Here is a 51,436-nt window from a genome sequence, read left to right as displayed (position 1 = left end):
AAATGATTACAAACTATGCCTAACTACTTGCACATTTCTTTTCTTAAGAATTTCAGGGTTTTATGAGCCTCTCAGTTAACGATTCTTGGTTCCCAAACCATTCTGGGAACATTAGTTTTTGGTTATTAAAATGAACCTGTAAGGAAAATTCTGTATAGGTTCCAAAAAAAAAAAAAAAAAAAATCTCTAGGATATTTTTTTATAACATCTTTATTTGGTTCCCTCTAAAAATTGGGAAAAATGTTTTTATGAAAATTATGTGGCGGTTGCATGCAAAATGTGGAATGTTCTTGTTATAAAATTAGTTTATTAAAATATTTCTTGCTAAAATGAATTGAATATTAAACTACATATAAATATGACATTCCTTTTATGAGTTTAATTGTTTAAGTGCAAGACCTCTAGTTCATTCTAAGCAAATTTTACGTCAGATAATAATGTACCAAACATTTCTAATAGTTTTTACAGAGGAAAAAAACAAACAAAACATCATTGACTCACTTCCAGCAGATTTCCCAGAGTGATGTTCCACACGGCACTAGCTAATCTATAGACAGATAGCACACAGAGCAAAGGTCTCCTCATAGCAAGCAATGTGTCTACAGTGTTGACAGACACTAAAACGTCAAATGATATGATCACAATACAGTCAATACATTAGAAATCGCCACAAACTTTATTGACAAATATATCAGGGTTTTGCTGTATAGATACACTGGACTGGAGATCTCTATAAATATGTCTGCAAAGTTTTAAAATTGACAGAGAAGCTGTTTTCACAGATATTTCTTCACTAGGATAGTTCACATATAAACGTCAAAGAGCTTGATAAGATACAAATTGTGCTCTACAATACACAAAACATTCACTGTGAATGTCTAAAACGGTATAGGAAGGCAAAAACGAGAAGTGCTCGTTGATTGACAGGCGTCACACATACAAAAAAACAGACATAATCGCAGCAAATGGCTTGGTAAACTTTCACACAGTATATGGTTATTGGTCCGGTTAAGTTTCTACAAAGGTAAGAGGTAGCCTGGGTTGACCTGCTTGCGTTCCTGGGCAGGAACCGTGGCCTCTCTCATTCGGAGGGGTCTGTGGCAGTCTGAGTCATTGAGAGCCGGGTAATGCTGTCTGTAACATAAGTGCGCAAAGGCCAGACCGAGGAGGGATCCCACCAACACATCTGGGAATGAACGGGAGATCATGTCACTGCCTTGAAACTCAACATAAAGGTAGGGCTGAGATGAGGATATGAAAATCTCACCTTGCCAGTGATGTTTGTAGTCACAAGTTCTGGAGAGGGCGATCATGACGGCGAAGAGGAGGGGGGTGAGGAAGGCACACAACCTCCAGGCTTTACCACGGCCAACCGGGCTGAAACAGTGCAGCTTCCCAGCCAAGTACAGGGCAGTGAAGCCCAGACCAGCAAACGCAACTATGACAACATAAAATGATTTTAGAGTCACAGGTAGCTGAACATTCTGACAATATATAACTATTTTATTCTAATGTATTTTTTCTATTCAAACGTTTCAGGTTGGAAATATTTTTAAAACATTTTTTTTAACAAGGACACCTTATTTATAAATAAATGAATAATAAATTTATAAATTATTAGCTCAGAGTGAAAGTAAAGATTTTAAAAAAAAAGATTCTATTTTTTGATCTTTCGGAACTTTCAAATATTAGATTTCTGATGACTGAAGTAATGATGCTGACAATTCAGCTTTGTATCACAGGAATAAATTACATTTTAAAATATATTCATTTAAATAATAATAATTTTTTTTTTTTTAATCACAATATTACTGGTTTTAATGCATTTTTGATCTTGGTAAGATTAAGAAACTTTTAAATTTATATTTTGATTAAATTGTGTTTATTTATTAAATTGACTTAAAATAATACAGATTACAATTTTAATACAGATTATAAAAATAAATAATTTTGATTGTATTTAGGGCATAACATAAGTTTAAAGTCCACATAATATCAAAATGACCCCTATTAACCTCTTTAAGACATCTTGCAAGTTTTATTGTGCTTGACTCATTTATATTGACTAAATATAAATAAAAAACATTGGTCATTGTAATCTTTGTATAAGATACTTTTTACAATCCAATCAATTTCAGGCAGACAAAAGTCCCATCTTACCTTTTTCTCGTTTCAGAAATATGTCAGATTACAGACGCAAAACTTTGTAAATAGTGTTTCCACTAAATAAACCCAGCAGCTGCTCTTACAGGAAGAGTGTCCACTCGGAAAGCTCTTCCTTCCCTCCATTACTACATCCAGGTCACCGCTACAGTGAAGCTCTGGGTTCATTTGGCCATCCGGGAAGCAACGGTAGAAGAAATCAGGCCGTGGCCTGGCAGGGAGGCAGAAATGAAGTTTAATGGGAAAAAGAACTAGGCCTGAGGGTATCAAGTCTCCTTTACTAGGCTTTCAATAAATGGTTCGTTTTTCTGTTCTCAAGGGCAGTCAATGGGAGATGTTCAAATGTAATGTAAAAGTATCTAGTGCAAAGTTAAAATTGTAATAAGTTTAGATTACTCACTCACCTGCCCACGACTAGCTTGATTGCATTAGTGAAAATTCCATTTAACACCAGGGTCAAAGTCACAGCTGTGTCATACAAACAATATACAGAGATTTATGTTAACTGGCAATAACACTCAGTATTATGAAATCATCATTTATCATAATCTACTATCATCAACAACTATATTTCACAATGATTTGCTCCAAATAAACATTACTGGGAAGCATACAACTGTTCTACAATATATGTACAAACAACATTATATTTTACTTTGGTATATATATATATATATATATATATATATATATATATATATATATATATATATATATATATATATATATATATATATATATATATATATATATACACACACACACAGTATGTAAATAATTATATATTTTGCTGTAAGATGCAATAATGCAGTAAATAATTTTCACACATTTCTTACCCAAAGATGCCTCTTTCATATCTCCCTTTACACCTTTTTTCAATAAGGCAAATAAGAAAATAACCAACAATGGAGTGAAGAGGGCGATAGACTGTTTCAAAAAGTTAATCAGAGAAAAACAGCAATGAGATTTCCCATTATCATCATCACATATGCATTTTATATTCAACTGAATTTCCATGGCTGAACGTGAGTTGTAAGCACTTACAAACATGAAGCGGGTAGGAACACGGTCCGTTTTGACGGGATGGAACTTATAGAGCCAGAGTTCCTCAGGCTGGATCTCACGGCTGAATGGAGGAAGCTCCTCAGTCACGCTACAAGAGCATAATAACAACCTGAGAGAACAATCCTCATCTCCACAAAACAGACAAACACAGGCACAGCTCAAGAGACTGGAAAATCCTTCCACACAGCTGCGAGAGAACCTGTCGCTCGCTTTATTGGGCGACAGCTCTACAAAATCGAACAAAAGACTAGCATAACAGGTTATGAAAGATGAGGTTACTGGTTAGATTCATCAAACCCACAAATAAAACTGGATTTGTAGCGTTTGTAGCGTCTATTTGATCAAGCAGAAAGTGTACTTACAGAAAAACACCTAAAAGCAGCAGCCGTATAATAACTTCAGCAATAAAGGCGTTATCAAAACTCTTCCTCATCTTTGGTCCTGGTTTGTCATCGACGACACCTCCACTTAAAACCTGGAAAAAGTGGAAGATGATTGTTGAATTAAACTGAAATAGTAATTTAAATACAAAGACAGAATTAAGGATCTGAGAATTCAAGATAAACTTCATCACCAACATGAAATGAGAAGATATGACAGGGAATGTGATACTTCAACTGGTTAGTATTAAAATAAACCCGCAACAAAAAGAAAAGAAACCACCAGTGTTATTTAAAAGGGGATTTAATATTACATTTATTGCGCCTGAAGCACAGAACCCTGTTAGAAAGTCCAGTTAAAAATGGTTTTTGGCTGGTTTATGATGATCATTACAAGCTGGTTGACCAGTTGTATCACAAACCAACCTGGCCACCAAGTATGACAAATTAGTAATTGGTTTGTTGTAGGTCCTTAATTAATGACCACCTTGTATCAACAAGAAACCATCCACCATGTTCTAAAACAGCTTAACCCCCTTAAGATAGTACGAACAGCTAGTTGATGGATTGTTGATGGTCCAAGATGGTCTACACTTACAGTTAAAACCAGCTGCTAGGTTTGGCGCTGGTCTACAGCTTCGACCAATCCAGCTACCATGTTCCAAAATACAGCTAGATTTAACAGTTTTTTTTTTTTTTTTCCCAGCATGAAACTCTAGAAAAGCTAGTTTAAGTGGTAGCTGGTTTCTAGCTGGTGGTCATTACAAGCTGGTTGGCAAGTTACCATGTTCCAAAACCCAACCTGACCACCAAGTATAACCAGCTAGTAGTTGTTATGTTGCTGGTCAACAAGCAATGACCACCTTGGACCAACAAGAAAACATTTACAACCTGTTTTACCACCTTAAGACAGTATGAACAGATGGTCCAAGATGGTCTACGCTATAGTTTAACCCAGCATTAACAAGATGCCAGTTTGTTGCTGGACTAAGATGCTCTACAACTTAAACCAACTAGAAATCAGCTACCACGTTTCAAAGTACAGCTAGATTTAGCAGTTTTTCCAGCACGGAAGAAAGGATCGATATTTCCTGGTGTGTCACGGGAGACAAACTGATTGTTAATCTGTAGGATGTGCTGCCACCAGCCGCGCGACCCTCCGAGCCACATCTGTGATATTTGCTTACGAACATTTCCGCAAACACGACATCGCGCATCCTCCGTCTTTTGTCTGCAGTTCGGAGTTGAATACCGACCTTCGGATTCTTTCCTTTTCCGTCTAAACCGCCGCCTTGTCGGCTGTTGAGAGCAGCCACCGGAGCAGAATTTCGTGAGGTCTATCATATATATTTGACATGTCCAGCAGCAGCAGCTGAGCGCCGTACAGAGCAGCGATGAAGAGGTCTGACGACGCAGTTCATACACTGACATTAACACGTCAGTCCTGTCGGGGATGTCCGATTCGCGAAGGAATCGTTCATTTGAACCGGTTCTTTTTACTGATTCGATTGAGCCGATTCGCAGAGCCTGTGTGAATCACGCGAATTTAAAGGGAGGTTATGAACCTTCCTGAACACTTTGGAACTAGTTTTTAAAATATCAACATTTTCACTTCGAAATTTATCAGAGTAAGTTCAAGTTGTCAAAATTAACATTTGTTTTGTTTTTTATTCACTTAAACCAGCTGTATACTATATACTTTCGAAGTATATTAAAACTCCATTAAAAAGAATATATTTTGGATACATTTTAAATCGTTCTGAGGGTTTACTGTTGTTTAAGCAAATTAATGGAAAAATTAGTGATAAATGGCAGTAATATTTAGCTAAACGTTACTTTTGTGAACACGACGTGATGACTCGAAAGTATCATTGAATCACGAACGTTTCAAAAGAATCGATTCGGAAATATCAGTCGTAGATTATAATGAATCATACGCCCTCTAGAGACTGTTTTAGCCCCAACAATTTTTGCACATGCAAATTTCCTTAGCCACTGGACCCTATTCAAAGCAAACACAAAAAAAATATGCTCATTTAGCAAAGCTTTATCATACACCACTAAATATGTGGCGACGCCAATTACGACAAACTCAATTCAGATGCGGATTCAAAGAAACACTTGAACATTCATTACAGTTTATTGAAGTCAAACCAGGCAAGTCTGAAAACGTTTAAATCTGTGGAATGTTGCTTAAAGTACTCTCAGAATAAATTATGAATTCTGAAGAAATACATCTCAAAAGTTGGTCAAATAAAATACAAGAAATGTACAAAATGTTTCTAGGTTCACAAACATTCAGAAGCAATATTACAAGCATTCTTATGACACTACAATATAATGACAAAGGAGTTCTGTTTTTTTTTCCCTTTCGTTTTTTTTTAGCTGTTGTCTATGTACAGTTGATCAAGCATCATTCTCCTACACAATGCAATGACATAGGCTACATAACATAGCCAAAGAAATTTCTATCCATGAGTAGTACATCATTAGAAAACTTGGAGAGGACATACATTCTACCCAAGCCATATCATTTAGGATAAGTTTTATTCAGTTGGAGTGTGTAATGTGATTCAATGCGCATGGTGAAAAATATTACAATATCACATTAATCTTTACACAAACTCAGTAACTCAGTAGCAAGAATTAGTAAACAGTCTATTTAAAAGGAATGTGAAATCAGTACACAGAAATCAAAGTGTAAGCTGGTAGGCCACCACCTTTAGTAAATTTAGTTAAGCAACACAAAGAACATGCTCGGATAGCACAAAATGATAATGACAACTTCAAATACACATAAGAAATGTACACAAAGTACAGTGCACTGACACCAAACACTGGAATCAATGGAGGTAATACACTTTTAACATTTGATGCGGCAAAATCGATATAGCAACAAATCAACTACAGTCAGATCAGTGATTGAACCACTGCATAAACAGAAGAAAAGGGTTCAAACAAGCCGTTCCGAAAAAGTCATTGGCAATTTCTAATGATCATCTATATCTGATAAAACATGTAAATGAAGGCCAAATAAAGAAAATAGAAATGAAAATCAGTACCAACAGACCAGGCAAAATGTGCTTTGCATCCTGCCAACTGCAATTTTCTTGATCAATTTCATTATAAATTTAAGGGCAAATATTGGTGTTTCAGGAACAAAAGTGCCTATGACCTCTAAAAAAATAAAAGTAAGCTATACAAAAATAAATGTAACTTATAAAAATATCGCATATCAGAACATAAAAAAAGTATTGAAGCCCTTTCCTGCCACAGAATAATAAAATAAAAAAGGTAAAAAAGGACTTAATTAAAAAAAAAAAAAAAAATCAGAATTGTGAGATATTAACTCACAATTCTGTCTGAAAAGTGAGATAAAAAAAACAACAACTACTTTTTATTCCATGGCAGAAATGGGTTTCTACACAAAAGAGACCCAAAATGCCTTCCATGTTTCAAAGACGCAGATGCAAGTAAGAGCGTACAGTATTTTCATAAACATACAAATCTCAGTTTGGCAGTCAAATCGTCAGAATTCCTTAAATTTGCTGTCGGATGTAAGAATCCATTACAGATATCCACAAATAACACTCCATTGCGAGACAAAAATAAAAATAAATACAGACTTGAACAAAGGCAAAATGGACACGATTCAAGTAAAATGAAAACTTGCAGCGCTTTCCCTCCTTTCCATAAAGTGACAAACATACTGGTGGTGCCATCACGTATAATACTTGTACTGTGGTTTATAAAACCTTCATGTGAAATGACTAACGAGTAAGTATACAAAGCCCATGTGCCGAAGCTGTCGAGATTCGTCGATTCTTCATCCGTGCAAACTGTGGCACAGCATGACTGCACAGCTACCAGTAACAAGAGAGTAACAGCTCCACTTTACAGCACAGGCATCAAAGCTATTGAGTTTAAGTAGATTCACATCAAGTACAGTCACAGAGAGGAATATGCTACACTCTGCCGTAAATCGTACAGCCCTCCCACGTTACATGACAGTTCGGTTTTAGCGAAGTAGCGCGTGTTAATACAACCGAACGTAACCGATGAGATAAATGAAAGTGTGCAGTTAAGGTAAGGTTTGATACCTTTGAAATGAGTCTTGACTGTACAGCAATGTACTAGGCGTGAAATATGAATCTCAACTACTGAAAACATAACAGTAAATCTGATTATATTTACACTTTGGAAACACAAATGTAAACAGAAAAAAATAGAGAGGAAAAAAAAAGAAAAATCACATTAATTAAAGATTGTACTCACAGTCTCACAACTAGCGCTGTTCAGAAAAATGATATGGGTTCCTTGTAGTTGATATACAGACTGGCACCTGTTCAATACTCACAATGGTAAATATTCGTTTAAGACACATGGCAGTGTTGGAGTATATGTGGCTTAACACTACACCATCAAACGTTACCGTTTGTACACATCAGAACTGATCTTCTTGGGTGACCGATAGTTATTTCTAACACTTATAACTTTGAATTATGCTGCGTTGTTACTCAATGGACCGAAAGATGACGGCAATACAGTACCGGCCAAGCAATAATGCAATTTTGCTGACAAAAAGGGCACATTTACAACAATACGTTTAGTGATATCAAATTGACTAATACAGATGAATAATACTGTACATTGTGAATGGATGTAAACATCGACATAAATATATTAATGGTTATATATCTTACAAATCACAAACTCACTGGAATGGGGCGGCAGTTGAACAAACCTCTTATGTCTTTTGAATCACTCTCATTTTTTTGTTTTTTTTGTTTTTTTAGATGTTACCACGACAGGTTCATATTCAGAAATGTAGTGAAATCCTACCGGCGAGGGGCGAATGGTTGCGCCCGACACATATTACAACAGTCTTTGCTATTTACATGAGGTACATAAATAAAGTTCTTGGTTTAAAGTGTTTATAGAGTGTTTTTAAGTACCATAGATGTGGAAACTGACTTTGCTGCTGAAAGGCGTTGTTTTAACCGAGAAGGGTTTTTTTTGCCGAAACCGAGCACGTCTGAAAAACAGTGAGAACTAGCTGTGAAATTTTGCTTATAAAACCAGAAACGAGTAGCTTACATTGTTATATAAGCCCGTATGAATTTGACATGAGGCCGGAAATTGTGATATGTTCGAAAAAAATTCATACTAGCTGCTGTAGATTTGGAATGAATCAAACCAGTTTATCAAGTCCACTTGGTTTAATTGAAAAGTGGACCAGCTAGCTGCATGTATCTACTCTACGGTTTGTTGTAGTTTGAACTTTCATGTACTTTGATGTGGTTTTCAATGCTTCCTCGGTGCTTTGGCCCAATCACTCTCCCTCTCCCTCCTCGTCATCGTCGTCGTCTTCCTCCTCCTCCTCCTCCTCATTGCCGTCCCCCTCCTCGAGCAGTTCCTTCTTTACAGCGACCTGGCTAGGGCTAACCTGAGGCCCTAAGGGTCTCTGGGGGTCGTGGTTTGAGCAGCAGGGCCGGTTGTCCAGGGCAGACACTACCAGCTGTCCTCTCTCGTGCTCTCGGCAGAAGGAGGCGGGGCAGAAGTGACAGGAGGAGAAGGCCGCGCGCTGGCACATACTGCACTGATGCCAGGGGCATTCCCACCGTCCTGAGACACACAGAAAATACAAATCAATCATACAACATCTAAGTGGCTCAAGAGAGAACTTCTGCTGCCCTCATATTGGCAATTTCTTTCTAATTAACAGATTAAGATATGCAACATTCCATACTGTCAGTTGGATTAACATTAGGGATGCTCCGATCAGGATTTTTGCAGCCGATACCGGGTACCGATTTCTTGTCATGGTGATCGGCCGATACCGATGCCGATTCTGATGCTTCAAGCTTTATAACATACGTAATAATGTTATATAAATAATCACAAAAAATATTCCTTATAAAGTGAACATTTTAATATGCCTTTAAAATAGGGTTTATGCCTAACATTTTATATATATACAGGGCTCGCAAAATTTCTAAATCCCTGGTAGCCCTTCGGGCAGGTACTCTTCAGATTTTGGTAGCCGAAAATTAATTTAACTAGCCGAATTAAAAATTACTATTTTATTTATTTATTTATTTAATATAGAAAGTCAGATAGGAGTTTAAATGTCAATCAAAAATATTTTCAATACACAAATATCAACAAATATGAAGGAAGGAATTTTATTTCACTATTTACAGGGTATCTGCAGAATTTTTAAAAAATATATTTAAGGCAATTTATGACCCATTTTAAGAGCTGCACAAGTAAAATGAACAGAATGAGCGGGGTTGGACAATGTCTATGGTAACATACAGTTTTGAGCCATAAAATGACATGATTTACAGTTCAGATACAGGTTTTCACAAAAACAAAAGTCTTATACAACAGCGTTTCAGGCTATAGGCCGTTTTTATGAAAAGGGATCAATCAAACATATAAATTGTTAATTTAAAACGTATAAATATTACAGTCTTAATTGTTTAGATTTTTAGAAGGCACATCAACTTCTTTCTCATTTACAACTCTATGTGTTTGTTACGTAAAAACATGAGTTGATATCTGCATTGATCTGACCATAAACAGTAAGAAAGGCTTATTGGAAATGCAAATTCACTCTCTGCCACGAGGTGGCGCTTTAGGAGCGCTGAAATATTGCGGTTTCCCCGGAAACGCTGTACACAAAGCAGCTCAGCGCTCATAAACGCTGCTTTATCAGGAATTATAGTTAAAATGAAATTAAAATGCCAACGTTTTTGAGGACAGTCGGTTACCTTCAGAGACATTCACATAAAGACATCCGCGCCGCGTTTTGACTTGAAACGTGCAGCGCTCATTATTTATTCAATGACATCATTGCCTTTTGAAGTTTAATCCTGCCGTATCGCGCGACTCTTATCTTTCCGTCCCCAACTGTAAGACCTCTTGTAATTATAATTAAGACATTTCTTACACCATTTAACATATTTAAAACTTTTTATGGCCTTAATTTTGATACAACTCACTTTCAGAGTTTTTAAGGACCCGCGGGAGATCTGTATTTAAGGAGCCCGTCGGGCAGGGCAGTGATACATTTTGGTAGCCCGACTGGAAAACACAATAGCCCGGGACGTCAGGCTAGCGATTTTCGAGCCCTATATCTATCTATCTATCTATCTATCTATCTATCTATCTATCTATCTATCTATCTATCTATCTATCTATCTATCTATCTATCTATCTATCTATCTATCTATCTATCTATCTATCTATCTATCTATCTATCTATCTATCTATCAGGATACTTAATATAAGACAAAAATAAATACAAACAAAATGGAGCAGTCTGATGCAACCCACAAGGTTTATTTAAACATTACCCAATAGTAATGTTTTAGACAAAATAAACATTTAATTTCCTAAAACTGAGAAGTCTGATGTAACTTAGGGTGTATTCACACCAGGAAAGTCATAGTTCACTTGCTTTGAAAAAATTTTTTTTTTTGTTGGTTTGTTTGGTGCGGTTCGCTTTCACACTGCCCTTTTTGCAAGTGAACCAGAAATTGTAAACAAAACCACAGGTGTGCTAAGATCATCTGTTCATTGGACAGAAATTCTCAAGCAGGGAAAAACAGGAAGTGCAAAAACAGGCTAATCATGGAGATCTTTCGTAGTGCAATTTTTATTCTTTTACTGATTTGCTGTCATGAGATAAAAACACAATATGAAGAAACTTATGAGCATCATATATGAGACAATGTCATACAATGTTGTAATTACGACTTGCCAAAAATAAAATCTATAGATATGACATCAGTGAAAAATTAAATAAGCCGTAATTGTTGCTCATAAAGGGTATATTTTTATTTGTGTGCACTCACAATATCAAGAAAACGTGCTTTTCTAAAATAAAGAAAACTAATAGGATGCGCTTCCGTCAAAAATGAACAGTAACTCAGTGAATATTTTCCTTACAGACATGATGAATATATCTATAGAAAGCTTTGAATTACTACAAAACGAAATAAATAATCACAAAAATATTCCTTATAAAGTGAACATTTTAATATGCCTTTAAAATAGGGTTTATGCCTAACATTTTATATATATACAGGGCTCGCAAAATTTCTAAATCCCTGGTAGCCCTTCGGGCAGGTACTCTTCAGATTTTGGTAGCCCGAAAATTAATTTAACTAGCCCGAATCAAAAAATTACTATTTTATTTTATTTATTTATTTAATATAGAAAGTCAGATAGGAGTTTAAATGTCAATCAAAAATATTTTCAATACACAAATATCAACAAATATGAAGGAAGGAATTTTATTTCACTATTTACAGGGTATCTGCAGAATTTTTAAAAAATATATTTAAGGCAATTTATGACCCATTTTAAGAGCTGCACAAGTAAAATGAACAGAATGAGCGGGGTTGGACAATGTCTATGGTAACATACAGTTTTGAGCCATAAAATGACATGATTTACAGTTCAGATACAGGTTTTCACAAAAACAAAAGTCTTATACAACAGCGTTTCAGGCTATAGGCCGTTTTTATGAAAAGGGATCAATCAAACATATAAATTGTTAATTTAAAACGTATAAATATTACAGTCTTAATTGTTTAGATTTTTAGAAGGCACATCAACTTCTTTCTCATTTACAACTCTATGTGTTTGTTACGTAAAAACATGAGTTGATATCTGCATTGATCTGACCATAAACCGTAAGAAAGGCTTATTGGAAATGCAAATTCACTCTCTGCCACGAGGTGGCGCTTTAGGAGCGCTGAAATATTGCGGTTTCCCGGAAACGCTGTACACAAAAGCAGCTCAGCGCTCATAAACGCTGCTTTATCAGGAATTATAGTTAAAATGAAATTAAAATGCCAACGTTTTTGAGGACAGTCGGTTACCTTCAGAGACATTCACATAAAGACATCCGCGCCGCGTTTTGACTTGAAACGTGCAGCGCTCATTATTTATTCAACGACATCATTGCCTTTTGAAGTTTAATCCTGCCGTATCGCGCGACTCTTATCTTTCCGTCCCCAACTGTAAGACCTCTTGTAATTATAATTAAGACATTTCTTACACCATTTAACATATTTAAAACTTTTTATGGCCTTAATTTTGATACAACTCACTTTCAGAGTTTTTAAGGACCCGCGGGAGATCTGTATTTAAGGAGCCCGTCGGGCAGGGCAGTGATACATTTTGGTAGCCCGACTGGAAAACACAATAGCCCCGGGACGTCAGGCTAGCGATTTTGCGAGCCCTATATCTATCTATCTATCATCTATCTATCTATCTATCTATCTATCTATCTATCTATCTATCTATCTATCTATCTATCTATCATCTATCTATCTATCTATCTATCTATCTATCTATCTATCTATCTATCTATCTATCTATCTATCTATCTATCTATCTATCTATCTATCTATCTATCTATCTATCTATCTATCTATCTATCTATCTATCTATCAGGATACTTAATATAAGACAAAAATAAATACAAACAAAATGGAGCAGTCTGATGCAACCCACAAGGTTTATTTAAACATTACCCAATAGTAATGTTTTAGACAAAATAAACATTTAATTTCCTAAAACTGAGAAGTCTGATGTAACTTAGGGTGTATTCACACCAGGAAAGTCATAGTTCACTTGCTTTGAAAAATTTTTTTTTTTTGTTTGTTTGTTTGGTGCGGTTCGCTTTCACACTGCCCTTTTTGCAAGTGAACCAGAAATTGTAAACAAAACCACAGGTGTGCTAAGATCATCTGTTCATTGGACAGAAATTCTCAAGCAGGGAAAAACAGGAAGTGCAAAAACAGGCTAATCATGGAGATCTTTCGTAGTGCAATTTTTATTCTTTTACTGATTTGCTGTCATGAGATAAAAACACAATATGAAGAAACTTATGAGCATCATATATGAGACAATGTCATACAATGTTGTAATTACGACTTGCCAAAAATAAAATCTATAGATATGACATCAGTGAAAAATTAAATAAGCCGTAATTGTTGCTCATAAAGGGTATATTTTTATTTGTGTGCACTCACAATATCAAGAAAACGTGCTTTTCTAAAATAAAGAAAACTAATAGGATGCGCTTCCCGTCAAAAATGAACAGTAACTCAGTGAATATTTTCCTTACAGACATGATGAATATATCTATAGAAAGCTTTGAATTACTACAAAACGAAATAAATCATATCCAAAACAAAAACTCTTTCATTATAATCTGTAAAGATGCATTTCTTTCTAAAGGCGCGTCCAATGAGGAGATGGCGAGTCAGGATTTTTAACTTCATCTTTGTGACACTGACTCAGAAAACACTAGTTTATTAATAAATAATTCAAATATATCCTAACTATTTCCCCCAGACACATTCATTGTAACTTTTGCTGGGGCTTTGCGGCAAGCTTTAGCCTATTTAGTCGCTCATGTCACGTTGCTGTGGGCACTATGGTCACAAAAACTCATAATTTGCACGCGTTTTTTAAGCATTGCGGTTTGAAAACAAGTGATTTAAGCGGTTGAAATGCAAACAACAGCACTATATGCGCGAGCTGTGTGTTTTCCGAGCGTGCTTTCTGCAATTGGGTCGGATCGAGGCCAGTTCATATTCACACCTTAAACGAACCGTACCAGAGTTCGTTTGGAAGTGGACCGAGACCACCTCTTCAGCTGTGTCTCGGTAAGGTTGTTTGGTCCGCTTTTGGTACACACCCGAGTGTGAATACTGCATTCTCACCTGCCCAAACGAACTGCACCATGAGGGAAAATGAACTCTAGTGCGATTCAACCCGAACTAAATGAGGCAGGTGTGAAAGCACCCTCAAACATTGTCCAATTCAAGTCTGAGCAGGGCAAAATTAAAAGAACTAACTGGAGTAGTTTGATGCAACTCATTAGGTTTAATTTAACATTGTCCAATGTTAGAGAGAGGACAAAATAAACAGAAACATTTTAACTCCAACATGGAGAAGTCTGATGTAACTAGGGATGGGTATAGTTTACATTTTATCGATACTATTTGGTGCAAAAAGATATGATGTGAAAAGTTGTTTTATTACTGCTGAACTTTAGCAACTGTATTAAAGTTCTTCAGTCAAGAGCAGTGAGTTATTTTTCTCTTTGCGTTTTATTTTATTAACATTAATGGAATAGTTCACCCATAAATGAAAACTGTGTCATCATTTACTCACTCTCAAGTTGTTTAAAACCTGAATGAGTTTCTTTCTTCTGTTGAACATAAAAGTTATTTTGAAGAATGTGGGAAACCAAACAGTTGCTGGTCCCCAGTGACTTCCATGTTTTTTTGTTTTTTTCCTACTATCAAAGTCAGTGGGGACCAGCTAATAATGTACTTTTGTGATTGCGAATAAGTGCAGTGTCTCGTGAGTGTAACTCTACCGCTGAATCAACATGTGTCTCGTGAGTTGCGGTTGGACCTGGAGCCGAGAGACAGTAAATACAGCGCAATGCTTGAGAGGTAGATGTTGTGTTTTGTTAGAAAATGTTTCATTATATTACTAGTGTTGCCGCCTTTGTTCACTATTACACTACTGCATATACTGCATCTGACACTGCTGTCGCTTAGTTTTGTAACGTGAGCCCACACTTCCTAACGTTTCACTCTTGCCGCCACTGATTGCACGCAAACACACACTGTGGATTTCACACGCACGTCGAGCAAACGTCGGCCACATCATTCAGTGAAGAAAAATGACGAGCAGCAGCTTCTAATTCATCATTAACATTGAAGTATATGGAGATAAAACAACGCAAGTATCGATAACAGTATCATTTGTCCTGAGGCTTATCGGTAGTCCGGTATTGACCCAATTACGTACCGGTCCAAAAAAATACTCGTTCTCGGTACCCATCCCTAGATGTAACATAAGGTTTAATACTGTCCAATATAAGACTGAAGAGGAAAAAAGACATAGAAACATTTAAACTACTGAAAGAACAAAACGTAGTAGTTCAATCACGGTTATATCCATGGACGCTGCGGATAATCCGCGGAGCGGGTAATAAAAACATGCATGCAATCATAAATGATGCAAATATTAACTGCATTTTTTAAATAAATTTTTTCATCAGGCAGGCGATTTAAATTTGTGTGTTTCTTCGCCTGATCGGGAAGTTGCAGTGACAGAAACGGTGACATTCCAGATAAAGTTTGAAAGTAAAGCCTGTGTTAATGCTATTGAGTAGGCTAATATGGCCAAAGAAGGTATTTGTTTTATAAATAAATGTTCATTTAAAAGCAGCCTGCAATCAGCGTATTATGTTACCGTTACCCCTTATGGCTCCGATGAGGTTTTGTTCCATCCTCCACGCGGTGACAACTCACAAAAGGCTATTTTTAGCCAAGCAGCGCGGAGAGCCACTTCAGAAACATGCCGTAGCTGGCCAGTCTATAAACACAAGCATTGACTAGAGCGGCCGCGATCAGCTCCGGTGCCCGTGGAGCCGTAACGTGCCGGAGTGAGGCGCAGTGAGGCTCTAAAGTCACTAAATCTGCTGTTAAAGATGAACCATCCATTCATCATATCATCATGCAAAACATACATGACAACAAATAGCGAATTTTTCATTGTTTCTCGATACATCATAGCATTTCCACACCGGCGATGACATGACTGCGGTGCCAAATCATTTATGTCCCCATTATGCATCATGTACATCCTCACGCTTTGACGCCATCAAATTGCGGCCAAGTGTAGTGTGTACCGATCGAGTCATAAAATGTGATTATCAGCCGATACCGATCTCCTGCCGATCAATCGGAGCATCCCTAATTAACATATAGGATGTAGGATAACTGGGTCAACAGCATATCAGAAGACAAATATATATAAAAATCTAGTTCAAAACACACTAAATTCTCAGAAATGGGCTCTTTGTGTTTACCATTTTCAAAAAAAGTTTTAATTTATTGACTAAAAATGTAATGTGGAGTAACCATCAAGTAAAATGACTTTTCCTTAATTTTCTCACAACTTGAATTCATGCAAGTGTATATATTCTAAACATTTTCAACAAAAAAAAAAAGAAAAAAAAAAGCTTTTAAACATTTTTCTAGCTGTAAAGTATTTACACATCACAAATTATTCATTCAAAATTTTTGGGGAGTTGCACCACATGACATTTTATAACCTGAACTAACCTAATTTTGTCATAAAAAGGTCAAATGATCTGATATTTTAAGAAACGTTGACGCAGAATTGAGGATCTGCATTATTTCATGTTTCTTTGTGTTGGTTGCACCACATGACATGGTTTTCGTCAAAATGCAGAAACACTGAATAAATAAATTTTATAAATAAAAATAAACATTTTTAAATCTCATTTAAAAATAGCTACAATATTTTTAACAAAACTGCTGTTTTACCAAATAAATAATAAAGGATTATGCCAAACTATCTGTTTTAAGAATTCATTCTATTATTATTTTTCTTCATTACGATATCAGGACAGCTGTATCACCCTTTAAACTTCTAAACTTTTAATACTTTATACCCCCTTAAATATGCTTAATTTAAAAGGATATAATCATTATCATCACTGAAGGGGTGTGTTCAAGCCATTTTATCTATGAATTGTTAGATACAGTTGCTATGTATTAAAAAAAATTTCATTGTGTAATTTCATTGACCCATCTATAGATGGTTCATCCTTTCTTTTTCATTGTGGTTCTCAACCTTTTAGGCTTTAAAGTTTAAAATGTTATACATCTTCAGTTTCAGCATTTTAATTAAGATTAATAAATAAGATTAATAAAACATTAATGCTATGGAAATCTAAATCCCCATCAAGCAAGAGGCCACATGTGGCAGCATTACTACGAAATTACCACAGCTGACAGGAAGAGCTGGAGTGACAGACAGCACGTACCGTATGGAGGTTTGGTCAGGTTGAGGCAGAGGAGATGGTAGGCCTTCGGACAATCCTTTTTGTCACACATGACCAGCTCTCCTCCTTCTCCACAGCAGTAGCAGTAATACTCATGGGTCTGTTTGCTCTCCATCTTCAGCTTACGCTTCTTCGGCTTGAGCTTAGCATTGCGCACCTTCTCTTCTCTCTCCATAACCACTGCACTCTGCAGGAAGTAAAACAACGTGTCAGACAAGAGACTGATATGATGATAATAGATAAAGAAATAAAATTACAAGGAATAAATAGAAAGACAAAAACCTAGTGTTAAATAAATAAATAAAAAAGTACACTCAGCTATAGGACACTCTAGAGCAGGGGTACTCAAGTTCAGAGGCCAAGCGGGCGCTTTTAAATTACATAAAATGCAAAGGGCCTCAAATTACAATTTTCATCATCAGACTTTAAGACAATATTTGCAGATTTACTGATTTAAAAATAAAGTTTATTACTTGTCTAAGTCTTGCTTGTCCTTGTCCTATTTAAAATAACACTGAGCATGAAAAAAAATACACACATACATATACATACATATATATATATATATACATATACACACACAAAATTGCTTTATTGGCATGACTGTAAAAAATACAATATTGCCAAAGCTTGAAATATATGTGGAGAAATATAATCACAATGAAAAGATCAAAATAATAGAATAAAAAATTATAACAATATAAACTTAAATAAAGTGTAACAAATAAGAACTTGTGTGAACATTTCATACCACAGTGTTTAACATATAAACACACACAGGCTGAGGGTCACTGTGGTAGACAGTAGGGAAACATAATAGGTCAAACATAATACACATTATGTACATTCACCTGCTGTCTCTCAGGCTGTGGCACGTCCACACGTATCTTGCAGCCAGTGCTGCTGTCTGTCCCTCTCCTAGTATTATCTTTATTAATGTTTGTGAATTTGTTGATGTATGTGTCTCTGATTGATTTAAATTGGTAACAGTGAAGTAGGAAGTGTGTCTCTGTCTCGATCACTCCTGTCTCACAGTGAGCACACACTCTTTGCTCTCTGGGTAACCAGCTCTTTCTGTGTCTGTCGGTCTCGATGGCTAGTCTGTGCTCACTGAGCCTGTACTTGGTCAGGATCAGTCTCTGCTTTGTGTCTTTGATACTCTGGGAGATATTCTTCCAATTCATATTTTGATTTTATAGTTCGATAGAGTTGTAATTTGCTTTGTGGTTTGGTTTCTTGATCCCAATGTTCCAGATATATATTTTAAGACTGTTTGATAATTTGATTTATTTTGATGTTTGGGTGAGAAGCAGTGCTGGTCTGAGACTGGTTAGTCTTAGAGTTAGTCAGGTTAGTAAGTCTCAGAACCAGCTGACTTAGGGGACTTTTTTCGGGGTTCAGTTCTTGGGTTTGTAGTGCTTTAAAATGTACCGATTCTGTGGGACTTGATTTTAGATGCATCCAGAATTTGAGGGATCTTTTTTGTATATTTATAATCAATGGGAATCGGCCTAATTCTGCCCTACATGCATTATTGGGTGTTCTCTGTAATTTTAGAATCATTTTGCAGAATTCTGTGTGTAGGGCTTCTGTTGGATGTCTGTCCCATCTAGTGTAGCTCTGATCACTGAGTGTACCCCATACCTCACTTCCATAGAGTGCTATGCGCTGAATTACACTATCAAAGATTTTACACCAAATTGGAATTGGTAATTCAATATTTTGGAATTTTCTCTTAATGGCATATAGAGCTCTTCGAGCTTTATCTTTCAGAGCATTCACTGCCATACTGAAACTCCCCGATGCAGTGATGATCAGGCCGAGGTAAGTGTACTGCATCATGTGTTTTAGGGCAGTGCTGCCTAGACTGAACTGGTATCTGTGTTCCTGACATCTGGACTTTTTCTGAAAGACCATAATGTTGGTCTTTTTGAGGTTTAGTATGTATATGTATATATATATATACACACACACACACATTTCAAGAATATTTGCGATGATATTTATGACGATATGCAAAAAAATATGGAACGTTTTATTGGTGTTTGCAGCTGGCAGGCAGCAGCATTTATTAGTGCAAACACAATGAAGGGCATTTTCCATCCTTTTCCAATGAGCTACTGTCATTGATGACAGACTACCTAATTCGAAGTGTAAATCTATTGTCATAAGGTGGCAGAAACAGCATTATAGTGCAATTGTAGTGACCAGTGTTGGGCAAGTTACTTTAAAAAAGTAATTAGTTACAGTTACTTCTCACAAATAGTAACTGAGTTACATAATTATAATAGTAGCCTAACCAATTACCAGGGAAAGTAACTATTGCATTACTTTTTTAAAAAGAATGTTCAAATAACTTGGAAGCCTCCGATATTAAATGTTAAATGAATTAAATGGAAACTATTTTTTTTTAACATTGTACACTAATACAAAACAACAATTTAAAAATACTTATCTAAAACTGAACATTTTTTCACATTCTAGGAGACATTATACCAAACAAAGCACAATTTAACTAAAAATTAATAAGTTGGTAAAATAATATTTTGTGGCCATTTTTGAGACCCCTTTCTTGAATCAGGCTTGCAAATAAATGCAGCCTTGCTGAGCAGAAGGGAATTCTTTTAAAACATTAGAAAATATTACATATCCCAATTTGAACACTATGTGTGAAAGTTATGATAAATGTATTAATAGAGCTGTTGTAATTATCATCACTAGTATTGTCTTACTTTTTAATTTTATTTAACAGAACAACAGTAATATTACAATACTAACATTTATGAATGTTGATAGAGCTTTTATTTTGACGGAAACCCGCAGGAAGACCTCAGTGCTTCTTTTTGTTGACAGCAGCAAATTTATAATTATTCTCATTACTAATTTAGGAAGATGCACGTATCAAATTGTCACATGCCTTGTAAAAATTCATAAGTGGTACTGAGCAACTGATGAGTAACACAGTTTCAGTGCAGATTTCCCTCACAGTTTGGACACTGAACCCTGGCTAACGAGACAGCGCCGCGAGCTCATGCAGTGCTGTTTGAATGCAATTAATGCATGTATCAGAAAACATAACGTTCTGCAGTATATTTAATTGTTTAAGGCCAGTTCGCGATTTTAATCATCATACAGAAACCAGCAACAACCACCCCTTCCTCTTGTCATCGGAGACATGAGATGCAGTACTAAACAGTCTCTCGCTGCCGGTGCTTGAAATGATTTTTGCGTCTTTCTCAGACAGTTTTAAATGCTTCCACACTGCTGACGTGTTTGTTGCATTAGTGCGCACCTCTATTCGATCGCATCAAAGTCATTATTTGGCACAATTTATTCAGTCTTTTTGCTTATTTCGGTGCATCCCTAGTAAATACGTCATATGACAGTTTTTTGTCATGTAAAAATTTATAATCTTCAGCATGACGCGGGCCACAAAATGAATGCAGACAGGCCGGATGTGGCCCGCAGCCTGCCTGTTGAGTACCCCTGCTCTACAGAATTGTCAAAGGTTCAACAGAAAATCATGTGTAAGCACTTCATGTTCTTCTGTCTAATTCAATTAGGCTTTACCTTGGGCTTGACTCCAAGAAAACCACTACAGTTCTCAGATCCACAGTGGCATGATGTCCTCCCATTACCCAGACAGTCCAGGTTGTAATTAAAGGTCAGCTCCGTGTCTGAAAATAAACATGATTATCTCAATTAGCTTCTAAACAAACACTGTCCTTTTTTCAAAGAAAATGCAAATTGTTCTTACCAGCAGTGATATCACACAAGGTAAAGAGCCCTATCCGCACATCTCCATTTATGGTCCACTTCTGAGTCTCACAGTTTGGACTGCAGCTGTGGTTCATAAAGCGTGACAAGTTCCCTTTGGGTCCAGCATCAATCACACGGTCCTGAGAAGCACAGAAGGAGCAACTTTAATACAGCTGAGATGACGTTTTAATGCTACATTCACAAAGTAAACATGCAACAGTGATACCTTTGTGAGGGTCAGCATGTAAAAGTTGGTCACATGGTTCTCATTGGCATGTCTTATTCGTTGCTTGCACTCTTCAGAGTCAATCAGTTCGCCAACATACTCCATGACAAAATCACCCTAAACACAACCAAACAATGTCCCAAGATCAGTAAAAAAAGAAACATTTTATACAATATAATGAATAAAGTTCTAAACTAAGCAGTCTTTCATCCAAATGTTCTTTACTGATTATTAGGGATGTAACGATATCAAAATTAGGGATGTGCGCTACGACTAATTTGACTGTCGTTTAAACGGAAGTTTTGTATCCGACTAGTCTAAAAGCTAGAAACCCCCAAAATATGGCAAAAGAAAAAAAAATGTGCGTGTATAACAGCCTACACTTGAAATACTTAATCTTTGCATCACACTGTCAAATCCCTCAATGAAATCTGCTAAAAATAGGTCACGATTATGCCGTATGCTTGCCTCACGTTATCATCATTTAATTTTAGGTGGTCATTAAACAGAAAATAAGGAAGAGCATACACTCAACATAAACCAGTGCATAGCTTATTTATTCAGATCAGCTGGAGCAACGCAGAAATGGAAAATAGACTGACAGAATTCTTCATTTTCATATAACGTTAGCCAACATATTAAAACACAAGTCAAAAACAATAGGAAAGTTTAGCAAGGAATAGCATTAAAACGGCTTTTAACAATGTACTTCATGTTGGCTATATCGTCTAAAAATAAAACAATGCTCGTTTTACTTAGAGCATGCGCATTTGTTCAGTGAATTTAACATGTTAACGTGGTCTGGCGAAAGATGGGACTAGAGGCGATTCTGCACTTGAAAAAAAACGCGCTCGGCAGGAACTGAAGTTACAGGCACGCAGAGAGATAACTACAAGCAAGCAGACAGTTTCGAGAAGAGCCTGGAAATCCCGCACCACCACCGAAGTGGGCCTTGGAGGAACAGACGGCGCGGATGGGATCGCGGACCGCAGCAGCAGGTTGTAGTGTATGACAGGATTGACATTTGCTGGTTTTGGCTAGCCTCCAAGCTAACGCATACGTGCCTGTATTGAATATGATTACGCATCGCTCCAGTAGAGTTATTGTAAACCAATTTGACATTACACAGTTTACACAAAACTTTTCCGTTTCCTTCTAATTCAAAATAATCCCACACCTTGCTGGTTCTTCGCGTGGTCATTTCGAGCTCGCCGCAGCTGACATGTAGAAAACGCATGCGAGATCTGAGGTAAAAATGTAGTTTCCGCCCAGATACGCTTTTAAAAATATTTATATATTTAAATATTTTGATATTTATTATTTTTCAAAAGTTTTATTTTAGCTTGTTGTTAAAATGTTTTAAATGTAACGTTAAAATTATGGTAATTTTTTTTCTCTAGTGTAATCGACTATTTATTTCAGTGTCGACTAGCAGGAGCTGTACCGTTTAGTCGACTAGACCCGCACATCCCTAATCAAAATATCACGATACAATAAAAGTCAATGACACAATATTTATTGCAATATATATTAAAAAAAAGACAGAGATTTTGAAAAAAAGAAAAATTATTTTTTATTTTTTACATTTTAAGTTAAATTCTTCTATCTAATGCACTTTGAGTATTCAAAATGAAACCCATTAAACCCCCCAAAATGTTAAATTAAACCCCAACCCATATTCATATCCATATTATTTCAGTGTGTATGAAGGAGTGTTAAAGCTAGTTTAAAAAAAATAGGTACTAAAAAAACAAACAAATTAATTTTGATTTTGATTCTGGATTTTGTTACATGCTTTTGTTATTATCTTTTTAAATTTTACTACATATGTTATTATTATTTATTTATTTTTTTGTAGTTTCTGTATCTTTCCAGTTAGTAATTTTAGTGTTTCAACTTAAGTTAGTTGTCAAGCCAATATTTCTCATTTTCATTTATCTAATAGTTAGTTTTTTCAGCTATATTTCAGTTATAAAGAATGTTTTCAATAGTTTTAGTTAATGATAGTAACCTTGGAGCATAACTACAAATATTTGTAGTCACCAAAGAAATTTACAACACTTTAAAATGTAATTCATTTTTAAGTCTTTATGAACTTTTCTCAATTACAGCTCCAGGCCATTAGTGCTATTAGACTTCATGCTCAGACGTCCAACTCTCACCTTTTTGAGGTCCTGCTTGGTCTTTAGGCCCCATCCTCGGCCGGTGGTCTTAATGACCTCAGTGTCGGGGTAGAGGCGTTTGGAGAAGCACTGGTTGTGGCAGCGGTCACCTGCAGGACAGACCTGCGGGTGGCATTCATACTGCAGCATGCGGTTCAGGCACTGAGAGTCCTGGCTGCACGGACGCTCATCTGTGGGTTTGCAGTTGCAGCGTGGGATCTCTAAGAGGTCAGCGACGTGCACCTGCACCTTCCCAACTGGCTTATTGGACTGGGTGAGAAACATGAACAAAAATATAGAATTTTAGTTTGTTTCAATATTTTAGTTTTCTTTGTAAAGTTGCACTGTAGAGAGATTAACATGAATGGTAAGGGTCATATTATGGTACCACACAACAGCAGAAAATTTTTATTTTTGATCAGAGGATTCAAGCTACATCCTGTACCTTGATAAGTTTGTACGGTGGGGGTTTGCGAGAGTTGCGCTCCTGTTCGAGGGCCTCCTTAGTTTCTCGCTGTGCTTTTAACTCATGGAACCTTTTTGCTGCCTCCTCAAGTCCTTTACATGCACAAAAATACATTAAGAAGTCAATTTAGCTTAACCTTTATTGGGGACGTGATACTTACATTAAACATGTGACTATTTAATATAACAAAACAAATGAAACTCCACTGAATTGGTCTGGTATCTTACCTTTTTTAAATGACGACTTGTTGCTAAGTTGTCCCTCTACAAAGTTCTTATCGCTCTCAACATACGGGAAAACTCTGCCCTGGTTTATCCAGTAGTAGTCATGGGAGCCAAAGAAAAAGACTGGAAAGTCGCCAATGTCATGCTTCAAGGTCTGGATGTTGGAGGGAACCAGGCGAGGGTTGCATATCTCAGCTGGCCACCACCTACACATGGTTCAACATCAACATTAGGTTTATCGCTTATTCCTTGGTCAGTTAAAATGTAGCCTTCATCTTGTAGGAAAACAAACCAAAAACACTTAAGATGCAGGGGGGTGTCCAAATATTTGTGTAATCAAATGCTATATAAAATTAGAATTTCCCTCTGCTTGTGCTATTTGCTACTTACTAGCAATAGCAAAAATCAATAGCAACATCAAAACTACGACACACAAAAGATTATTTTAAAGGGGTCACCGGATGCAAAATTCACTTTCCATGTTGTTTGAACATAAATGTGTGTTTGAAGTGTGTGTACACATCCACCCTATAATGATAAAAATTCCTCTCTCAAATCAGGCTGTTCTGAGATTTCTGTCAGAATGACGTAGTTCTACACAGGCCGCTCCCATGATAGTTGACTGACAAGGCCGTCTTACCTTAGACCGGCCCTGAGTGAGCTGAGAGCTGTCCGCCATTGTGTCGAATCCGGTGCAGGGGAAGACGAGAATGTCTCAGATTAAGCGATTGAGGTGTTTTGTGGTTAGATGTAATAATAAACATAGCAGTCGTCATTTACTCCTGACACCTGAGCCACTGAAGACGCAGAGGATTAACGTTACTTTCGTTTTTTGAAGGGAATGCGCCGATGCGATCTGCCTATAAATGCGTTTAAGTTCGCGCGAATCATTCGTGATCCAGCCTCACCTACAGAAGAAGTGAGTATAAGGTTTTTTTTTTTTTTATGAATCTTTGCAAATTGCCTTTCCTAATAATGTGCTAGTTACCAAGTTTCGCAGCTAAAGTTTACCATCTGCTCGTCACTCCATAGAAGATAGGGGCGGAGTGAGCAGAGCTCATTAGCATTTAAAGCAACATGCAAGGAAACGGCTTGCTATGAACAGAGCTGATTTTGACAGGGTAAAAATTTTGTTTTTTCTACCATTGACAAATTTGAACCAAAGTATGTTATAGACTTTTCATTAAGTCCCTAAAGAATCATATCAATTCGTGGGAAATGGGCATCCGATTACCCCTTTAATAGAAAGGATGACCCATTACATCCAGTACAAATAAATAAATACATTAACACATCAAAGGATATGGTTCTCAAAAAGCCTTTTTTCTGGACTTAAAGGTTCATTAAAACAAAAGTGTCATTAAATCACTTACCCCCATGTCGTTCCAAACCCGTAAAAGCTTTGTTCGTCTTCGGAACAGAATTTAAGATATTTTGGATGAAAACCAGGAGGTTTGTTACTGTCCCATTGACTGCCAAGTAAATTACACTGTCAAGGTCCAGAAAAGTACGAAACACATCGTCAGAATACTCCATCCGCCATCAGTGGTTCAATCGTAACGTTACGAAGTGATGAGAATACTTTTTGTATAGAAATAAAACAAAAATAACGACTTTATTCAACAATTAGGCACTGTAACGTCTCCTCTGCGTCACCGTAGTGCAATTTTGGAGAATATCCCCTATACAAAAAGTATTCTCGTCGCTTCATAACGTTACGATTGAACCACTGATGGCGGATGGAGTATTGTGATGATGTTTTTCATACTTTTCTGGATCTTGACAGTGTAATTTACTTGGCAGTCAATGGGACAGTCACAAGCCTCCGGGATTTCATCCAAAATATCTTAAATTGTGTTCCGAAGACGAACAAAGCTTTTACAGGTTTGGAACGACATGTGGGTAAGTGATTAATTACAAAATTTCCATTTTGGGTTGGAGTATCCCTTTAAGGCTTTTTAAACAGCACTGTGACTGCTTGAATTCAGCGTAAAGACGTGATGCCGCATAAAAGCCAGACTACATTATGCCTACTCAGACCCAAGTATCAAATTAAACAGCAGTAATGTGTGTAAATGCATTCATGCCACCTCTGAGCAGCATTAAAATGTCTGTTTAAAGACACTTAAATGCCACTTCAGATGTGCTTTTGTGATACTTTTGCAGTATAAACTTAATGGTATAAAGGTATAAAACAAAAATTGCTGTGTAAATGCATTGACGCAACCTTTGAGCAGCATTAAACAGTCTACCAGTCAAAAAATACATGCATCAAAAGACTGAAAAATGAAACAACACCTCTGTGAACCCAAGTCAGAAATATACTACAGTGATTTGTAACATTCTTAGATAATATAATTTTAAGTATTATTACTTCTATTATTTCTTTTTAAATATTTCTTTTTTATATATATATATTCTGCATCAGACGTTGAGAGAAAAAGCTTGAGTTTGTGAAATAAAAAGAAAATATTTTTGAAATATTTAACATTTTTGTGCCATTTAGTCACATTAGACTTGAGATGAACATGCCTTTAGTTTAGCAAAAGATATCTTAGGACACTAAGAGACTTTCAACAGTTCCACGGACGTACCTGTAGTTGCCCAGCTTGGCCCAGACTATCTGCTTATAGTGGGGCTTCTTGCCCGCTCGGCATTCCCCACACAGCCACGTCCCCTCTGGCATCTCCATGTTCAAGCACTCGGGGTGGAACGAGGCGGGACAGGCCTCACAACACAACAGTCTTCCTCCTTTTTGACAAGCACACACACGCACATAAACACACAATCGAATACACAGGCCCACAGTATCACCACATGCTTGTCCATTCCCAATAAGGCGGTATTCCACAAACCTCATCCATGAGCATGTCAGAATCAGACAGTTATGTGTCCTCTGAGATCGATAAAGGTCTCTGAAATGCTTTAACATATACGTCTAGATTGTAAATGTCAATTTGAAGTTCTGTTTGACATGCTCAAAGACATGGTTTGATGACTAACACCTTTCAGCATTATGTTAATGTGCTTTTTTGTGCCGGGTGATTTAATAAGCAGCCGATAGTGAATGATCAGAGGGGGGCACTACGGGAAACATGCAGTGATGCACACTGACTGATTGTCCGCATTAACATCACCTGCAGTACACTAGCAGACACGGAGCAAGTATTTTGGATGGTGTTACTTAAAACTTTTTGTTTGACTGACAAGAAAAATATGGCAAATAAGCACTGATGGAATATAAAAAAAATGGAGCACAGCAGTGAGTGCCCACTTTTCCAGCCACTTTGGTTCCGAAATCATTTTTCCGATTCATTTTTTCCAGAAGGATTAAAAAAAAAAAAAACATAATTCCTAAAGAAATCTAGTCCTGAACCAATCCAACCAGCTCTGAAATTAATCAATGAACTACTCACTCCAAGAATCATTAAAAATTACGTGAATAAAATATAAAAAGGTACAATATCAAAATTAAATAATTTTAAATACAAAAACTATATATATTTTTGGGAGGTCAAAATTAAATCTCAAACTTCAACAAACATATCCACGCTAACCATCTGTATCGAAGACCATTTTTCTACAGAGTAAAAAAAAAAAAAGGTAATTTCAACCTCTCACAATTATATAAACTCGGAATTTAGAAATATAAACGCAATTCTGAGAAGAAAAGTCCAAATTGTGAGAGATAAACATGCAACTGCAAGACAAAAAAAAAAATCCAATTCGTCAGATAAAAAGGTTGCAATTACCTTTTTAATTTTTATTACGTGGTGGAAATAAAAAAAATAAAAAATTGTGAGAAACTCACAATTCTGAGAAAAAAGTCAGAATTGGGAGATATAAACTCGGAACTCAGAATTCTGTTTTTATATCTTGCAATATTTATTTATTTTTCTCAGAAATGCAAGGAAAAAAGTCAGAATTGTGAGATAAGTCATAATTACCTTTTTGAATTTATAGTCCATGACAGAAAAGGGCTTCCATACACAGAGCTGTGCAAGTTATCTTTAAAAAATTCTCTATGGACAAAATGAATGGGATTTTGACTTCCAGGACCCTGCTGTAGGCTCTATTAAAATTGCCATCCAAAATATGTTTATGTTTGGAGGGTGGTAGGGTATAATTGTGCTCAAGCAAACAGAGAAACGGGACAAAGTAATTTAGAAACAATCCAAGCAATTAATGCTAAGCCAAAGCATGTTACGGACTCAGAATAACAAGTTACGTGACATCTCATAATCTAATAAAATTCCTGGGAATCGGATACAGGCACACAAAAATTTGAATATATTATGCCAACTTCTATTTTATTTCTCTACACAATTTCCCACACTAATTTAAAATGCCGATTTGATTTAAACTAAAGGACTAAAATTTAAGCTATGTGTTGCTGCGTGTTATTTCAAGCCCACTATGTGCATTATAAGCAGCGTGAGGGTGTAAAATTAATGAGCAATAAAGTGACCCCAAAAATAAACAAATAAACAAAAAGTAGCAGTAAGACAGCTGTGAAAGCATACAGATGGCAAACTACATAAACCAAGAAAACATGATTTTACCTTTCCCAATATTCTTTTTGGTAGCTGACGAAGAAGAAGGAATCATAGGTAATTTCATCAACTCAGCACGATTTGACTCAGTCAGAAGGTAGTGCGACTTAAAGGTATATGAACTTAATATGGTGTCAGTATGGTCGTGCACTAAAAGCCCTACACGAGACAAACAGGAAAAGTCATGAGTAATGAAACTACCCATGATTCCAGAAAACACACATCAGGAAAAAAAACGACACGTGATTAAATAAGTAGTCCTGAAAAGAGAACAAAAAACGAGAGTCTTAAGAGGAATACTGCAGTGTTGGAGTGGGAGCTTTAGGGAATCACTGGATGAAATGTAAAATATGCAGTAATTGTGTCATTTGATTCTCTAACTGTTTTCTGCTTTTAATGGTAGCCAAATGCTAAATGAATAGTTCATTCAAAAATGTAAATCAAGTTATTTATTCACCCTCATGTTGCTCCAAACCTGTCTTTCAGTGAATAAAGACTTCAATTTTAGTCTGTTTCACAGACACATCTATCATATGGCTTTACCAGACTTGAAGAATTGGGCACAGCGTCATATGGACCATTTTTATGATATGTTTATGGCGCTTTTACATTCTTATTTGAACTTGGAAACTTCAGCCCTGATTAATCGCAACTGCATGGGTGAAGAAAGGTCAAAACTAGAACTTTCTTCCAAATTTTGCATTTTGTGTTTGAGGGAAGAAATGCAGTCATAAGGGTTTGGAACAATATGATGCGAGTAAATGAAAGTTTTTACTTTGTCAGGGACAAGGCTATAAGGACAAATATTGGTTATAAAGATCATGCAACTGCTCCCACGCCAACACAGACTATCCAAATTACTGCAGACAACAAAGATGGTTAAAGAAATGACCTAAATTCAGTTTATCATTATCAGTTAGTTTCTTGAGAAATTAGAAGGTGAAAAGCTTTTCTACAGAAGTGGGAAGGCGTTTGTTCCAAAACTTAAAGATGAAATCAATGATATTCATTAAGGTTTGCATTCTGACCAAAACATTTGGCAGAATTTACGTATGCAACAAAATGCTATCAAAAATCAGTGCCTATTCATGAATGAAACGTGAAAATTATTAGGTTTAGGTCTTGGCATATTACAAGCTTATTAATTAACTGCATCTAAATACACTTATTGACATTAATTCAGAGCACAACATATTGTGACCAGAATGGTCTCAACCAATATTAGCAATTCATTTAAAATGTAATTAAATCAATTTAATTTTGTCTGATTATCCATCTGTGTTATTGCAGATAAAACTTAAGGTCCAATATTAAACATTCCATGTCTTAATGTCTAATTTTAATTGAACAACATATCAAGATTAATTAATTACGAAGACCGTTATCTCTATATCTGTAAAAAATAATACTAAAAACCCAACCTTTAAAATGGGCAAATTAAAACAAATGAACAGATTTAGTGTTCATTAATTGCTCTCTGGAATGTCTTAAATTTTAAAAAGTTCAACTGAAATTAAATTCAATGTCAGTCCTTCCCCAGAAGAATCACAGACAATTAAAATGTTACTAATTAGTAGGAAACAAACATGATCTGATGGATCACAAACACACAGTACATCTTAAAGTAAAGGATTAGGTGACAAGAAAGAAGCTCACATTAAAGAGTGTCCAACTCTTAAAGAGAAGGAACATCGAACATTACAAAGGACGACACCAGAGAACATTAAAATACTGATGTGGTGAGAAGATTGTTAGAAAGTGTTACATTCACTAATTGCACTAGTGACAACTTGCAATTTTGTCAAGAACCCATTTAAATGTCTTTTAAAGTATGCGATACACTGAACATACAAATCTAATCATCTCAGTTATTATGACTTTAGCTATAATACAAGGCATGAAGGCCAAACGTACCTCGAGCGCAGATGAAACACCAGCCTACGTTTACAGGTGAGGAAGTGTGTCCATTCTTCCTGGAACTGGAGTGGTTGCTACATATGATGATGTGGGGCGTTATCAATACACTGCCAGCCGCCATACAGCCGTCTACTGTGTGATACGCCACCGGACAGCGGATACATCGCACCATACGGCCTAAATAGGGAGAAAAAAAGGAAACTGCACTGAAATTGCTTCTGTAAAATACAATGCAAAAGTCAATCTTCTATGTATCTACCTTTGCCAGCTTTGTGAAGGTCTCTGTCGAGACAGCATGTGGCACAGCTGTGCTGAGGGCAGCGGAGGCCTCTAGTATCGGTGGTGGTGCCAGTGTACTTGCGGGCACACGTTTCGTGGTAATAGCGGCCACAAGCGTTCACGGAGCACCGCTTCATGTCACCCTCCTCGACCTTGCAGGAGAAACAAGGGTGGGAACCTGGAGAAAGTTATGGTGACAAACAGATTAGACTAAACAGAGAAAAAAATCCTTTAAAAACACAATTATCAATGCACAATTCAAATTCTCAGCACAAATAAAATGCATGACACAATTTTAAAACAAAATAACCCATTTCTTTCAACCTGTCCAAATTAGGTTTAAAATGTAGTGTTGCTATCAAACTTTTTTTTGATAGCAAAAAGTTTTTCAGCCATTTTTTAAGTGTTACTGGTGGGCTATATAACTGGTAATAACTTTTAAAAAGTTACCACAAATCAGATGTAATGTTAGTAAAAAATAATTCATTCATTCATTCATTAGAGAGGAAAACCTTTTTAATTCAGTTTATTAAAAAATTATGCCAAACAATTTAGGAGCAATAGGATGTAATAATGCTCACCTGTCTTACACTCCTGACACAGTTGTTCTCCATCTGTTCCACTGTTAGATCCTATACACTCTGGATGAAACAGCCTGTTACAGTCTCCCTCACAGCTCACCAAAGAATCCCCGAATGTTTCACAGACCTAAGAGATTTACAGAAGAACCACAACAACAGATTGCTATTATATCAGAAAGAGTCAGACAAAATCAGAACTACTGTCTTACATTTCTGTGAAAGCTGCTCTGCTGCAACCTCAAAAATAACACTTTTAAATAGATACAATACATTTCTCAGAGACAGTATAGACCTTTACATTGTGTCAAATTTAATTCCATTTCAAATAAATGCTGTTATTTTAAACTTTCTATTTGTCAAAAAAATCTGGTTTTCAACACTGATAATTATAAGAAATGCTACTTAAGCATCAAATAAGCAGACTAAACTAATGGCTGCTGAAAATTCAGCTTTGCCAGCACAGGAATCAATTACATTTTGAAATATATTCACAGTTATTTCACAATATTACTGATTTTACTGTGTGTTTATCAAAACTTTTGAACAGCAGGGTATCTAATGTCATTATATATATTGTTACATAAACCCAGCGTTTATAGAGCTTACATGGCAGACTGTGTCCTTTTTTGAGGAACTTCCTCCTTGACGGGACAGGCTTGAGTCCACAGACTGCTCATCAGATCCATCAGCATCTACTGTAGCAGGACTGTCCGAGCGCTTCCCGAATCCAGTCTGCAAGGGATGCAAATGAATGCAAAAATGAGTGCATTTGGCAACAAAACCTGATTGATATTTCAAATAAACAAATCTTGTCATAACAATTGTGTAACCCAACGAGGAGTGTATGGCTAAGGTGCCAATCAAAAAATCCTGCTGGCACTCTGGCTGTATTTTTGAGTGTAGTCTGACCTGTGGATCATTGAGGCCTCTAGAGTCAGAGTCAGAAGTGTCTCTGTACAGTGAGCTGGCCATCTCCACATCAGTAGATGCTCTGCTGCGTTTCTTCAGTGGTTTACACGAGTCTGAGATCTCACTGGCACCTACAGGATTAGGAGTAGCATTAATAGGGAGATACGGATCGATAAATTAATTTATGGACCAAAAATGACATCTAAGAAAACCACTTAAATAAATGTAAAATTCATTGTGCAGTGTCAAGCACCTTTTTGTGACCCTGTTTTGAAATCCATTTGAGGTGCTGCTTCAGCCTGTGAAAAAAAGAGTCAACTTTATAATATGTTTCTTACTTATGTGACTCACTTTAAATATCGACTAGATGTATTACAGTGTTATTTTAGTATAATTGAGATATTCTCAGTGTTTAATATTTGAAATTAGTTTTAATTTTTAGATTGTGTTTTCATTTTAAATTTTGTTAACATTGTGATAATTTTGTTGTGTGTGTCATTTTTATTTAGAAATGTGTTTATATAGTTTTTGATCGTGTTTATATGGTTTTTGATCATTTTTATTTCGATTTTTGTTATTTTAGTGCATCATGTTAAACTAAAAAATGACAAATGTTGCTTTGGCAACTATACTTAAGGTTTTTATATTTTATTAGTTAAATTAAATTTATTTCAAGTAATGAAAATGTCTTTTATGGTTTCAGTTAACTATAATAACCCTGATGCATTATGAAAGGTGCAAATTCACTAAATCACTATGTCACTTTTCTGCTGGTATTTCTGTGCAAAAACAGAAATTGTGTTTTATTCACAAACCACCTACATACCAAAATATATACAAAATGAAATTTGTTTAAAAGTTCAAGTTTCTTTCCATCATGGCATCAGTAATAATATAGTACAAAAGTTATTTTAAGAGCTGATTCAGCTGCCTGGATGGCAGTCGTGGAGCGATGCTGAACGTTATATCAGACTTACGAGTCTGCTGTATTCATCCCAAGCAAGCATTCAGAACTGGCCCTAAGATGAGAAACTGTGCTGTGCAAATAACATTTTGCACAAATATATAATAACAGGTTTGTACAGTAATATGATTTGGATCAGGTGCTAAAATTATGCAGGTAGTGAATGCAAAATGCAGCGGGTTCAATTAATGCTTAGTGACATCTACTCTACGGTTTGTTGGATTCGTCACTGTTAAAAGATTTAATGTTTTGTTTATGCGCTCTACCTGTTCTTTCTTCACTTTCTTTTTTGGCACTGGTTCCACACTCTTCTCCGACTCGGAACGGCTTCGCACAGACCGGCGCTGCTGCTTTCTCTCTGATATCACACAAACACAGAGCAGGTTTTCACAGATTAGATTTATACTGCAAAGGACATCTGAATACCATAGCAAAAGGGAGTTTAACTCTGTGTTTGCGCTTATATACCTGTGGATTGCTCAGCACTCTCTTGGTCACTCCAGGTTAAGGGAGATGCAGCTCGCTCTTCTTCACTGGAACACGTCTCTGCCTCTGCCTTATCACTGGAGCCCTTTGTGGGATAGATTGAGAAACGTGAAAAAAACACATACCAACAGCTGCCTGGCAGAAAAGGTGCAATTTCTTCTCAAGCAGCATGCATGAAGAGAGAGAGCAGAGCCCTAATTTTAGGTTAGCTAGCTGCAGCTGATCTTAGTAATTAACTTTAGGCAGTAAGCTATAATAGCTTAACATGTACATTAACAGCATCTCAACCAAACTAAATGCATTATAGCGAATAAATAACGTTTCACAGCATTTTTGGTAACATTAATTCTACCTAACCTGCAAGATGTTATGCAGCATAGTTATTATCTGTTTAGCATACCATGGTGTAAATGAGTCAGACAGGAAAGCTTGCTAATAATGGGAAATGTGGGAGAAAAAGTATACATATTTACAACATAATACTCAATACACTCATATACAATTAGTACACGATTTACACTAGGATGCAAATAGCAATCTGTCATTTTTATCATCTCATTTGTATTTCATTTCTATTCCTTTCTTTATACTTCAGTTTTAGTTTAATAATTTATGCAATTCAACTTGTTTTATTTCAGTTAGTAGTACATTTCTAGCTTTCCCAAGTTTAAGTTTTTCATCTAATATTTCTGTTATTTTTTAGCTCTATTTTAATTAACAAAAATAAAAGTTACCACTAACACCACATGTGTATATGCTGTTATAAAAATGAGATATAAATTTAAGCAAACTCCATTTGATCAATTTCATTAAACATTTTACTTCGTTGCATAGAGAGTCACTAGTGGGCAACTACATTTTTGATCTGAGAAATTGTACCTATTAAAACATTATTTTAAATGATGTTGTTTCAGAGTTTCTTTGATTAACCTTTTCTTTTCAAAACTGTCACGACAGTGATCGATGCAGAAATTACATTATTTACATTAAAGGGTTACTCCACCCCAAAATGAAAATTTTGTCATTAATCACTTACCCTCATGTCGTTCCAAACCCGTAAAAGCTTTGTTCGTTTTCGGAACACAATTACATTTTTTGTCCCATTGACTGCAAAGTAAATAACACTGTCAAGGCCCAGAAAAATATGAAAGACATCGCCAGAATAGTCCATCTGCCATCAGTAGTTCAATCTGAATTTAAAGAAGCAACGAGAACACTTTTTCTGCGCAAAAAAAACAAAAATAACGACTTTATACAACAATTCGTCTCCTCCGCGTCACCGTAGCACCATTTTGGAGTATCAGCTGGACGCAAACTGCGTACGCTGTTCTGTGTCAGTCAGCTGTGCCACACGGATATATTTTCTAGGTTTATTTATGCTTTGATTTGAACGAAAACAGCGTATCCAGTTTTCATTCAAAATATCTTAAATTGTGTTCCGAAGACAAACAAAGCTTTTAGGGGTTTAGAACGAAATGGGGGTAAGTGATTGATGACAAAATTTTCATTTTGGGGTGGAGTAACCCTTTATATACACATTTCCTTAAGTTCACTAGAATTTTTTAATTTCTACCTCAGGTGACTGAACCTGATCGCTGGGTCTCTCCTCACTGTCCATCTTCATAGGTAAGTCCAACTTTTGCTTTGGGAGCTGCCAGTCGCATTTGATGATCTCCACGTTTAGTTTCTTCATAGTAATGGAGAGTGGGAGGAGCTTGCGAGCTGCAGCGGTCTTCCAGGGTGTCCTGACTGGAGGTGGGGAGGGTTCCCTGGGGTGGGGGTCAGGTTTTGCGGGGCTGTGGGGTTGCTCTTGGTCCATATCATCCTCTCCCTGATTGGGAGATGATGTTTCTCCACTACTATTGATGCTGCACTGCCTCCGTGGCTGCTGCCGACGAGGTATGTGCTCTTCTTTCGCTCCAGCACTGCCTTTAGAGCGTCTCTGCTTGCGTTCGGGGCGGTTTTTACTAGTCGCCCTAGGTGAGGTCACAGTGTCGGCAGCAGGAGCAACAGCAGCAGCAGCAGCACCGGGTTCCTTGTCAATGTAGATGAAGGTGTAGGTCTCGTTGCGTTCTTCTCGTGTCATCTGCAGAGCGGCTTCTGCGTGACCCACACCCACTTCCCATTGGGCACGCTCCTTCTGGGACTGAGGCTTCAGCAACTTTAAAATTGATAAACCACAAAATAAGTAATCAGAAATGTCCACAGAAAGATGGTCACCACATTTGAAGTACAGCAGGATACCTTTTGTTTCTCAGTTGGGTTGGTTGCTTTCCGGAGTGTTTCTGCTTGCAACTCCTCGAACTGGCTCTCACCCTTGTACACCACAGTTCTCTTCTCATGGATCCAAGCCCTCTCAGGGACACTCCCGAAGAACTGCACGTGGTATTCCTTAACACCTACCAGGAACCATGGAAGCAAGTTATTAGAAATATAAATCTGAAGCAAGAGAGTAGAAATACCAGCTAAAAGCTGAAATACACAACTTTTCCCAAATTGTTCCCCGACTTGCAACTTGGATGAGTTCAGAGTTTGCAGAGATTGAGAAAATCAGAGCCATTCTGCAGATTTTAGGCATTAAAAGTTGATGAAGCACATCAGACTCCTGATTCTAAAAGTTCTAAGAGTTGTATATTTTGAACCGATATTAGAACACATTTTCATTTGTGCACCAGAAAGGCAGACTACTAGCAATGTGTTTTGCATGAATTTGTTGTGTTTGGAACAATTAGAAAGCCTGGTACTTTCTGATCCTCAGTCATTTAGTGAATGATTCCCGTTTTCCTCTGTAAATGTTTTCAAAGCCAACATGTGTATCACCTTTTTAAAACCTGCTCTGATTTTAAATATCATCCAGAGTATTCCAGCCATAAAAATACGCACTTGTAATAGAAGAATTACCTCTTTTATTAAGTCGTATATGAACATTTGACTGAGGGTCTGATGACACCATGCACGGCCACCAAGGATACGTCCCAACCTTAGCCCACACCAAGTCACCAATCTCATACTCTTGACAAGAGCCGGTGCTAGTGATGACCGAAGGAAAGTGCTTTTCAACCTAAACAAGAACACAAGATGGTCTTGGATGAACAGGAACTGATCAGATCTCATCAACCAGAAATTCTCAACACTTTCCCACATCTTCTGAAGTGAAAAGGGCTATAAACATATCAAGAACATTAAACTCACTTTCAGTTCCGCTTTGGGGCTTTTGAGGGTCGAAGAAGGTTGCTCTTCTCTGAATGCGACATGACCTTCGTTGGGCTGTGAGGAGTTTTGAACCATCCCTAAACGCTCCTCCACTTTGCATGGCTGCTGGCTCTCCTCTTCTTGACCAGCACCATGTCTGCTGCTTCTCTTTTTCCTCTTTTCCTTCTTCTGCTCATGTCTTCTTCTGGAAGCCTCGCCGGCCTGAAACTCTTGAAGCAGATCCCCGCACAGTGAGGACTCGAACAGCTCCCTGCCGTTCTGGTAGGTCTTAATGATCTTTATTTTGATCTCTGGGGAGCTGGTCTTTTTGGGAGTGTTGGTGGATTGCACAATGGGGTTGGAGATGGTGCTTTCTTGAGGTGAAAGGAGGGGCGGTGAAGAGGGCAAAAGCAATGGAGGAGGGGGTGGCAAGACTTGAGGCATTAGATGAGAAGCAGGAGGTGGATGATGGTGGTGAGGTAACAGTGGTGGGTTTTGTGGATGGTGTTGGTGTTGCTGCTGCTGCTGCTGATGGTGGTGGTGGTGATGATGGTGAGGAGGATGATGAGGCTGGTGGTGATGATGGGGATGAGGTGGAGGTGAGATGTGGCTTGGAGGCTTCTCCTGGACCACTGGTGGTCTCAATACAGTGCCTTCACTAAGCAGTAAACCATGATCCCCATAGTTTCGTATGGCACCGTAGCCATTAGCTGAGCCGTTAGGGAACTGAGAGTACAAGGCAAACTTGGCCTGTTGCTCATAGGTACCTACGCCTGTCGGGTAGCCGTTTGTAATGACTGGGAGGTCTTCAGCAGGGTAAGGAAATCCTGACTCCAAAGGAGACTCAAAGTTTTGCTGTCCTCCATCATCTCCTGGGTCACTGATGGCTTCATAGACATCCTCCTGTCTGATGTTAGCGGAGTCAATAAGCTGAGGGGGTTGCTGAATTGTGTTTCCCATGATCCCTTGCATGAAAGAGAAGGAGAAATCCATTGTTCTGCTCCAGCATCCTTAAGTTTCCCTTTTTCTTACAGGGCCTGCTGAGATTTTGAGGAAAAACAGATAGAATGTGTTTATGACAAAAAAACATCACCATGCTTTATCGCATTTGTGAGAAATTGCTCTGTGCAAAAATGTTTAATAGCTTTATGTGTATTAAAAAATGATTAATGCTATGCACAAATGAGTTTGTGAGGCTTGCAGTACTTCTGCAACACTGCAAATCTCCCTCCCAGGGGATAAATTAAGTTTACTCCACTCCAAGTTAAGACAACTTTCCCTAATTCTTGAGAGGAAACTTCATGCAAAATTTAGCCTGAAATTACACAGCCTTACTGGATAGGACATTTAGTCAGAATCGAGCATGTTAAATGCCATGTTCCTCACATAACATCCCCTCTCCTTCTTATATGACAACAATGCGTGCTTTATCTCAGTTTCTATTTCACTAAATAATCTTATGAATTTTGAGCTTCTCTCCCTTTAATTAGAAGTATGGCTAGGCCAGCTGGTCAATAAAAGAAATATTTGCCATCAAAGCAGTGTTTATTTAGTCTATTTTGCTTGTTTCGTCTGTCCAGTAAGAGAAGATGTAAAACAAGCCGTTAAAGACTTTCATTTAGCACATGAATCACATCACTCAATGCCACAGAACAACAAACGACTGTTTCTAAACCAACTAATCTAAAACACTGTTTCATGTCAAAGAAACAAACCTGCAGTGACCAGCAGCTGGCTAACATTAGCCTGCTAGCCTTTTCTGGATAACAAAACATACCCGATATGATCATATTATCATGTACAAACATATACAACTTAATGAAAACGCTATATGGGCCGCGAATAAACAAAATTAAGCTCTTGGGTATTAAAAAAAAACGATCCTGTTTTCCCAACAGCCTTGTAAAGCGGACCCGTGTAATGTCGCTGCATTATATGAAAGGCGGCGTTAGCGGATGTGCTAATGTGTGTACATGGGGAAATCACCAACGCACGTACTTCTAAGGTTTATCACCTGGGAATTTTCCAAACACATATTTTGTTTCAAAATGGTATGTTTCTTGGTAGACTGGATCATGCGGAGAACCATAAAAACTGAAGAAGTGAATGCGAACATGCCAACATGGCTGCCCGTGCCCCTTTAAATCAAATTGGCCAGATTACATTTCCATCAGGAGAAGGTGTGCTGCAAACCAATGCTTTATTGTTATCAAAAACAGAAATACATGCAGCGCTTGTTTGGATTCAACGCGATATTATGAAACGAAGCATCAAAACAACGGTAGAATAAAAGCGTCTGTACCTTCAGCGTGTTCCATTCTAAACAAATACACCAAATAAACTGGATTCCCGCTGCAGTTAACATAAATATATCAACACAAAGACCTATGACTCCACGTTTCTTAGATCTAATCCGGTGTAAGGAAAAAAAATGGGGCTAGATCAGTCGTATGTCGATCCCCATGATAGGATGTGTGGCTGTGGAATCGGGAGAGGCCCCGTTTTTTTTTTTTTTGCGGGATGCTCCTGCAGACCCAGGGAAATTTGGCTCCCATATATTTTATTATAGCCGTCTCCCTCCCTCTAGCTGTAACAAAAGCCCCTCTGCTTAAGGCCTGTGTCTCAGCGCCAAAATAAAATCTCCCCCATTGGCTGTGCTGCATGATGTGAGGGGCATGTTGGGACGAGTAGTTTTTTTTTTTTCTTCTTCTTATAATCACAACATAATTATCACAACAATGTTATCGATTGACATTAAAGCATAAGATGCGATCAATGTATTACAGAGAATAATTATATATATATATATATATATATATATATATATATATATATATATATATATATATATACATAATACACACACACACACACAATAAAAAACGATGTACGTATGTAACAAATAACTGTTAAGCATAATAAAAATAATAATAAAAATAGCCAAATTCTACTTCGACCACGTAATAATTACAACAACAAACAATATGTATTTAATGGTGTATATAATTCAATATCATTATTGTGTTTTCCAAAAATAGTCAAAAACTACTTCGACCACGAAATAAATAAATAATTAAATAAGTGTGTGTGCATGTATAAAAGTAAAATGTTTGTAAAATAAAAAAATATTTTATATGGATAAAGCTAGATTAAACTAAAGATAGATGATTTAATATACTCTCTTATTCGAGGCCTACAGAAATAATAATTAACAGTGTAGCATTACAGCAATTGTTTTACAAAAAATGCAACATTTCATACACATTATATGTTAGTATGTATGAAAATAAGAACAAAAACAACATTATAAGGGTACTGTTTCTTCCCTGTTTATACGCTTATTTATCTAACACACATACTTACCTGTACATACAAATGCCAATTTGTATATTTTTATTCCTTATTTACTTGTTCTATTTTTTAATTCTTCTTTGTTTTTTTTGTTTGTTTGTTTTTTTGCTGTATTTTTTGTTCTGTCGCTGTCATTCTGTCGCACTGTGGAAGCTTCTGTCACGAAAACAAATTCCTCGTATGTGTAAAAATACCTGGCAATAAAGCTCATTCTAATTCTGATTCTGTGGTCTCAAGCGAAATTAAACTGAATAATAGCGCCATCGTCTGCACATAAGAACCACATGAAACGCCTTGCTACTCCGCCACTGTTCTCGGAACTGTAATATTGACTGTTGCCATGACAATTCTGAGTTACAACTGAACTGAGATCAGCACGTGTGTACGCTCGTCTGCCGGTCTGCCCTCATCATCACGGATGAGGTCATGGGAAGTTCCACTGTCCGCCCCGTCCAGCGGATTGGCCAGCGTCACTAGTGCGTACAGCTCGGTCATTGGCTTATGTGGCTGTCAATCACGCCTCATCCCTCATCGGATGATCCTCCTCGGTTTGACTGGGCCAGCGGAGGCGAACTGACCGATCACAACAATACATCAGCACGGATATATTCATTTATATGTCCATTTAGATTTAAACTCAAGGAGCGACATACCTTCGTGAATGGAGTATCTCATCCTGCAAAAGGTTTGTTTTCACCCGTACCATCGCCTCCGAGGAAATTTGACCCTCAGCTGCAGGAGGAGCGCTGTCGAGACGGACATTTTTCTCCACCGTCATCCGATCCGACACCATATCCAATGATTACAGTTTAACAGCCGTCACATCGCACGACACGGCCTTTTCGACAGGTTGGTAGATGCTTAATCGCTTTTCGAGTTGTTAAGTGCTCGATATGGTTTTTTTAGACCATCTCGATGGCTTTCATCTGTTGTCTCTTAACCGTTACGCCACCGCTCGCTGTTAGTTGTACATTAACGAAAGTAAAACAAAAGAACTGTCCGATCACTTTTCTCTAAAGTTGATCGATGTCGTGTTGACTATATCCGTAGAAAAGTATCTGTAATAGATGTAAAGTTGTGTGTATTGAATGCGGTGTTTTGAGATGGTGTATATCTGCGGCCTCTACTGTGGCCTTCCGCGCCTGTCATTAAACTAAACTGTTTTGACTTACTCGCACCTATTTTAGATAACAATTTAGACGTTTAAAAAGTTAAAACTTTCGATTAGTTCTAATAGAAAGTTGATAACGTTACTGTAGTTCGTTGACGTACGCATAATATAATAATAATTGCGGGGTGTGTAATAAATGTCATAAATATGATGTAACGTTTAAACACTTTACCTGTTGTAATTTGAGGCAAACTTTCGGGTGAAATTAAACGTTCCTTGTATTGTTGTTAAATATGGCCTATGACTTTGACAAGTCTCCGTGTTTGTGTTCCGTTTTAGCAACGCAAGCGGCGAAGATAAACACGTGAGTCAGTATTTGTGTGCAGTGCTCGCGACCGGCCGCATCCGTAACGAGCGTGCTTTCCTACACATGGTGTTATTATTGTTGCTGTATTCATCAATAAATCTACTTGTAGTCATACGTACATAACATATCAAATATAAGTTCAACAAATATGCTAAAAAATAACAGGATTTGTTTATCTGTATCTGTGTGTGAATCTGTTTTCCTTTTTTTATTCATGAATATTGGGACAGTGATAAAGAGGATTATTCCTCAAAAGTCAGATTTTATAAGTCTCTAATATGTGTAAATCTAATTGCATTAGAGTTACATTACATTACATCTATTTCTCTTTACAGGACACCTGATTTGAAGTAATAAAATGGCGGTTTTTAGCTCACAGGTGCTTCTCGCTGTAACAAGATCAAGGTGAGGTGCAAAAATGAACATTTTTGTCATGTTCCAAGTATATTGTTATTTGATAAAATATTAATATTCCATAATAACATTTTGCAATGTTCCCCAATTGCAATGCTTCATGGAGGTTTTAAAAACAGAAATGGGAAGCTTGCATCTTTGTTAAAGCACATTAATTCCTTCTTGCATTCTAAATATATGTGAGTGAGCTGTAGCTGGCTAAATAAGTTGGCTAAATTGTCCTATTAGTGATGGAAATACTTTTCTAGGCTAATTAATGTAATTCCTGATGTAAATAGTTGCTTTCATATTGTTTTGCACATTATTATAAAGTCACTGGGTTTACAGGCTTTACATGATCAGGATAGGACTGAAAGATTAGCTTTAAGAAAAGGATAGTAAGCGATTTTATTGCACTAATCTCATATTAGCATTATATAATTTTAAAATCTTAGGGCTCAGTTGACCATTACTGTAAACAATTTGCTGTTTTTTACAAACTGAAGAACAAGTTGAAATAATTTTCTTTAGTCATCTCTAGAGCACAGAAACTTGAATATACCTAAATATTTTACCTTCTGCTTTAACATTGTAAATAGTTTCTTTATGAAAACTCAAAGTTCTGGTTTTCTTCTAGGGGATCCTACTTGCTTTCTAAAAGACATGGTTGTGCTTCACTCCCGTCGACCGCATGCATACGCTACCATTCGGAGTTCCTCGGCCGGATTGCCGTCACAGCCAGGTGTCCCAGGCCTCTGTACCCCTGTTACACATCCACCTTCACCCGCCCTGGTTGCATAGCTGCACGTCCCCTCCACAGTTCTTGTGCTTGGCTTCAAGAAGTGAAGGACACTCCTGAACCCGTCCCTGCCACCTCTGGCACTCAACTACCACCAGCAGTGCCAAGAAAGTCCCTGGGACAGAGAGTCCTGGATGAGCTCAAGCATTACTATCATGGCTTTCGCCTTCTGGGCATCGACACCAAAATCGCAGCCAGGATGGTCTGGAGGTTACTGCACGGGCAGCTGCTCACCCGGAGGGAGAGGAGGAGGGTATGTTTGGGTCAAGAAAGATTTGGAAATCTATTTGATGAGGAGCTTTGGTTGTATTGGATATTAATTCCATGGTAGTTTGATATGGAGAAATATCATTATCATATGTGACCCTGGACGACAAAACCAGTCTCAAGTCGCTGGGGTATATTTGTAGCAATAGCCAAAAATACACAGTATGGGTTAAAATTGTATGGGCCATTTTCTCAATATTTTGATTTTTTTTGCACCCTCAGATTCCAGATTTTCAAATAGTTGTATCTCGGCCAAATATTGTCCTGTCCTAACAAACCATACATCAATGGAAAGCTTATTTATTCAGCTTTCAGATGATTTATAAATCTTAATTTTGGAAAATTGACACTTAAGACTGGTTTTGTGGTCCAGGGTCACATATGTATTTACATGGTACTTCAGATTAATTTAAATAATGCCTGTGGTAGCTATATGTCTGATTTGTTATTTCTTTGCATCTCCATGATATGTGAGCTCAAGTTATACATTCTCAAATAATCTTCCAGTATTTGATATTCTAGTAAATATTAAAAAAAATGTATTAACAAAATTATCTGGAAACAAAAACGTTAGTCAAAACGGCATCATTTAAGTGGTATTATTTGAATTTCTAGTATTTCAGAAATATTTAAATATTATATTGCACTTTTACAATGATTTAAAATGCACAATTATTAAGTCCACATGTATTTTAAAATCATAACTTGTATCTCTTACAATGCCATTTGATCTACTATAGTACATGTACAAAATTGTTATATTACCAAAGTATTTCATCATGGTATTACCATGGTGTCATGTCCACACAAAAAAAACGTGGTAATATTATGTTTTTCCTTTATCTACCCTTATAAACTGGGTAATGTATTTCTCTGTTTACAATATTCGTTCACATAGTATTCCACATAGTACCAAGGTGCAGTGTCCAAAATAATGGTAATACCATGGCATTTTTGTTATTCATAGTCTCATAACACCTTTATATAAGATGTAAGTAGTTTGACAAAGGAAAATGTGTCATACGTTATGACTATGTACAGGATTTGAGTTTTATAAAAAGGTAATTATGTTTAATAATCCTGTTAGAACAAACCATTGCTTGGTCAAGGATTTATAATGTAATGTGACACAAGTAGGATTGCATAACCAAAAAGCTTAACACCTCAGAGAAAGTACAGCTGGATTAGGCCAGAAATGCTACTCTCACTTACCCATATTGCTTTTGTGTTTGACTACGGATGAATAAAACATGTCTCGTTGTCTCCACAGCTGATGCGGACATGTGCCGACTTGTTCCGACTTGTGCCCTTCATGGTCTTTGTCATCGTTCCCTTCATGGAGTTTCTGCTCCCTGTATTCCTCAAACTCTTTCCAGAAATGCTGCCTTCTACATTTGAGACAGAGTCCAAGAAGGTATTACAAGCTTACATTTTAAACAACAGCAAAAGTTCAGCCTAAATTACGAAATGCAAGCATAAGAAATCTGTGCAAAGGATTCGTAAAACTATTTCTCAATGAATCTGAGTAGTAATTTTCATGAAGTTGTCAAAATTGGTCAAAATTGTTGAGTAATGACTAAAGAAACATCTGAATTTGTTTGTTTTACTCTGACAGGAGGAAAAACAGAAGAAGGGACTTGCTGCTAAACTAGAGCTGGCCAAGTTCTTACAAGAGACCATTGCTGAGATGGCCAGGAGGAACAAAGCAGCTGTTGGAGACGAGACTCAGAAGTTCTCGACTTACGTGCAACAGGTAAGTTCAATAATCAAATCTGTTTTTCAGTATCACATATAGTTAAAATTGTTCTGGTTGTGACTGATGCTTCTAACTTGTCCGCTATAGGTGAGGCACACCGGTGAACAGCCTAGCACTAAAGACATCGTGAAGTTCTCCAAGCTCTTTGAGGATGAGCTGACGCTGGAGCATCTGGAGCGGCCGCAGCTGGTGGCCTTGTGCAAACTGCTGGAGCTGCAGCCCATCGGCACCAATAACCTGCTGCGTTTCCAGCTGATGATGCAGCTGCGCACCATCAAGGCTGACGATGAGGTGAGACAAAACCAGACAACTGCCACTGACCCTCTAAAGTAGTTTTACAGCTGGATTTATGACTTGACATGTTGCTGTGACCTCTAGGTTTGAGGGTGACTAAACCATACGTCTTAAAATTAGGGAATGATCACAAAGAATGTATTTTTGCATTCTACTATGCTAGTTTTATATTATTTATCCATGTAAACATGCACTAAATAAACATCTATGACTGTTGCCTTTGTATCTTTTTTATGAAACGCATTATAAAAACACAGCTCTTAAAGGATTAGTTCACTCCAGAATGAAAATCTCCTGATAATTTACTTTCCTCCATGTCATCCAAGATGTTCATGTCTTTCTTTCGCAAAAATTTTTTTGAGGAAAACATTCCAGGATTTTTCTCATATAGTGGACTCCAATGGCGGCCAACGGGTTGAAGGTCCAAATAGCCATTTCAGTGCAGCTTCAAAGGGCTCTACGCAATCCCAGCTGAGGAATAAGGGTCTTACCTAGCAAAATGATCAGTCGTTTTCTAAAAACAAAAGAAAATGTATACACTATTTAACCACAAATGCTCGTGTTGCACTAGCTCTGCGATGCACATCTGCAACTACGTAATCACGTTGGAAAGGTTAGTTCTTCGTTAAGTGTACTCTGATTCAAAAAGTTAGGGTAGGGCAAAAACTTCATCTCATTTTCTCCTTCAGCTTCCAAATCGCCCGACATCGTTGATTTACCTTTTTTTTTTTTTTTGTAAAGGGCGTTTGACTTTCTTTGCATGTTCGCTTTGTAAACACTGGGGTGGTGAACATTTGTAGTTAAAGTAACTTTTATTGTTTTAAGAAAGTGACAGATTGTTTCGCTAGATAAAGACCCTTATTCCTCAGCTGGGATTGCGTAGAGCCCTTTGAAGCTGCATTGGAACTGCAATTTGGACCTTCAACCCGTTGGCCGCCATTGGGGTCCACTATATGGAGAAAAATACTGGAATGTTTTCCTCAAAAAATGAACAAAGATGAACATCTTGGATCACATGGGCATGAGTAAATTATTCGGAAATTTTTATTCTGTAAGTGAACTAATCCTTTAAGTTAAAATTGGTTCAACTTTTTTTTTTTTTTTGTGAGCACAAAAATGCATTCTGAGTGAATGCTGCCTTAGGCCCTGATCAGACAGAATCTGTTTTTTAGGTCTGAAAATGTGATGTTTTTTTGGTGATTTTTAAAAAAGAGCAGTGCGCTGGGGTTTTATGTTGCTAGGCAACCACCAAATCAACTGTCCTGTCAGTCTGATCAAAGGATTGTAGCGCGAGCGCTCTAAAATCTTTGGTATCTGCTAAAATCTTTTGGTTTTTACGTAAACTGTCATATTAGCAAAAACCGTAAGAAATACAGCTCTAGGTAACCCGCAACAGACACCAAAAGTTTCTCCTCCCATCATTGCAGTCTCCGGTCTTTCTAAGCAACGGTAAACTTTCATCGCCACAACGCCCGCCTCTCCATTCATTCAATTGGACAATGGAAAAAAACGCGAATTATGTCGGGACGAGTTGTTGTGTTTTTTTTTTTTAAACTTCAGCCGCTCAGAGCGCTCCTACAAAAGCACGAGGTGCAGCAGGTGGCTAAAACGAGAGGCGCTCGGGGCACATAAACAGTGTGCAAAACGCTCACTGCCAATAGAAATCAATTTAAAAAAGGTGCTTCTCACTGCAAAAAACGCGTTCTGACTGATTGGGGCCTTAGACCTTAAAGTAATATTCTGGGTTTGATATGTTAAGGAGGTGATCTCAGATGTTAGATAATCATGTTTTTCGTTTCTCTCTGTAGATGATCGCCAAGGAGGGTGTGCCCGCAATGACTGTAGCTGAGCTCCAGGCCGCCTGCAGGAGTCGCGGCATGAGATCATTAGGTCTGACCACAGATCAGCTCCGACAGCAGCTTCAGCAGGTGTGTGTGCACAGATCAGCCTGACTAGGTTGTAAAACTGCCTACTGGAGGATATTTATGACTGTTTTCCACCCAAAGACTGTAGACAAATTGAAAGTGACACATACAGCAGACTTTAAACAGTCCTCTTATATTTACCAGCTTGTGCCCACTGAGTATTTTTTGTCACAGGGTGGGGTTGGCACCGTAATGCTATGTCTGTGGTGTTACAGATATATTTCTGATTGTTTTGACATTACTGTACGTGTGACTGTATGCAGCATTACATAGTCATTGATGAATTGTTAATTGTTATTCGTGTTCTCTCTCTCTCAGTGGCTGGACCTGCACTTGAAAGAGAACGTCCCACCGTCCCTGTTGCTGCTCTCTCGTGCAATGTACCTGACGGACCTCACTCCCAAAACTCCAGTCATCCCACCGGTGCCCAAACTGGAGGTGAAAATAAAATTCTATACTAGTTTGTCTAAATAAATGTACAAAAATACTGCAGTTTAAAATACAGTCCTCTAAATGTTACAAGTGAATTTGGCATCACAACATTGTAATGTACAGTATGAAAAATGGATGTTCATTTAGAGATTTGCTAAGGGTTACATTTAACATTGTTGTTTTTTTGAAGATTAACTTTAAGTAGATATATTGAATGCTAGCAAATTATACTCTATTATCGTCCAGTAACCAATGTTACCAATGTATCGCGTCCATCCATCCCCTCAGACAATCCAAAATATACCAAATAGATTTCATTGGTTTCAATAGCAAAATTACCTATGTAAATATATTCAGTACACATTCTGTAAATAGCCAAAGAGCAACAGGTTGTAAATACCAATGTATTGCAATGTACCTAATAGGCACCTAGACTTAAATTAAACCAAAGTTTCTCAGCTCTGTTTACTTTCTGCTTAAAAACTTGCCCCAGTGCTTGGCAACAGATTACCTTTGAAACCTTAACCAATTGATGTCTAGACAGGGCAGATATACAGACTGGCACGTCACTGCTGCAGTGACCACTAAAATGTTATCACTGTTCTGTTAATGGTTGTTATGGTTTCATATTCTTTATGACTGTGTCACAGAAATCCACTCCTCCTCCTGTGGAGGCCGAAACCACAGCCAAAGGGAATCCGCTGTCCTCCTCAGTGGAGGTGCTGGTGGACTCTGCTCCGGTCATTAAAGACAGAAAGGTAGGAATGTTATTATTACATCAATCAATTTCTCAGTTTTCAAGGGCTCTCCAGGATGTCAGTCATTGTATAATAAGTAATGGTTACAAATATTTTAAATTCAAGATATTGTTAACACTTTGATTTATGTATTTTAGTCTGAAGAATTGTTGGAGAAACCCAGAGGGTTGGACATGCCATCACCAGAAGCTCAGTTAATACATGTAAGTGTGCCAAACCACTCAATGTGTGTATTTATTGAAAGATAAAGAGTCAACAGTATGTGGTTTTGGAAGGATTACTTTGACCGTTGTACATATTTTACAGGACTGTCCTGCTTTTAATGTTGTTGCCAATGGTTTTATTCAGAAACGTAGAAATACATAAAATATTTTAAATGGTAGTTTTCATTTTTTTTTTGAGGTTTCATTTTATATTGCATTTTTTATTTTAATCATCTTTCTTTTCTTTTTTTTAGCATGGATTTAGAATTTCTATTAAATATTCAAATGAAAGATTTTGTATAGTAGTTGTAATATTCAAGAGGTTTCATTTTATATTGTATTTAATCTTTATTTTTAGTATGAATTTAGAATTTCTATCTAATATTAAATTGAAAGATTTTATATAGTTTTATATTGTATTTTTAGCATGTATTTAGAAAGATTTTATATAATGGTTAATATTTTAAGAGGTTTAATTTTATATTGTATTTTTCTATTTTTAGCATGAATTTAGAATTTCTATCAAATTAAATTTAAATATTTTATATAGTAGCTGAAATATTTTAAAAGGTTTCGTTTATATTGTGTTTTCATCTTTTATTTTTAGCATGAATTTAGAATTTCCATCAAATATTAAATTGAAAGATTTTATAAAGTAGTTGTAATATTTTAGAAAGTTTAATGCTATATGGTATGTTCTCTTGTTTATTTTTAGCATTAGCATGAATGCTATTAAATATATGAATAAATGTGTGTCAGTCCATATGTAAATTCCTATTTATGCTCACTTGCTATTTAACTATAACTGTTGTATGTTTTGTGTCTCACTCATCCCCACCTGTTCTGTCCCATCAGGCTAAAGAGGCAGAGTTGTCACAGAAGTCCAAGATGAGCGCCAATGGGATGTGAGAGGGGCTCCATGTTTCCTCAGTCACCTTATTCTGTTGGAGAGGAGGGTGGAGGTTCGAGTTTGGCCTTTTCCACCGCTGCTGCTTCTGCTGAGGAAGCGTCTCTCTCACAGTCTAGGATTTCAGGGGCCTTGCCGTCTCACACCTCTCATACAGACTTGATGGACTAGTCGCATCACATCCTTCGACATCTGGCCCTCAAAAAGGAGGAAAATTGTTTTTAGAATTTAGACATCACTCCAGCTTGACATCCGACATGTTTACATCTCCCATCCCCTGAAGATTTGACAAATAATGTAAATTTGAAATGGAAAAAACCCCCCATCAACTTAGTCCAGCCAGGAAATGAATAAGGAAAACAAGACTTGCCACTCTTTGCTAAACTTCATTTTGTAAATGTGTAAATAAATTGTACAATACCTGCATATTATATAAGTGCTACTGCTTTATACAGTCGGTTGCGCCATATGTGTGGGCTAGAAGGTGAAAAGTCATATTTTAATATGAGGAATGCATACGCTTGCATTCTGGATTTAGGTTGGCAGATGAATTGTAAATGGCCAAGTATGTGGGTATTTTTTTATTTGAAAATTTCAAATTCCCTTTTCTAAGGGAATATTACGCTCACTCCCTCAGGAGATGCGATTAGCGGTGTAGCGATTACGCTAGGCCTGCCTATGGCAGACTTTGCAGTTTGGTACAAATAAATGTGTTTAATTTGTTCATAATATGCTGTGTCCCCCTTTCAATCATGTTGAAATTTTATCTTGGCGCAACATCTAAATGACTATTGGAGTCGTAAAGTTTATGTTTCGCTTATGGTTAAAAATATTAAAAATTCCCCTAAAGACAAATGTTTATATTTGATTCACATACCGTTTGGATTGTTATTGTTTCATGTTGCACTGGATAAACCACTGGGAGGGAAAACAGTATAGTATGGCAATACTGTAAAGTTTTAATTTAAAAAGCATTGAATCCCTCAGATATTTGCTTTGTTTATCCCATAACCTGCCTTTAACTCAACTGTAAACTTAATTGAATTTGTTGCATCTTTGAACTACCCTGTCCCAATCTGTCCTGGTGCACTTTTTTTTTATGTTGATCAACTGTGTAAAATTGAAACTGCCTCTCATTGCATTAAACAGCGTACCATCTTGTACGACTGTACAGTCAAAAAGTAATGGTGCTCAATGGTCATACCTCTTTTAAATGTGTTACACATCCCAATTATTACCCCTGTTTATTAAGTGTAATGTGAACAAATATACTGTTTTTTTTTGTTTGTTTGTTTTTCCAAAATTGACAAAAATTAAAAGGTCAAGTTCACTCAATTTTGTAATTAATTGATTGTGTTCAGTAAAAATAAATATATATATATATTTTTTTTTCTCATGAATCTAATCATCTAAATTTGTTGCAAGTTAAATATAAATAACTTTTAACTGAGCTCCAGCTGGAAAATTGGTTATTTTACCAGGGGTTTTCAAATTGAGTTGATAGGGTTTCCGTGGACAATTTAAAATTTAATTTTATAAAATGCATTTTTAGGGCTGTCAATGTTAACTTACAAAACTATTAATGTTAATTGAATCTATTAAGTATGTTTAAATATATATATATATATA

At 36.9% G+C, this 51,436-nt stretch overlaps 3 protein-coding genes across 12 annotated transcripts; 1 reads left to right on the top strand and 2 right to left on the bottom strand.

The window, feature by feature from the left end:
- Nucleotides 1–653: 653 nt before the first annotated feature.
- Nucleotides 654–5,077, bottom strand: plpp5 (phospholipid phosphatase 5). Of its 4 annotated transcripts, none has more exons than XM_058788378.1 (8): nucleotides 4,800–5,077; nucleotides 3,591–3,703; nucleotides 3,208–3,316; nucleotides 3,000–3,090; nucleotides 2,568–2,631; nucleotides 2,250–2,374; nucleotides 1,268–1,438; nucleotides 654–1,186 (listed from the first exon to the last, which is right to left on the bottom strand). In XM_058788378.1, exons 1-8 carry the CDS (start codon nucleotides 5,037–5,039, stop codon nucleotides 1,017–1,019), a joined length of 1,083 nt encoding a protein of 360 aa, XP_058644361.1. In that variant the 5' UTR covers nucleotides 5,040–5,077; the 3' UTR covers nucleotides 654–1,016. The 4 variants fall into 4 exon arrangements, with proteins under 4 accessions (XP_058644361.1, XP_058644363.1, XP_058644362.1 ...); XM_058788380.1 differs by having other exon boundaries at nucleotides 4,865–5,002; XM_058788379.1 differs by having other exon boundaries at nucleotides 4,796–4,816.
- Nucleotides 5,078–5,734: 657 nt separating this feature from the next.
- nsd3 (nuclear receptor binding SET domain protein 3) lies at nucleotides 5,735–42,399 on the bottom strand. 6 transcript variants are annotated; one of them, XM_058788372.1, is made up of 23 exons: nucleotides 41,939–42,399; nucleotides 37,245–38,284; nucleotides 36,954–37,113; nucleotides 36,297–36,451; nucleotides 35,626–36,213; nucleotides 34,035–34,137; nucleotides 33,833–33,924; nucleotides 32,856–32,901; nucleotides 32,603–32,733; nucleotides 32,300–32,425; nucleotides 31,694–31,820; nucleotides 31,093–31,290; nucleotides 30,831–31,010; nucleotides 28,926–29,075; nucleotides 26,958–27,114; nucleotides 24,367–24,569; nucleotides 24,119–24,231; nucleotides 23,674–23,943; nucleotides 21,512–21,628; nucleotides 21,284–21,425; nucleotides 21,097–21,203; nucleotides 17,509–17,713; nucleotides 5,735–9,233 (listed from the first exon to the last, which is right to left on the bottom strand). In XM_058788372.1, the coding sequence occupies exons 2-23, from the start codon at nucleotides 38,235–38,237 to the stop codon at nucleotides 8,941–8,943; spliced, it is 4,656 nt and encodes a 1,551-aa protein (XP_058644355.1). In that variant the 5' UTR covers nucleotides 38,238–38,284; nucleotides 41,939–42,399; the 3' UTR covers nucleotides 5,735–8,940. The 6 variants fall into 6 exon arrangements, with proteins under 6 accessions (XP_058644355.1, XP_058644352.1, XP_058644354.1 ...); XM_058788369.1 differs by lacking the exon at nucleotides 41,939–42,399 and adding an exon at nucleotides 39,547–39,937; XM_058788371.1 differs by lacking the exon at nucleotides 41,939–42,399 and adding an exon at nucleotides 39,547–39,937 and having other exon boundaries at nucleotides 37,245–38,281.
- letm2 (leucine zipper-EF-hand containing transmembrane protein 2) lies at nucleotides 41,113–51,193 on the top strand. 2 transcript variants are annotated; one of them, XM_058788376.1, is made up of 11 exons: nucleotides 41,113–41,444; nucleotides 42,409–42,478; nucleotides 43,104–43,518; nucleotides 44,803–44,946; nucleotides 45,148–45,285; nucleotides 45,376–45,579; nucleotides 47,391–47,510; nucleotides 47,826–47,945; nucleotides 48,590–48,697; nucleotides 48,835–48,900; nucleotides 49,756–51,193. In XM_058788376.1, the coding sequence occupies exons 2-11, from the start codon at nucleotides 42,432–42,434 to the stop codon at nucleotides 49,807–49,809; spliced, it is 1,416 nt and encodes a 471-aa protein (XP_058644359.1). In that variant the 5' UTR covers nucleotides 41,113–41,444; nucleotides 42,409–42,431; the 3' UTR covers nucleotides 49,810–51,193. The 2 variants fall into 2 exon arrangements, with proteins under 2 accessions (XP_058644359.1, XP_058644360.1); XM_058788377.1 differs by having other exon boundaries at nucleotides 41,114–41,280.
- The last annotated feature ends 243 nt before the right edge of the window (nucleotides 51,194–51,436 follow it).

The sequence above is a fragment of the Onychostoma macrolepis genome, chromosome 10 (genome assembly GCF_012432095.1).
Source record: "Onychostoma macrolepis isolate SWU-2019 chromosome 10, ASM1243209v1, whole genome shotgun sequence".
NCBI classification, from domain to species: domain Eukaryota; kingdom Metazoa; phylum Chordata; class Actinopteri; order Cypriniformes; family Cyprinidae; genus Onychostoma; species Onychostoma macrolepis.
Note: the sequence above shows the minus strand (reverse complement) of the source record. Positions and strands in the feature narration are given on the sequence as shown.

Bases quoted from the DNA above. Each gene is read 5' to 3' on its own strand.
- plpp5 (XM_058788378.1), bottom strand. From the start codon at position 5,039: ATGTCAGTGTATGAACTGCGTCGTCAGACCTCTTCATCGCTGCTCTGT. The intron at 3,317-3,590 runs GTAAGTACACTT...ATGCTCTTGTAG, and splicing joins CTGCTTTTAGGTGTTTTTCT to CGTGACTGAGGAGCTTCCTC. The intron at 1,439-2,249 runs GTAAGAGCAGCT...ATGTTGTCATAG, and splicing joins TCCGAGTGGACACTCTTCCT to TTGCGTTTGCTGGTCTGGGC.
- nsd3 (XM_058788372.1), bottom strand. From the start codon at position 38,237: ATGGATTTCTCCTTCTCTTTCATGCAAGGGATCATGGGAAACACAATT. The intron at 36,452-36,953 runs GTAATTCTTCTA...GGTTCCTGGTAG, and splicing joins TATACGACTTAATAAAAGAG to GTGTTAAGGAATACCACGTG. The intron at 21,204-21,283 runs GTAAGAACAATT...GTTTATTTTCAG, and splicing joins CTTGTGTGATATCACTGCTG to ACACGGAGCTGACCTTTAAT.
- letm2 (XM_058788376.1), top strand. From the start codon at position 42,432: ATGGCGGTTTTTAGCTCACAGGTGCTTCTCGCTGTAACAAGATCAAG. The intron at 43,519-44,802 runs GTATGTTTGGGT...TTGTCTCCACAG, and splicing joins CCCGGAGGGAGAGGAGGAGG to CTGATGCGGACATGTGCCGA. The intron at 47,511-47,825 runs GTGTGTGTGCAC...TCTCTCTCTCAG, and splicing joins TCCGACAGCAGCTTCAGCAG to TGGCTGGACCTGCACTTGAA.